The sequence below is a fragment of the Globicephala melas genome, chromosome 10 (genome assembly GCF_963455315.2).
Source record: "Globicephala melas chromosome 10, mGloMel1.2, whole genome shotgun sequence".
NCBI classification, from domain to species: Eukaryota; Metazoa; Chordata; class Mammalia; order Artiodactyla; family Delphinidae; genus Globicephala; species Globicephala melas.
Window position 1 is genome coordinate 88516712 of NC_083323.1, and position 72089 is coordinate 88588800.

The 72089-nt window shown below is 33.2% G+C and overlaps 1 long non-coding RNA gene across 1 annotated transcript; it reads left to right on the forward strand.

Moving 5' to 3' along the window:
- Nucleotides 1-19742: 19742 nt before the first annotated feature.
- Nucleotides 19743-42633, forward strand: LOC132597914 (uncharacterized). The gene is made up of 3 exons (XR_009565414.1): nt 19743-19817; nt 21697-21765; nt 42411-42633. It is a non-coding gene; the product is annotated as an uncharacterized lncRNA (long non-coding RNA).
- The last annotated feature ends 29456 nt before the right edge of the window (nt 42634-72089 follow it).

Genomic DNA, 72089 nt, shown 5'->3' on the forward strand with positions numbered 1-72089 from the left:
TCAGTTTAACAAGTTTTCTAGCCATATTAGGTTAACATACTAAACAAAGATCAGCTGCTTGAAACAGATATTATTTGAACCAAAAGGAAATAAAATCAACAGCAAGTGGTAGAAAGAATTTCTACCACAGCAAGTGGTAGAAACACGGAGGAGGGGGTTAGCATCCTTCAAACTGAATTCTTCAGATGCACCTAAAGGCCATGCAGGGGTAGAGACGAGCCATACAACAGAACTCTGGAACCTCCACTTGGCTTCTATCTAAGTAGTTTGTTTTCACTTGTTTGATATACAGAGGCTTTTCCCAAAATCTACTTTTGAGAAAAGGTTTCTGTTGTCATGTTTTCTCCTCCCTGACCCTTGCCATAGTGACTTCTCTCAAAAAACGGCTTGAAAAACTCTGTTGTAGAGTAAGGTATTTCTTTTCTGCAGTGGGTATTTTACTCTGTTATAGCACATTGGAGTAGTTGATTCAAATTAATGGAGATGTTATGTCATCAAAAAAGATTAAATTATGTTTATACAATTCCCTATCAGATTGCAACTGAGTATTAGTGATAGGCTGAATAATGGCACCCAGATATGTCCATGTTCTGCTCCCCAGAACCTATGAATGTTACCTCAAATGGGAAAAAGAACCTTGCAGATGTGATTAAGTTAAGGATGTTGAGAAGGGAAATTATCCTGGATCATCAGGGTAGATTCTATGAAGTCATAAGCATTCTTGTAAGAGGGACACAGGAGGATCAGAGTCAGAGGGGAAGGAGATGTGATTATAGAAGCAGATAGCTGAGTGATGTACTTTGAACACGAAGAAAAGTGCCAAAGGCCAAGGAATACAGGTCGCCACTAGGAGCTGAAAAGGGAAAGGAAATGGATTCTCCCTTCATTCTCTAGAAGGAACCAGCCTTGCTGGTACCTTGACTTTAGTCCAGCGAAATTGTCTTATGACTTTCAGAACTATAAGAGAACGAATGTGTCTTGCTTAACCCACTAAGTGTTTGGTAATTTGTTATAGTGGCTTTGGGAAACTAATACAGTATGTAAGACATTTGCATATCTGTGGTTGTGGTAGCACTGTGTATGTCATTATAGCTTCATTCGACCACATTCTCTATGCAAGTTCATATGAAGCTTCTTTCTCTAAGTCATTCACACATTCGTTTGTAAACTACCTGTGTACCATGTACTAGTGGCTGTGTTAGGTATTACAGATAAGTAAATTATTGTTCCATAGGCCCAGATCTTGAGAGTCTAGAAGTCTGATTGAAAAGTAGTTAAGAAGTAATTACAGTAACGAGTTGAATCTTTGTGATATTGTGATTTATAATAAGAAATATATATTTGGTCTTTGTTTCCAATCCTTGACACAGGACTCTTAAAACCCTTGTAAATTCCTAAATGATGAGAGCATCTTTTGTTCTAATGAGGAAACTCTCTGTGGACTCCTGAATGGTTCCTGGATGAGGGTTGGTCACCAGAAAGACCAAGCTGTGATTAGAAGCTTGGAATTTTCAGCCCCTGCCCCCTCTAATTCTCTTGAGAAGGGACAAGAGCTAAAAACAGAGTTAATGCTATATCATGCCTATGTGATAAAGTCTCTGTAAAATTCCCAATAGCATGGGTTTCAGAGAGCTTCCAGGTCAGTGAACTCATCATGTACTTGATAGGTGACACACTTCAGCTCCACAGAAACAGAAGCTCCTGCACTTGAGATCCTCTCAGACCTTGCCCTACATACCTCTTTATCTGGCTGTTCATCTGTATCCTTTATCATATCCTTTAATAAACCGGTAAACTAAGTGTTTCTTTGAGTTTTGTGAGCTGCTCTAGTGAATTAATTAAACCTGAGGAGAGAGTCATGGGAACCTCAGATGTACAGTGGATTGGTCAGAAACACAGGTGACAACCTGGATTATTGAATGGCATCTGAAGTGGGGTGGAAGCAGTCTCGTGGGACTGAGTCCTTAACCTAGGGTCTGATGTTCTCTCCAGGTAGATAGTGTCAGAATTGAGTTAAAGTGTGGGACATCCAGCTAATGTTACAGAGAATTGCTTGGTGTAAGAAACCCCACTCCCTTCCTCCATACATCTTGTGTCAGAAGTATTGTGAGTGTGGTAATAGTGTGAAAATAAAGGAGACACAGAAAAAGAGAAAGATTTAGGGTTTTCTAACCCAATCCTATAAATGAGGCATGCATAAAGGAGCCTTGTGACAGCCTGATGGAGAACCTAATGCTCTCTGGGAAAGGCTAGAAAGACTTCACGGAAGAGACGATGCTTGGGTTAAGTTACAAAGAATCAGAAGAAACTTTCTAGGGATATTAAGTTTAAATAGGAAATTCTAGGCAGGAAAAGGGCAAATACAAAATATAGCAGCATGAAGAATTTTAGCCTATTCAAGCAACTACAAAAAAAATTGGAATTTGGGAATAGATTTCAAAGAGGATGGCTAAATACATTAATATTAGGCTGATGAATGCATGCAGTGGAATACTACCCACCTACTATCATAAATAATTTAAAGATAAGAAAATTATATCTATTAAGTTATAAATGAAGGTGGGTGGAATGGTTAATTTGTTGTACGAGAGAATAAAAACAAGATTTAAAAAAAATATACATTGTGTTTTCAAGAAGAGCATTGATGTTCCTCCCAGCTATATGTTTCCATTATTCTGTTAAATCTAAGTGAAATATTTTTTCTAAGTTCCTAAGCTGATAGAAATAAAGCTTTTGAGTACATCATAGAAAAAAATACATGTTTGTTAGAAAGGTTGTGTTTTCTTTCATTTTTAAAGAACCTGTTATTAGTGTTTCTTTTTTTTTTTTTTTTTTTTTGCATGGCGTGGAAAAATAGAATTTTTTCCAGTATTTTTACGTTACAATGTCCACAAATTTCTGAGTGTTGGAAAGGATTATTTGTTGTTGTTGTTTGTTTATTTGTTTTATTTTGTTTGTTTTGCATTGCTTTTCATTAGGATGTTCCAGGATTATGCAGCTGTAGTCAAGGTCTTTATTTATTTTGTTCTATTCAAGATAGCCTCTTACTTTAGCAGTGGTAATTTCACAGTCCTCACTCTTTTCCCAACACTCTTTTAGTGAAGTATGGATGTCTATTGTCTGCCACTGCTATTACTCCTCTGATGTGAAGGCCGCCTGTCATTGAAAAGAGTTACCATGCTCCGGTGAGGCAGATACGATGTTTTTAAATATATTCTAAGATTTATTTAATAGGTTTGACCTTTCCAGAAATTGTCCTTATCCATCATTATATTACATGATCAATCATTTTATACTTCATCATCTATAAAACAAGCATTAACAATAGGGGAAAGAGTTTACATTCCATTTTTCTCTAGAGATTTATATCAAAACAGTGTGGACAGCTCTGCTAATTAAGGATGGGAAACTAAAAGATTTGTACTGATATGACGACCCTTACAAGGGTCAAGGTTTTTAACTGAATTTTCTCTGAATCTATATATTACCTTAGATTTCAGGGACATAAAAGCTGGGTCCAGTAATTTTCTTTGGTTTATTTCTATGTGACTTGTCTATTTGAATAAATATCCCTTGAATTCTGAATTCCTCATTTATTTTCCTAATATCTTGGATAGTTTAAAATTAGGGTGGTATTTATTATTTTTGAAATATAAGAAAATAAACAGTTACTGGACTGGTTAATGAATCACCTTCATTCTCTGACCAGATATTGACAAAAATTTAACTGTTTCAATGTTGGCTTTATTATTTTGACTATCACAGCAGTCTTACTTGAAACACTGGACAGATTTTGAAGGTTTACTTAGTGAGTCTGCATTTAAGATAAATAGTTTGAGTAAGTAACCTTTAACTTGGGTACTTTATCCAAATTAACCTTTTGTAAACTAAATTTAAATATCTTAGGAAAAAAAGTTTCCCATATCCTCACGTCAGGGGCACTTCTTGAACAAGATCTGGTCTCACCTTTCCAGTATAATTTATAACAATGTCTACTGGAATAAAAGTAATTTTTTTCTATCAGCCAGTGTATGGGCTCACTAAACACTAGTTAGATTAAAATCATCAGAAGAAAGCTTAAGGTATTTTATTAGTCTCTTTTAGTCCAATTTTAAACTAATAAAAGAGTAGTAGATGGAGAAACAGAAGTGACAGCTTGTTTTTAAAATAAAAAAAAAATACAATAGCAAAAATCAAATCCACATCTTGACTATTCTCTAATCATAAAATCAAATTTATTTATTATTATTATTTTTTAACATCTTTATTGGAGTATAATTGCTTTACAATGGTGTATTAGTTTCTGCTTTACAGCAAAGTGAATCAGCTATATGTATACATATATAAACAACAAGGATTTACTGTATAGCACAGGGAGCAATATTCAATATCTTATAATAACCTATAATGGAAAGGAATCTGAAAAAATAATGTAAACATATATATATGTATAACTGAATCACTTTGCTGTACACTGAACCTAACACAGTAGTGTAAATCAACTATACTGCAATTTAAAAAAATAAAGATAAAAAATCAAATTTAGTAACAAAAAATTAGAGGAAGGACAGCTGTAGAGGTAGAGACAGCTTATATCTATTCTATCTGGGCTGTTGAAGATGAAATATGCAAAGATGTTATTTCTAATATTATTTTAAAAATATGTATAATTAGCAATGTAGGTCATCAAAATTCAAATTTAAGGATAGAAGCAATTTTCCACTTAATGATAGGCATAACCTAGATATGATCACAAGCATACAGCACAAGAGCAGATCAGATCCCATTCTGCTGAGCCTTTGGTAACAAACTTTTAGAGTTTTCTTTTTTTTTTTAAACATACCGTGTTTTACATAATAAAATTTCATACGGTAATAACAATATTTATGATGCTTTTATCAATCTGTTGAAATGAAATATTTATTCTTTATCTTCATTTGACTAAATCAACAGGCTAAAGATTTTTAATATCCAGTAAAGATAACAATGACCTTTCTGTACTGTGCCTATTTTGATTGATATCTGGAATGTCTCTATCACATGCTGAACTATTTGAAGGAAAAGTAAAAGCAAAAACAGCAACACCCAGAAGAAAACTTTTCTCATCCAGATGTTTTCCTTACATGATAATAAATATTTAAAAACATCTGGATGACTATATCTTTCATTTTTCATATAAATATGAAATCAAATTTATAATTAGATGCATTAATCAGTCTGTAATTGAGTAAGTTCTGGATACATTTATTAGATAGTGGAACATCTTAAGTGTTCTTGAAAGTCATTATTTATTTTTACAGAAAGTCATTGTCTTTGGTTCAAATGATTTGTCTGGTAAACTTCTGAAATAATTAATTAGAAATAATCAATTCTAAAATAATCAGTTAGAAAAGAATCTCCCTATATCTTCATATTTATTTTCATGCAAACAAAATGTGAGAACTCAGCTTTACTCAAAACACTTACATCAAACTCAGGGAAATGATAAAGAACAATGACAAAGAATGTGATTCATGCTAACCTGATAAAACAGCTGTGAATGCAAGATATCCCAGAGAGATCCACCTGAATTCATATCAGTTGTAGCTTTCCTTCTATATTTTGGTTATTTGAAAACAAAATTCCTCACTTGAGTAGTTTTCCCATTAGCATCCCATTAAACCTGTATACTGTTAATTAAGAATGTTATTTCTTGATATGCTGCATGTTATAGTTTGAGAAGATTTTGTGTATTTAAAATTTAGGCAGTGAATACTATTCTATTTTTAGACAAGTAAAGTAGAGCACAAAGAAGGTCAAATAACTAACTCGATACCTAGTACCTAGTAGGTAACTTTCCTAAATTTGAACCCAGTTTTTTGTTTTTTTAACCTAGGCCTTTGCTCTTTGTACTACATTAAGTTGTCATAAAAAATAGCTGAATATTAGACCATTTAAAAGAGAATGTTAATATTACAAAAATTCAGACTTAAAATAATAATACAATTGAGAATTGGAAACATGCGTCCAATGAACAAAGATAATATTTTTATTACTATTGGATGTGAATAAAAAAGACCAATAGAAAAAAAAAAAAGGTGCCACTCAGCTGCCTCACTGCATGTAGAGAGTTGTTCCCTTGTAAAACCAGTTACTAAAGTGGAAGCACCGAGTAGGTATGCTGAAAACTGGACACTAATGATCTTTAGGAAAGTTTTATAACATAAAGGAAAAGTAGAAGTAATCTCAGTTTTCTGAACTTAAAACCTCTTTGAATGTTATTTTTAATCAGTTCTAAAAGCCCCAAAGATTTCAAAGAAGAGCCAAATTTATATATTTTTGAAACCGTTAATGCTGATCTTAAATAAATACAAAAATTTCACTTATTTTATGGATTCAGATTAGTGTTCTCTAGTCCCAACGATATTGTTTCAGATATGAATGATGGCCTGTGTGCCTGGCAACCAGAAAGATGTTTCAGCTTAATGCAACTAGTTGCTAAAGGACTAAAACCTACAGAAGCCCCCAGAAGGTAAGCATGCAGAGGAAAATTTGAGAAGCCTAATAACTCCCCCAAACTAAGGTAAACCAGTTGTCCCAGAGGAACAAAAGTCTGGAGGGCAAGAACTTTATGTGGCTAGGAAACAGTAAACAAATTTTAGATTAAATTAGGGGACAGAGAGTCAGGTTGTAAAAGATAAGGCATCAACAATCCAAACTATCCAATTGAATCAGAGACAAGAGCAAGATCTACTGAAGATCAATTTTAATAAATAGGAAATTTTAATTGGCTCATAATAGGTGATAGAATAATAAAAAATATTGCTACCTCTTTTATGTTTACCCTAAAAACTGGATTTTCCTTTCTAACTTTAATATTGGTTTGTAGATGATAGTTAAAGGTCAAACAGTCATATGCATCAGTGACTCCAGTAGGATGTGATGATGACTTTTGTTGTTTCTGAGGCTATGGGAAAGACCATTTTGAACCCTGATCACAAGAGCTGATGTTATCCTGAGTGGTTGAATCTTATCCTTCTGTTGCTGAGTAAGAACAGTCTTTGTCAAGAAGAGTCCTTATCTCCCCACATGACTAACAGAACTTCTGTAATTTAAACTCACTTTTAAACTCACTGACTAGCTTGATTTCTGTCATCAATATTTCTAATTCATTTTAATCTTTTACATTAAAAATCGTTAAAGAATCAGACAAGATTGATTACTTGAGATTCAGTAAACATATCCAGCCCACGTAGGTTGCTTCTAAGATGACACAACAGCAATTTGGGATTGTTCAAATCAGCAAATAAAAGACAAATCCTAACTCTAAAAGAATCATTGACATATTCTGGAAACATCATTGGAACGTTCTCTCAAATGTGAAATAGAAGGAAGCTGATCAAACTTTCCATGTGAGGTCCCTGGTGGGGCAGTAGGAACAGTAGAAGCTTGAGAGTCCTGGAGACCTTGGATCAATTCCAGTCCCATTAACTAGGATGAGTTATCTAATCTCTCTGATTCTCAGGTACCTCATTTTGAAAATTTCTCCCTTGCAGGACTATTAGAAAGATCAAATTAGATCATTTACATAAAACTTTTAGCAAGTTCCTAGTATAAAACTTTTAGCACAAAGTAGCTATTTTGCCAAGTAATAGAAAATATAACTGTGTTTGTGGCTGAATTTAAAGAAATACTCTTCCTGAAATAGCATACAGACTCAAATCTCTAAAATTTGCATTTTCATTTCAGATATCCATACCAACTCAATTTATAATACATAAAGGCATTTCTTAAGATAGAAAGATTTTATTTTTGTATATGGTACAAAATTTAAAATAAACAACTTAGAGAAAATGTTCCAGTGTCAAATATAGTAATTTCTTTATTGTTCCAAAAATTCAAATATTTCATTAAAATACATTTGAAAATGGCATATAAGCACTCATACTGTACTTAGACTTTTTATATCTTAAATCAGAATTTTCAAAACTGTCTTTGCACAAATAGCTCAGTTACACCCACAAATCACTGAATCTATTTAGCATCTTTTGAAGAGGTGTAATTTTTTGAAAAATGTGACATTTGTTTCTGTGCCAGTGCATTTGTCAACATTAGTGTAATTAGCTCAAGTTTCATCAACTAGCTGGTGCAATCTGTTCAGAAAGCAACTTTGAATTTTGAATAGTCTTATAGACTCCAGTTAGAGTTTAAGCCTAGGGGATTTGAGTTTAGTTTTTATATGTGAAAAGAAGGAGAGAATACCTTTTAATAAAGTCAGCATGATTTTTAAAAATTTGGATTATATAGTATATAAATGAGCATCAGGATTTTTATAGTATCAGTAAAAATTTTAGGAAAGTATTAAAAATATTATCTCTTTGAAATTCCCATTACCCAGAACAAGCAGTTATTTTGTTACATAGCAAATAACCACATGATGTGCATTTATTTCAATTGCAAAAATAGTTCAACTTGGCTTAGGTCAGGAAAAAGGGACAAAAATACTAACGATTATATTGCTTATTGATAGGAATTTGTCTCCACCATGAGGCAGCAGAAGAAAAGGCTTAGGAAAACTTTAAATAATAATTTTATCAAGATATATTTTTTGGGGGTGGGGAGATAGATAAAAGTACGCTTTTACTTATTCACATGCTTGACACAGATGCTTTTATATTAGTAAGGGGAATTTTAGAAAGTGTGAGAGAAAGGCTCATTTTGTTTTTTTATGCCAGTAAAAATATGCTTAGTGCAAAAACCATATTTGAGGAACAAAGAATAGAAGGCAGTATCTCTGAAAATGAATAATTTATGCTGTGATCATATTCAATCTAACAAATAGGTGGTCTCAGGTTCAATGGCTAAATCTAAATAGAACAACAAGAAGTAGAAGGTTGAAAATACTCATTTTTATTCTAAATAACCCAGATGAAAGAATTGTAATTAAAAAAAAACATACAAATATCCAACATATGTTTACTGCCAACTTCCCTGTAAAGATACACACACACACACACACACACACACACACACACACACTCTCACACACACCCCATACACCATAGTCCCTGTTTTCAAGGAGCTTATGTTCAAGTTAGGAAAGATATATGGAGTAAAGAAAAACTTATTTTACTGCCAAGTGATGTCTAAATAATACGCAAAATACAGCACCATCATGGAAAAGATGGTTCTTGAAGAGTAGGACAATTATTTTAATTGCTTGAAAGACATCTTTGGATAAGTATTGCAGATGAAAGGCATTATAAAAAATATAGAGGTGAGAAATACAAGAGGCCATATTCTGTAAATGGAATGTATTTGTGGAAGTGAGTTAGAGAAAGGTTTTAGTTGTATTCATTTACTGATTATTAAATAAATTTGATGACCTGCCAATTTTAGTCCCTATGTTTATTTTAGGTAGTAGAGATGATTAGTGTAGGCTTAGCCCTTGAAATACTTAAAATATTAAGACATTGAGAGAATGTAAATATCTGTAAATATCCACAACCATATTTATTAGAAAAATTGATTGTAAAGAAGAAGAAAAACACAAAACAATTGTAGTGCCGTTCTTAGGATGGTGAAACTGCTTCAACATAGGAGATCATGATCGTGGTGGCATTGAGAGAGCCTTAAGGATGGTAGAACTTAGATATAGAGAGATCAGGTGGTGACACATTAGTTCCCCAATCTGTCACTGCCCTCCTGATGGGGTTCCAGTCACCTTTGTTAATTCCTTAGCCCTCCATACAAGTGTGAGGAAAGAGGGACTTATTTAATATTGGAGAAATGGAATTATAAAGAAATCATTGTACACTGTTTAATACGAGTGGTGAATATTGAGTGCTGAGTAAAAGCAGTAAGACTGGATATCCTTGCCTTGTACCAGATCTTAGAGGGAAAGCAGTCTTTCACTATTTAATATGCTGTTAACTGTAAGTTTGTATACGTGCCTTTCATCAGCTGGAGAGAATGCCCTTCTATTCCTGATTTGCTGAGAATTTTTATCAATAACAGAAGTTGTATTTTGTCAAATGCTTTTCTGCATCGAGATAACCCTGTGTTTCTTCTAGACTGAACATAGTGCATAATACTGATTGATTTTTGAATAGTGAATCAGCCTTGCATTCCTGAGTGAATTCTATGTTTTCATGCTATAATATTCTTTTTATATATTGCTGGATTTAATAATATTCTATTGAGGATTTTTGTTTCTATGTTTATGAGAGAAATTGACCTGTAGTTTTTTTGTTTCTTTGTTTTTTTGTCATTGTACTGTCTTTGTATGGCTTAGGTATCAGAGTGATCATAGCTTTGTTAAATGAGTTGTGAAGGACTTCGTCTCTTTATCTCTTTCTGGAAGAGATGCCAAAGAATTGGTGTTATTTATTCTTTAAATATTTTGTAGAATTTATCAGTAAAACAGAGTGTACATAGAGAGATTTCTTTTCAGATTTTACCTACAGAATCAATTTCTTCAATAGTTATAAGGCTATTCAGATAATCTGTTTTATCTTCAGTGAGTTTTAGTAGTTTGTGATTTTTGAGGAATTAGTTTATTTTGTCTAATTTTTCAAATTTATGAGCATAGAGCTGTTTGTAGTATTCTCATTATCTTTTCAACAACATTTTTTGTGTGGTCTGTAGTAATATTCTTGTTATCTTTTTAATAACATCATGTCAGGATCTATAATGATATTCTTTTATTCTTGATATTTATAATTTGTTACTTCTCTTTTTTTAGTATTGCTAGAGTTTATCAGTTTCATTGCTCTTTATTTTAAGTTTTATGGTTTCCAGTTTTTGATTTTATTGATTTCTGCTCTTTATTATTATTTTTTTCTTCTCAGTTGATTTTAAATTGTCCTTTGTTTTCTAGTTTTAAAGGTTAGATTGTTTTGAAATTGTTTTTATAGCATAAAATATTATAGCATCCTATAACTTTTCTCTAAGTACTACTATAGTAGTATCACACAAATTTTGATGTATTTTATCTCCATTTTCATTCAGTGAAGAGATTTTTAAATTTTCTCTAATACTTTCTAAATTTTATCTATGGATTTTTTAGGATTGTGTTATTAATTTCCAAATAATAGGTGATTTTTTCCCTGTTTTTTTTCTCTTACTGATTTTTAGTTTAATTCCAGTATGCTCAAGGAACATATTTTGTATGGTTTTAAGTCTTTTAATTATGTTAAGGTTTGTTTTATGACTGAAGCTATAGTCTATTAGATTGAATTTTCCATGTGCACTTGAAAAGAATGTGTAATCTGGTGTTGTTGAGTGTTCAGTCAATGTCAATCAGATCCAGTCAGTTGATAGTATCACTCAGCTCTTCTATCAATACATACTTGATTTTTTTCCTACTAGTTCTATCTATTATTGAGAATAGAGTTTTGAAGTATCCAAATATAATTGTATATTTGTCTATTTCTTCTCTCAGTTTTGTCAGTTTTTGCTTCAAATATTTTGAAACTCTCTTGTTAATTCAATATCTATTTAAAGTTATGTCTTTTTAGTGAACTGACACTTTCTTCAATACGCAATCTCCCTATTTCTGTCTCTATCTCTGGTAAGTTTATTTGCTTTGAGGTCTACTGTGTTTGATAATGCCATAGCCATTCCAGCTTTCTTTTGATTAGTGTTCGATAATATATCTTTTTCCAGTATTTTAATCTATTCATACATTATATTTGAAGTAAGTTTCTTCTGAGCAGTATATATTTGGGTCATTTTATTTTTAATCCATTCTAACAATCTCTGTCTTTTAATAGGTGTGTTTAAACCATGTATACTTACTATTTTTGGTATGTTTGGAATTAGTTATACCACTATTTGTTTTGTTTGTTCCCTCTTTTTTTATTCTCCACTTTCCTATTTTCTGCTTCTTTTGTGTGATTTGAACATTCTAATATTTCATTTTCACTTTATCACTTTGATTTTAACAAAATCTCTTTTGTAATAGTTTTAATGGTTGCTTTAGGGATTACAAAATACATAATTCTCTTTTGAAAGACTATTTAGAAATAATAGTTTACCACTTTATTTGAATGTAGAAATCTTACTACCATATAGGTTACTTTGTTCTCCTACTAATGCTATAGTTGTCTTATATATTACATCTCCATACATTGAAAAGCTAGTGTGACAATATATTTTTTGTTTTCAATCATCACATAAAATTTGAATAACTCAACATGAGAAGAAAAACCTTACTTACCCAGACATTTACAATTTCTATTACTCTTTCTTTATTCCTGGTGTTTCATATTTCTCTGATATCATTTCCCTTCTTTCTGAAGAACTTCATTTAATATATTTTTTTCTTTTAGAGCAAGTCTGCTGGCTATGAATTCTCTTAGTTTCCTTTCCTCTGAGAATGTCTTGATTTGCCCTTCATTCCTGAAAGATATGTTCACCAGATACAGAATTCTGAATTTATAATTATTTTGTTTCAACACTTTGAAAGGGTTATGCTAGCTTTACTGGGTTCCATTGTTCTGATAAATTTACAGGCATTTAAATTGTTGTTCTCCTGTAGGTATTGTGCTCTTTTTTTCTTGTTGCCTTTAAGATTTTATTAATTTATTTTGCTTTGTCTTTTAGCAAAGTTTGACTTCAAAATTTGACTTCAAAGTATCTAGGCATGGGTTTCCTTGGGTTTTATTCTGTTTGGGATTTGCTTACCTTCTTGAATCTGTAGGTTTCTGTCTTTTGCCAAATTCGGCAAATTTTATGTCATTATTTCTTCAAATATTTTTTGTTGAACTTCAGTCAGCATCCTTTGGATTATATTGGACATTTCAAATATTATGTTAAATATTATGTCATGAGAAACTGAGCCTTATTTAGATCCTCTGGAGTATGTTGATATTTTTGTTCTGGCAGGCAGTTGACCTTGTTATATTTAGGCTAAAAATTCCATCCTATATTCTTTGAACTGATGCTATAAAGTCAGTTCAGTTTTCAAAACTTTGTAGTGCTATTCAGATCTGCCTATTTGTGAGTCACTCAGTGGTCACTCTGGGATCTGGGTGGAGATCCGCCATTATTTTATTCTCAAAGTCTTCGATATGAGAGTCTGGGTCAGATTCATAGGTGCACAGTACGGTGGTGAGCTCAGGAGTTCCTATTTAACTTCCTGGAGGAGGTTTCCCAAGCTTCTCCCTCCCTGCTCTCTACCAAGTACTTTTTCTTTCTAAAGGCTCACATTTTGGTGTACTAGCAGACACTGCTCACTTCTGTGATTGCACTGAACCTACAGCCAAGAAACAGAGAAAGAGAGCAAGAGTAAGAGTAAGAAAGATAGAGATAGAAATGGAGAGAGAGTTACTCATGGGACACCAGTTTTACTGAACGGAGAGGAGAGATTTTATCCCTTAGAATTGTTTCCTATAGGCTCCAGTTGCCACTGTGAAATTCCTTGGGAGTTAGAGCACAAAAGAATGGAGAGAAAGGATAAAAGAAAAATGGGACTTTTCCTCACTCTGAGATGTAAGGAGTTCCTTTTCCTATTCCTCAAGATAGAATACTCTCGTATCTCTCTCTTTGTCTGCCCTGCATTACTTACTTTTGGGTTCTTAACTGAGATGACTTCAGGTTGGGGCATACCAGAGAAAATAAAAGAAAAAAAAAAAAAAAGGAAAAAGGTAAGCTCAACACAGATTTGGTAGTACATTGGATTCTGGTGTTCTTCCCCAAACTGCTTGTTGCTATTTTGTTATCAACTGAGTCCTCAAATAGCTAGGCTATACATTCTGTACAGGTTTTATAATAGTTTTCAGTGAGAGAGAAAGGAAAGCATGTGTTTACTCCACCTAACGTGGAATTGGAACCACCCAATGAGAATGTGAAAATTTTGGTATAAAAAAAGTTTCTGAGACTCAAATTCCAGACTTGATATTAAATGTTTATATAACTGATAAAATCCTTTCCTATGACATCTAATGTTGATTTTGCTATTAATTCATTCCCTGTCGTTCATATCCTGGCTGTGAGTAACTTTATATTTGTTTTGTTTTAGCTTATTTTATAGTAGCTTTCTTCATTACTACCTAATTATTTCACCCAAGATGAGATGTTTCCAAGGTGTCACTGGAACAGGGCTTGGGTGATAACTTTTTAAACATAAGCTTTCACCAATTTCATGCACTAATTGGAGCCTTTTTAGCTAAGCCTATTTATAGATACCAACAAGTCTGGAATAAGAACTTTATCTCCCATGTATATATGGTATATTAGTGAAGAAATATTGGACATAATTGAGACCAGGACTTAATTGCATATGGTGTGGAGTTAGCATTTTCATGAGAATTTCCAGCCTATCAATATGAGAGGAAGGATTGCGTAGGTGGGAGGGGGGGGGGTCAGGAATCATATATATTGCTATGTGAATTGAGAGCAGCAAGAAGTTCAGTTTGCCTTATTAAGAAACTGAATGGAGCTTCCCTGGTGGCGCAGTGCTTGAGAGTCCGCCTGCCGATGCAGGGGATGCGGGTTTGTGCCCCGGTCTGGGAAGATCCCACATGCCGCGGAGCGGCTGGGCCCGTGAGCCATGGCCGCCGAGCCTGCGCGTCTGGAGCCTGTGCTCCGCAACGGAAGAGGCCACAACAGTGAGAGGCCCGCGTACCGCAAAAAAAAAAAAAAAAAAAAAAAAAACTGAATTGAAAGATAAGTTGAAGTCAAAATCACGGAATATCTTGAAGGTCGATCTTGACTTTGTTAGAGACTAATTGTGGAAAGCCTTTGAAGTTGTCATAAGTATCAGTTAAATATTTAAATAAGATATCTAAGAAACTAAAAACGATTTGTGATAAAAAGCAGGTTGCAGTAGCAATTCATATAACTGAAGGCTGTAATAAAGTTCTAAGAAACTTTATGATATCTTGGTAGAGTATCAAGGCATTGATCTAAATTTTATTTACATATTCAAAAGAACAAAAAGAAAGACTTGTAGGTATAACCAACTTCAGAAATCAATTAGTTTAAACATTTTAGTTGGATAGCATTTTTTTCATGTGTTTCTGATAGATAGCAAGACATTAGTTACCTAAGGAAAACGATTAGCTAATATTTAACTTACTTATCATAGGTCAGGAACACTCGACATCTATGAATGCACTGATTCTTACAGCAAACTTAAAAAGTAGATACAATTACCCCACTGAAAACTGATGCATAGGGATATGAAAGAGGTGCCTAGCAACTGAACACTCCAAAAGGAACACGTCTTCAATATGTTTGGCATAATATGTTACTTACATACTTTGAAGCAAAAGTGTAGTCTGAGAAATCCATGAGAAAGTAAAATATAAACAGCTTACCAACCAATTATACTAAACACTCAGAAGGTGGTACATACATTTACATATTTACATGGAAAAGTCCCTTTATACTTGGGATAAACAAACACACACAGACATTTATGTTAGTCTTTAATTTAAGCAAATGAAACTCTTGATTGAAATGAGGAAATTGCCAGCAATTCCAAGAGAAAACGTATAGTCATCTGAATAGAATTTAAACACAAATACAAAATTAAAATATAGGACACTCTATATACCTACTTAGATTCCCAGAGGAAATAAGAAACCTAGCTAGCTCTTGTGCAAGTAATCTGATTTGATATCCAGTGAGAAACTACTAAATAATGACTACAAATACTAACCAAATTACCTTATTGATAAAAATATTCTTGTATTTGTTGCCAAATGTGAACCTGTATGGCACTTACATCTGGAGATACACTTTTATAATTTTTAGATGAATAAAATAATTTAGACTATGTAGGCATGGAGGCCATTGTAATCTTCAATTTTAAAAGACTATAAGAAAAAGGGCTTCTGATCAAATGTCAATAACCCATTCAAGTGTTCTTTGATGGCTTTAATTTCTACCATTGTAATAACATTTTCTAAGTTTTTCATTACAGAATGTTATTTATAGACATCTCCATTAGGCATGCAGGTTCTTACACAAACAAAGAAACATTCAAGTTCTTCATCAGTCTTAAATGTGCTCTGCATGAATTTAATCATTTATCCTTTGTTGCTGACAATAGCTACAACTTTTGCTTTTGTAATATGCTTCAATATTTTTCAAATTGAAAATGATCTGGATTTTTTAAATCAAAATATAGTTGATTTAGACTGTTGTGTTAGTTTCAGGTGTACAGCAATTGTACAGAAATTGCTTTCTTATATACCATCAATAAACAACTGGAATTTGAAATAAAAATACACAGCACCATTTATATTTGCACAACAAATATGAAACACTTAAGTTTAATTCTAACAAAATGTGCATTAAAATTATATGAAGAAAACTATAAAACTCTGATTACAAAAAATCAAAGAAAATATAAGTAAATGTGGAAATATTCCATGTCCATGGATAGGAAGACTGAATATTGTGAAGATGTCAATTCTTCCCAATTTGATGTGTAGATTCAAAACACTCCAAATCAAAATCCCAGCAAATTATTTTCTTTTTTGGATATCAACTACTATTCTAAAGTTTATATGGAAAGGCAAAAGACATAGAATAACAAACACAATACTGAAGAAAAATAAACCTCAGAGGACTGATGCTACCTGAATTGAAAACTTATTATAAATCTACAGTAATTATACTATGGTATTGGAAAGAGAACAGACAGACTGATCAATGAAACAGAATAGAGAGCCCAGAAATAGACCCATACCATCATAGTCAACTCATCTTTGACAAGAAAGCAAAGATAATTCAAAGGATTGTCTTTTCAACAAAAGGTGTTGGAACAGCTGGGCACCAACATGTAAAGAAATGACATTAGACACAGACTTTACACCTTTCACAAAAAATGACTCAAAATTGATCATAGGTATGAATGTATAGCACAAATTGTGAAATTTCTAGAAGATAATATATGAGAAAATTTAGCTGATCTTGGACTTAGTGATGAGTTTTTAGGATGCACATTAAATGGATGATGCATGAAAGAAAAAATTAATAAGTTGGACTCATTAAAATGGAAAACTTCTACTCTGCAGCATCACAGTTAAAAGACTGGAAAGACAAACCATAAACTAGAAGACAATATAGGCAAAATATATATGTGATAATGGTTTTTATTCAAAATATCCAAAAAACTCTTAAAACTCAACAATAAGAAAACACACAACCCCAAAACATGAACTGATATCTCTGCAAAGAAGATAAACAGATGGCCAATAAGCATATGAAAAGGTGTATAATAATTTCATTAGAGGATTGCAAACTAAAACCAGGAGATACCTCTATGCACCTATTAGAATACCTAAAAACCAAAATACTAAAGACATCAAATGCTGAAAAAAATCTGGAGTAAGAACTATTATTCCTTGCAGGAGAGAATGTGAAAATGGTACAGCCTTTTTGAAACAGAGTTTGACAGTTGCTTATAAATTTAAACAGTGGCTTCTGATAGAGCAATCACACTCCTTGCTATTTACCCAAATGATTGAAAACGTATGTTGATACAATAACCTGCACACGAATGTATGTAACAGCCGTATGCATAATATCCCCAAACTGCAAGCAGTCCAGATGTCCTTCAATAGATGAGTGGATAAATAAGTTGTGGTATATTCATACAGTGGAATATTATTCAGAAATAAAAAGAGAACTTCCCTGGTAGCGCAGTGGTTGAGAGTTTGCGTGACAATGCAGGTGACACGGTTGGATTCCTGGTCCAAGAAGATCCCACATGCTGTGAAACAACTAAGCCCGTGTGCCACTACTACTGAGCCTGTGCTCTAGAGGCTGCGAGCCACAACTGCTGAGCCCGCATGCTGCAACTAATGAATCCCATGCGCCTAGAGCCCATGCTCCGCAACAAGAGAAGCCACCACAATGAGAAGCCCATGCACCTCAAGGAAGAGTAGCCCCTGCTTGCCGCAACTAGAGAAAGTCCGAGTGCAGCAACGAAGACCCAACACAGCCACAAATTAAAAAAATAAATAAATAAAAGGAAATTAACACAGGCCACTAAAAGACTTGGAGAACTCAAATACATATTGCTAAATCAAAGAAGGCGTCTAAAAAAGCTTCATACTATAGATTTCAATTATATGACATTCTGGAACAGGCAAAACTAAAGGTACGATAAAAAGATCAGTGGTTTCCAGTGGTTTGTGGAGAGGGAGAAATAGGTGGAGTACAGGAGACATTTAGGGTGGTGAAACTATTCTATATGGTACTGTAATAGTACGTACTTGACACAAATATTTCAAAACCCATAGAACAAAGAGTGAATCCTACCTACAGACTTTAGTTAATAATGTATAAATATTGGTTCATAACTTGTAACAAATACACCACATTAATGCCAAATTTAATTATGGGGGGAAAAAGTGCCTGAGGAGGGGTGCAGAAGAGTAAGTGGGAACTCTCTGTACTTTCTGCTCAATTTTTCTGTATACCTAAAAGTGCACCAAAAATAAAGTCTATTAAAATACAAAGAGTTATGGAACATCTAATACATAAGAATTTTATATAAATATGTAGACAAAACTATACATGTGCACTTATGTGTGTACATATGTGTTTATGTGTATGTGTGTGATTATAAAATAAACAATGAATACGTTTGCCTAACATGTTTGCTGTTTCCTGTTCTTCACATATTTAGGTTTTGTCTATTTTTGAGTCTATAGCAATTATACACACACACAGGAACACATTTTATATGTGTGTGTATATATATATATATACATATCTATTCCAAAACATTATGGTATATATGAAGTAAATTACTATATCTATACTTAATATAATATATACATACAGATATGTAATGTTCAGAATATATATCTGTATATGTACATGTGTGTGTATATATATATGTGTGTGTGTGTGTGTGTGTGTGTATATTTTCATGTATGTTGCAATTAAACATTTTTCCCCTGAGTAAAGTAAGGCCTGGACCAATTACTTGATTCTAATTGTCTCATTGTCTAATTTCTCTTTAATAATGCACTTAAGTTTACAGTGGAGTCATTTCTGTTAATAATCAGTAAGGCATCAGTCCCCACTTCCACTATTCTTCATTTTCTATTGTTACTCTTGTCCTTGTTTTGGATCTTCTCTGTTATCTGTCCTTTGGTGCAAAGTGAAGAACTTTAAAAAATCTGATTATAAACCGTCTTTGGAATTCTAGTTGGAATAACTCTACATGCATATATTAATTTTAGTAAAATTAGCATTTTATAATAGTATTCCTGTCCAATGACTTGGTATACTTTTCCATTTTCCAACTCTTGCTTATGTCCTTCAATAAGACATTTTACTTTTAAAATAGGTTTTATACATTTATTGTTCTACTTATTTCTGAGTAATGCAGTTTTGCTTAAAACCTTTGTGGATAGAAATTTGTACTTCGATTTTTTGTTAGTTAATATCAAAAAATTTACTGACTGAATATTTTCTTGTATTTTGCAAGATTAACAAATTCCACTGTTAATTAAATTCTAATCTTATATAAAACTAGAGCTTTGCTCTTTTTGATAAACTATTACTTAACTGAGGAAGATTTTTCTATTCTAATATTTGCATCTTTAAAAAATTGTTTGTTTTTAGTTTATTTACTGGAGTCTCCAAAACAATGTTACATAATAATAGTGATAGTGAATAATCTTATCTTGTACTAGATGTAAAGATATGGTTTTAAAATGTTTACCATTTAAACAAAATTTGTTTTGTTTTCATCTCTATGGCTTTTGGTCATATTTAATTAATCTTATTCTCTGCCTTTTGGAGTTTTTGTTAGGAATGGATGCTGAATTTTATCTTAGCACACTTGAGATTCCCTAAGATGCCTGGTGAGTGGATGATCAGTGCTTCTAACTGGTCTTAGCAGTGACAGCAGGAACAGATAGAATGTTTCTACCTAGTTTCATTGCTTTTAACAGGGAGTCTGTTTTTATTTTATGATGCTAATTGGATGTCATTGTTATTTTAACTATTCATCACTGGGTATGTCCCAACCAATCCAACGCTCTGAAAACTCAAACCTATGCTTTACAAATTCAGTCTTATAAACATGTATTAATTTAGGCATAGCACTGGAGACCATTTTAAAATAATATTGCTACTAAGTACTGGAGGGAGACGCCCATTTCAATTCTCGAGTTTTCTAAAGTTTTCTCAGTTGTGGTTTGGGTGGTGGTGAGAAGTTGTAAGTTTGGTCAAGGAAAGGAATCTCAAAGCATTATACAAATAACAGTATAGGAAAAGATAGAACAGTGGATGATCTTTTATACTGGATGATGAAGAATGATGATGTTGATGTAAGGCGTGATAGATTTAACTGGCCATAGGATTAGAAAAATAACTTCAGCAGTTTCATATGTGGAAGAGGCCCTTAATCTATAAATGCTGAGGATAGTGTGAGTAAAAGTCTGATATATATTTTTTTTTCTTTTTTTTTTGCCCAGCCCTGAGATGTGGTGTGAGTCTAACCAAGAAATAAAGCTGAGTTAGGATAGTGGAAAGAGAAAGCAAGGGACAAAGGCATGAAGCACTGAGAAAGTAGACTAAACAGAATGACCATGAGACTCAAGTATACAATACCTATTATGCTCTCGAAATATCCCAGTGTTTATAATTAATTATTGATCCCCCTAATTAAATGCTTACATAATATTTAGTAAGTTTTTTCCCACATAAATAAAGAATATTTGAAGCATTTTAGAGCATTTTCTTATTAGTAATTCTAATTGTATTAAATTCTCTGAAGACCCTGACCTTTATTATTTTCTTCTAATAGAAGCAATACTACATTTTCTGCTCTAAAACATTAACCTACAAAGTTTCACGTATGTGAACTGGTCTGGTGAAATACTTTGAGATTTGGGATTTTTCCCCCCGACTTGTCCATTCCAAACAGTGAAGGTAGATCTCAAAAGTGTGGTATCATGTTAAATCTGTACACTTGAAGTTGGAAAGAGTTAAGTTTTAAATGACAATTATACAGCTTACTAGTTTTATGACATCTACCAAGTTACCCCTCTGAATCTTGCTGTCACTTTTTCCCCTTTATTAAACTTGACTTCAAGTTACCCACTTTGAGTACGACATCTATTTCCCTCTGGGGACCTGACTTTTTCCCTATGTGACTATAATAAATTTTAAAAATCTGCAAAATATCACTCATATTCCTAGAAAAATACTAAATACTGTTTTTTTGTCCATTACACCTGTGAGTTAGGAAAAGCATATTGTAGAAGCCATGAATTTACATATTTTCACAAATTAACATTGCATGCAATGATTCCTGAGTCCAGTGCTGAAATGTTGTGTGGAACATATATCCTCGGTGGCTTTCATCAGAGTCAAAAGTGTGTTTGCTTCTTCCTGATTATGCTATGCATGTTGTATAGATTATTTACCCTAAGGGCGAGCTGAAAGCATTAAAAAAAAAACCATCTCGGATTTTTACTGAATTATTAAATTATAGTTGAATTATTGTGATAACTGAACATGACTAAATTATTAACTAATAGCTAGGAGATGAGTGACTACTTTATTGGCTTAGCTATCGACTGTGAGATCAAGTGGTGTTTTTAATGTAAAGGCTATAATTTAAAAGAAAAGGGCTATTTCGTGATAACTCTAAAACTCTAATGTTACTGCAGCTTTTTTTCCCCTCCACTCCTTTGGTTATTTCACTATTCTAATGCTTTAAATTCTATTTCTAAGCTTACCACTCTCCTGGACTCCAGATCAATGCAGCCAACTGCCTACTCAATATTTCCATGTGAATGACAGGTAAGCACCTCAGACCTTGAATATCAGAGTAACACTCCTTATATTACCTCCAAATCATATTATTTCTGATATCATTAAATGAGAACTACATCTTTCTACAAAAAATTCATTTCCCTCTATTTTCAAAATAGCTAAAGAATAAAACCTCTTCTCCTTAACTTTGATGTAACATACCCTTGGACGAGTCTCTTTTTCTAGATTTTTCACTACAGCTTCTTGACTGGTCTTCCTACCCTCATCCGAGCCTTCTTCTATCTATTCTAAACACAGAAAATGCAGTAATTGTGCTGCATTTAAGTTAGATCATGCCACTTTTTTTGCTCAGAGCCCTCCAGTGGCTTCCCATCTCACTCTGAATGGATGATGAACTTGAAGGTCTTACATGATCTGTTCTCTTGTGAGTTTCTTTGATCTTAGCTCTTATGATTCATCCCCTTGCTCATTCACCTCCACCACACTGCCTTCCTTGATATTCCCGAGCTTGTCAGGCATGTTTCTGTGGTAAAACCTTCACACATCCTCTTCCTGCATCCAGGATGGCTCTTCCTCTGAATATCCACATGGCTTTATGGTTTGTTGTTTCACCCCCTCAGACTTTTATTCATGTTACCTCAATGTGCCTTCTGCAGACCATCCTTTCAAAAAACTGCAACATTCTTTGTCTTCTTCATGTACTGTACTTTTTCCTATTTTACCTTTATTTTTCATAGTTTTTATCACACCATCTTGTATAATATATATATATATATGCATGTATATAATTTACCAACACTATACTTTAAAAAAAAATGTTTCTCCCTGTAAGACTCTCTCAGACTATAAGATCCATGGCATCAGGGGTTAGTGTTTTATTATTATCCTATTCCCAATGTCTAGAAGGATACTTGGCATATATCAGAAACTCAGTAAATATTTGTTGAATGAATAAATTGATATAGAACATCAGCTATAAAAATTCTAATAATAAACAACAACCTCAGCTTTTCCTGTTTAGTTCTAAACCATTTGCTTTTTGATTCCCAGTACGTTTGCTATATCTTAACTTTTAATTCCACCATATGAAATAATGCTGTCTTTTGAAGGTGCTGGTAGCAGTCTTGTAATTCTTAGGCTGATAAGGTTATCATAGCTCCAAGGTCATAGGCCTTGTAATTCTTACCACTAATTAATAGTAAAAGGCTGGACTCACCTATTGGGAAGAGATAGATCTGTCACTAATTCTGATAATGTAGTATCAATTTTGGGTTCCAGTATTCATAAGTAAGGGTGTTTCATCTGCCTACAAGTATAAGAATATGCCTACCCTTGATGGTATTTATATGTTCAGAAATACAATTGGATATCTTGGAATAGCAGGGTAAAACTTATTTAGAAAAAAAAAGGTTTTCCAGCTGCCCAGTCAAGACTGCAATTATAAAATTACACGAAGTTGTTTTTAGTTTTCATAGTGGTTTAGAAAATTATCTGATTCAACATTTATACAGTGGCATGAATTCCATAACTTGTTCTTTTCATCAGTCAACTTTTTAGTGAAATATAGAGAATAATATCCAAATATGGCAATTACCAGTTCTTGGTATTTTGTCTTCTTTACAAAATTAATTTACTCACGATGTTGGATTTTATTAGCTTTACCAATTTCTTTACGAGAGATCTAATGCTCCTATAATTTTAAAGTTTTGTTTTTAAAGTGCCTGCTACGACATTTCAAGTAGATATAAATTAAGGAGATACTTTGTGATGAGAAAATAACATCTGGGTACATACCATTAGTACACAGTTACCATCACAAGGTCAAGTTCAATGAGTATGTATTTTCTCCATAGTACAAATACCAAAATGATGCAGAAATAGCTTTCTGCCTATCTGGATAAGATACAGAATAAATGAGAACTGGAAAAGTTCTTGTAAATCACCCAACTCAATCTTCTGTCGTATGGGAGGAAAATGAGGCCCAGATATAAAAAGATATTTTATTTATTGAAAGCAAGATTCTATCATGTTAATATTACTAAACCAAGAAAATTTACACATAAAATAATTTAGAAAATATTTGTGTCGTTGACTATACAGTCACAAGTTGACAATCTGATAGAACTCTGAAACAACCTTTTAAAGGCACAGTTAAGGCATCAGCTTGAGGATGACATTCTGCTGTCCTTCAAGATACACTATATATTAAAAAAAAAAAAAGACCACCTCCTGGTTCTGTGTTCCTGATAGGTAGACTACATAGGTCCAGAAATCAAGTGTTGGAGGCAGGAGTGACCACTCTCACAACCCTTCCCTGTGTCCCACTTTACAGAATATATGCTTCCCATCCCATGCATCTTCAAGATCCATGTGATTAAATGTTTTGGTTCTCGGGGGTTAGGGGACATTTCTTTAACAGTACAAGGCAAATTAAACCTATGGCTGCTGTTTGGGGTTCTCCTGCCAGAAGACTAATGGGAAAAGAAGAGACGTAGGTATGCTGGAAGCCATAATTGATATTTATTATCATAAGAATATAAGATTGCTGCTACCTAATAGTGCAGGAAACAGTTTGTGTTGAACTCACTGAATTCACTGTGATGCCTCTTGGTGTTCTTGCCCTAGCAATAGCCTTGAAAGGGCAATTGAAGCAGTCAAAGCCAGACAAGGGCATGGTAATAAGAGCTCAATCCCTTCAGAAATGAAGGTCTGACTTAACCCACTTGGGCAAGCAATCAAATTACTGCCCGGTGAGCCAACTGCAATAGTAGGGATCCTTAACTTTTCCCAGTAACACTCCTGTTTCAACATTTTATTATTTATTTATGAATTATGGCTAACCATCACTTTAAAGAATCAATGATAGATAAAATGAGTGAACTTAATATGGGCAATGAGGAGATCTGAATTGTGCAAAAGGTATACTGTAGCAGACAATGTCTGTAGCAGGCGCTTTTCCCGTGTGTTCAGATCTAATGGCTTCTTACTGCAAACACTTTCAACAAATTGCCTGAGGGCTTTCCATGGCTGCCTGAACATATTCTGCATATGCTTGCAGAAAGGAGGAACTGCCATAAGTGAACTGACAGTTAAATACTCCAGTTTTCTCACAGATTGTGTAAGATAATGCAGGTATTTTCTCTACAGTGGTCCATATGTTCCCATGACAATTGAGCCCTAGTTAACCACAGCTGTAACCTGCTCTTTAATACATTCTGTATTGGTAGACTTCCATTTCCTGTTTCGTTTCTCTATTACTCTACTGGTACTTTCTGGGATTACTTTCCTAATAAACTACTACTTGCAATAAAATTCTCGTCTCAATGCCTGCAATGGGAGAAATTTAACCTGATACCTATAGTACGTCACAACAGCATTGAGAAAAAGATATCAGGATTGAGTAAGAAGAAGTGCTGGAGGTATTTTGGAGCATTGTAATTTTAAATAATTTTCTTAGGGAAAGCCTAATTGAGATGCTGATATTTAAGCAAAGATCTGAAGGATGTGAGGGAATGAGACAATGTCTGAAGGAAGAACATGCTAGGCAGGGGATACAGCAAAAATTATGAGACTGGAACATTTCTGGCATTTTTTTACATAATGGGGTAACCATGGACTCAGGAGTAGAGTAAGAGAAAGGGAGAGTAGTAGGACATGAAATCAAAGAGAGGTGAGAATGACAGGGTTGGGGGCAGCAATACTGGGTCTCATAGGTCACTGTAATATCTTTGCTTTTTACTTTGAAAGGGAAGAGACACCATATGATGGTTATGAATATCTGTCTTTGGTTTTTAAGGATTCTTTGGATTTTGTGGTAAAAAACAGACTCTACTGAGCAAAGGCAAAATGGAAAGACCAGTGAGGAGGTTATCATACAAATTCAGGAGAGAAATTATGATAGTTGCACCAAGACGGTGACAGTGATGGTGGTGATAGTGTTTAGGTTCTGCACACATTTTGAAGGTGGAGTCAACTGAATTTACTTGAGGATTACAAATGATGTAAGGGAGAGAGAAATCAAAGATAACCTCAGTGCTTTGGACCTGAAGAACTAAATGAAGATAGAGATAGAGAAGATAACAGATTTTTCAAAGAGGAGGTTTGGACTCTCACTTTGGGTTTTTTAAATTCAAGACGCCTATGAGACATCTAAGAGGAGATATCAAGTAGACAGTTGTATAGGAGTCTAAAGTTCCAGAGAAGTGTCTGGTTTGGGAATATTAATTTGAAGTTTTCAGCAAATAGTCGTCAGCACACATTTTATGTGTATTTTTCTAAGTATCAAATGTTAACTAATACAATGTCTACAAAGGCTATGATTAGAATTGAAACACTCCCTGATCCATTTTTTGCTCTTCTCTCACTCAACACTGATTAGTGATTGGGACCCCCAAGGAGTTAAATAGAGGATAAAATCAATCATCTTTTAGTTGACACAAATTAGTCACATCATCAGAATAATAAAAGTTAAATTGTTAAAGTTTTGTAGGGATAATAATTTTTATTAGCTAAAAAAGGAATAAACAAAGAAGTAAGGGACAACTGAACATGGAATGATGTGTACTGCCAAAGTAAATGTTATCTGAATTAATGACAAGATTACCAAAGGAAAAGCCAAAACAATACCAGCAGCACTGTCTAAATAATCACAAAATTCCAATGGGAGTTTACTATGTTATTCTGTCAAATGAACAGAGTCTTTTTGCATTTGGAGAGGTCTTTAACCCTGTGATTTCAAGTGCCTATAAAGGGATGCTCTCACAGTGATGTATATATATGAGAAGATTTAGTACACCCATGGAGTGGAGAGTGTGTTATATAAGAACCTATTGTGGATTTATGTAGTTTGATTAAATAATTCTGTCCAACCTACTCACTGGACATATTTTATCCAGAGTTAAGCAGAGCAGATCTAAATTCTTTAAACTGATTCAAGCTGTATATCATCCCAGTATGTGAGGAGCATCTTTGCCATGGCGTGGCCTCATTGGCTGCTGTCCTCTGTGGCACAGGACTCTGTTGTCTGACCCAGATGACTGAGGCTGCTCCTGACCAACTGGCTCCTCTGAAGTCCAGGGATTGAGTCATAAGAGACTTCTAATTTTGGAATAACCCTGTGTTCAGTTTATATCAACGTCGCAGATACTACACAATGGGAAACTAACAGCAGTATCAAGGCTTAATCAGAAGAGTTGCTTAAATAGATACCTTGAGTTTGCCTGCTGTGTGATTCGAAGATACTGATTTCTGGCTCCTTAGTCTCTTAAAGCGGGAGATAAATCCTGCAAGGGGAGGGGAGTTATCTGGGCATGATTATTCATATGTTGTTTTACTCTTCCTCTTCTTATACCTTATTCATGAATAAAATTATGGAATGAGGCACAGAAGTTTTCTGTGAACCCTCCTGGGCTTTTAGGCACATTCTTAAAGTTAGCTTCTAGTTTCATTTCTTCTCTATTTGACCATCACAATGACTCCATGGAGCTATGTTCTCTGCCTGATACTAACAACAGGGTAGAGACACGGATAGATTTTCTACCAAATATTTCTGTGTTTTACCATCTAGTGAAGACAAGATTGTCCTAGTATATATATTGGGGGGGATAATTTTTCATGTAAGAAAGAAAATACATTTGTCTCCATCTCATGGATCCCCAAATTCCCCATTGAGCAGCGATTCTCCTATTTTCAGTAAAAGAATACCATTAGAACTGCCACCAGCCCTGGGGTATGCAAAGGAAATAAATTAATGACTATGTCACCACAAACTGTCTCCATGTTCAAGCAAACAGCATAGGTCTTAATAGAGAGGTGTTAAGAAAAACATGTTTGCATTTCATGGGGATTTATTTTGTAATGCCAGAGCTAAATGAATTAATAAAAAAATTACTCCTGTATTATTTAGGAAGCTTAACTGAAGCTTCAAATTGAAGTTTTAAAAGTCCCTGAGAGGGCTTCCCTGGTGGCGCAGTGGTTGAGAGTCCGCCTGCCGATGCAGGGGTCACGGGTTCATGCCCCAGTCCAGGGCTGGAGCCTGTTTGTCCAGAGCACACTGCAACGGGAGAGGCCAAAACAGTGAGAGGCAAGCGTGCCAAAAAAAGAAAAAAAAAAAAACCTCCCTGAGAAAAGTGTGCCAACTCATCATTTTCATTGATTCTTCCTGACATCTAGGTAAAAGGTCTTAATATTTTAATACAAGGAGGTAAGTGATCTATAATATAGATTTATAGCTATAAACTTTAAGAAACTAACAGAAAAGCCAACTTATCAAAATCTTAACCTTTAATACACTGGATGATACTGTTTCAAGAGAATGGGCACACTCTACTAAGCTCCCAGATCGAAAAAAACAAGTTATCATAAACTTTATATACAGGATAGACTTTGGATCCCTTGCTCTTCAGAGTGTAATATCCTGGATTTGACCAATCAAGTCCAAAGGTGAGTCTTTATAATCATTTTTGCAGACACAGGATAATTTTCAGGGCTGCTGTTTCACATAAATTGGAATAGTAACTCTGATTTATGTCACCTGTTTAATTATTTTCCAAAAAAAAAAGGAAATTTACACGAACATTACTCAGCAAACAATACATATTTTCTACATTTGTAAAAATGTGGAACAAAATTTTTGTTTCTTTTAAATTTATGTTGTATATTTCTGCCTACCTTCACTTCCAGCTGCATCATTAATTCAATTGATCAAAAACCTTTATTGCTTTTTAGTTGCTTAGGTATGCCAAGAAATGCCCGTATGCTACCAAGCAACTCATATTTTAGCACTCAACCTTCTTTTGTCATTTCTGTGATACATTAACATATTAATATTATTATATATTTATTTTAAGCCCCTTCCCTCCATACTCTGTGAAATGTTTATGGAACAATTTAAAAATAAATATAGGTTCATAATAGAAAATATGCAAAACAGCTCATTAAGAGTTTGTCTTTTTTTTAATTTGTTTGATTTGTGTTTAATTTTTAAAAGCCACAATACTACCACCATAAAAATTTTGGTATATTTCTGTTGGGCTGCACCCTGCGGGCCTACAAGGCCTGCACTTGCCCAGCTTCAAAACTGAAGAAAGAGCTCAGAGTCAGTGACAGAGACATCAGTGGTGTAATGGATGGGGGAGCTTACACTTCTGAAGCAAGGTCTTGGAGCAACACCCCACCCAGTGAGGCAGATGGAGGGCAGGACATGGTGACAGTCTTTGCTCCTGGGAGGGAAGCGGAGGTTACCAGTTATAGGAGGAATTGACTTCAGGTGGGCTCATTAGTTACCATGGAAACCAGCAGAGGTATAAGCCCCTTACTGCCCGCTGGGGCCTAGGGCAAGTATGCAGGAAGGTCAGTCATGTGAATGGGTGTAGGCAAAGCAGGCAGTAGTCTAGCAGGGGAAGGACAGAGAGCAAGAGAACAGCCACGGTGAGTGACCAGACTCTCCCCCGCCTGCTTTTTTTTTTCTTATTTTTATTCTTTACATCATGTTGCTTGTATTCCAGGAGACACATACTGAGATGGCGTCTGTGATACTGATTTCCTCAATGGACATGTGTCTACTCCCTTTTATATACTTTGAGGAGGAAAGGAGTTAGCATTGCTACACTCAGATCCACTCCTTATTCTCTTAAAGCGGGAGATAAATCCTGCAAGGGGAAGGGAGTTATCTGGGCACGATTATTCATATGTTGTTTTACTGTTCCTCTTCTTATACCTTATTCATGAATAAAATTATGGAGAGACTTTCCCTAGGGAAGTCTTTCCTTTGTGGATATAGACATATTCATATACTAACAAAAGGGGCCATGGTTCCTTCTGTGTATAGAATTGTGCCTGGGGAAGGAGAGTGTGAAGCCAACATTCAAAGAGAAGGCAAGGTAAGAGATGCAAAAATTGGAAGCTCTGGCATCCTTGGTTATAATCTTTGTGTTCCCTCATGCTGTCTTGGATTCTGTCCTTCTTAAGCATTTTGTTGTTATTGTTGGTGGTGGTGGTGGTATTGTTTTTAGCATTTTAACTCTGAGAACAACACTAAACTTTATCAATCGTACCATAAGCCAGCTGATTTGAATCTCTCACTTGCACCCGATTAAGTTCTGACCAATAAAAATATCACATATGTAAACAGTATTCTATTTCATGTCGATACTTGGTATTCCAAGTACCAATGATGCCCAGTGATTCTTAGCTTCTAAGTTCAATTGATATCAATCATGCTCAGGATTGGACTGTGGTCTTAGCATAACACAAAATAACAAGTATTTCCCTTCTTATTAAAATAAATTAATGGCTGTGTAATATTACATCATATGGTTGTATCATAGTTTAATTCATCTCCATATTGTGGGATGATTTTTATCAATTAGAAATAATGCTGGACTAGACATTTATTCATGCTTTTATTTCTGTATTTCAGGTTAGTATCATAAGATAGATTCCCAAAAGTGGGATTAAAGTGTCAGTGAGGATAAACACTTTAGTGGTTTTAAATTCCTATGGACAAATTGCTTTCCAAAACAATGAAGTGATTTCTTCTCCAACCAGAAATATTTTCATCATTAAGTAGTATTACTTTTTCAATATTTCTAATTTAGAAAGTAAAAAAGTAATAATTCATTGATGTTTCAATTTGTGTTTATTTAATTAACAGTGAGGTTAAACATCTTTATATATGCTATGCTGTTTAATACTTTTGGCCTATTTGTCTAAAATCAAATACGTCGTTAATGAGAAAAACTGCTTGTATACTCACTTTGTGTGAATAATACTGAACAGTAGTCACCTAAAGCTTTAAGGCTTGAATGTTACAAATACCAAACTGATTTCTTTTGTTAATTACACTAACATTTTTGATCTATATTTAGACATTGGTGACAGAATCATCATGCAATTTTTCTTAACGTACTACCTATGCAGGAGTTTCCTGAGTGAAAATATGTTGCTAAAAACTTCTCTGACATATGTCGATGAACTATCGTGGTTATTTATTCAACTGAGAACAGAACAGATATATTTCAGAGCTGTCTCCATTATCATGGGCATCTTAGTACTAAGAAAAGCATCACTCCCAGTAGCAGGTATAAAAAAAAAAAATCACTCTCTCTCCAAACAGCAGCGTGACTTTTGACACTTTCAGGCAGATTAAGAACAAGTCACAGTGGGCAGCCATAAGAGTCTAAACACACCGAGCGATGGGTCTCTCCATTGGTGAGAGGAAATTAGTGGCTAAAGCCCTTAAAACCATGGATCAATGGTGGAGATATGCTACAGGGAATCTATGAACAAGCTTCTTTCTTTTCTATCTCACAGGGGACATCAGTAGAGAGTGTGCTTCGTTGAAGTCAATAGAGACCATTGTGAGAGTAGTGTGTATGTTTGGATTTAAATGGACCTGAGAAATCGCTAGAAGGAAAATAAAATATGTGGCTAAATCTGTCATAATTACTTCCTACATTGTTGGTCCAAAAAAAAAACCTCAAACATCTAATAAGATGAAAGTAACAAAAATCCATAAATGTACAAAATTATATTTTTCATTTCTTAAATGATCTGGTTGTAAAATAATTTCATTTCAGGAAGAGTAATAGAGAAGACATATGCTCTCTCTTCTGACTTGATGGAAAATGACAGTCTCCAGAGCATGATAATTGACATCATATGGACGATGATATACTAGAATGCCAAAAGCATGGAAGCAAATAGGCAGCTGAATTCAAGTCCAGGTGGCTACATTAAAATTTATTACATGTTGGAAGCTTCCATTCTGTTGATAAACAGGTTAACCTTGGAATTTTCCTGTCTGCCTTTCTCTTAACTTGAGTTCTCTCCCTTGTATCCACCGTTTTTTTCTGGACAAGAATAAGGCAACACAGAACTAGTATTGAGTTGAAGACAGTGTAGGAGGTAACCCTGAAAACAAATCAACATGAAAGAGGAATGTTTCACTGAATTGTTCCCAGTTCCCTTAACAGAAACATTCAGGAGTCACCATCACTTGTTAAAACATATGCTTTTACTGCTAAATCTTGACCTGTCAGGGTTTTTTTTTAACTTTTAATTTTATGTTGGAGTATGGTTGATTAACAATGTTGTGAGAGTTTCAGGTGTACAGCAAAGTGATTCAGTTATACATATACATGTATCTATTCCTTTTCAAATTCTTTTCCCATTTAGGTTGTTATATAATATTGAGTGGAGTTCCCTGTGTTATACAGTAGGTCCTTGTTGGTTATACATTTTAAATATAGCAGTGTGTACATGTCAATCCCACACTCCCTAATTATTCCTTGCCTTGATCTGTCAGGTTTGAACATTGTTTTTTGGCTTCCAGTAATGAGACAATTGTATTCCTCTATACCATCTCTTCTCTCCCTCCTCATTCTTCATAAACATCAATATACCTACTCAGTTAAATCACTAATCAGTGATGACCTAATTGTGATCATGTAAATACAAGTTAGAGGGTATAATATGATGACATTTGTTTATGGTGCAGGTTTATGTTTCTCCTTGAAATTGTGTTTACCTTTCTGTCCCTCCTGAATTAATTGCCTGATTCTTCAGCCTCACCCCTTTTCAAATATCTTGCTACACTATCTATTGTTATTTCTGTACTCCAAGATCTTCCCTCTAAAAATTCAATGTTCTCTTGCTCCAAATGGGACTAAATTTTTCTGTAAGTTATCTCAATGCTGTCATCCCAGGCTTTATTTTTGTTGCTCTATTAGGTTTGATCAACTATCTATATCTAATGGTTAGTTTACCCTCTTATTTTACAGTAGTGCATTTTTAAATGACTCGCTAAGAAAAGATGCGTGGGAGTTAACTTTTCTGAGTTCTTATATGACTGATAATATCTATAATCTACCTCATATAATTGATTGATAGTTTGACAGGGCACGGAGTTCTAGGTTGACAATCTATGTTGAGAAGTTCAAAGTTAGTATGATTCTTATTGCTCTTTAGATGACATATGGAGAAACATTTAAGATTTTCCATCAATTTGTATTCTAAAATTTCACGATGATGTTCTTTGTATTTTTTTTGTTTTTTCCCATTTATTCTCCTGAGTGCTTAAAATTCTCATGCTTAAAACTCTTCATTGATTTTGATTTATGGGCTTTTTATTTCTTTACTTTCATTAGAGTAGTTTATCTGGAGGGATACAAAAGCTACATCTATAGTCAATCTACCATCTTTTATTAGAAGTCCTTTAATGCACTTTTAAAAAGAAATTTCCTTTATAATCAAAAAGTGAAGTGGGGATGTGTTCAACATTTTTAAACAAAGGTTAAACATGAGAAAGAACAATTTAATCTAGAACTTTGGAGAGTTTATCGACTAAGCATTGTCTTTTATTTGAGTTAGCTTGACTTCCTAGTACACTTTATGAACACTTTCTCTTTTCCAAAGAATCATACTATTTTCCATCTTTGTGCTTTCTGATTCAATTTTCCAAAGAATCACCCTATTTGCATCTTTGTGCTTTCTGATTCAATTTCCTCCTCCTTATTTTTCAAGAGGTAGCTTGTATAGCACCTCCCAGGAAACCTTTGATTCTCAGTATGTATTGAGTAATCTCTCTCTGCGATCCAATTACATACTGTTTGCATTTTATTGAACTTTATATGAATTTAACAGTTTCACCAACTATATTGAAATCCTTATCTTATTTGTATCTTCCCAGCACCTCACACAGCTTTTAACCAGAAGTAGTAGTGTGTATTTTTAAATATTTATCACATTGGATAAATGAATAAAATAAACCATGTCTTTTATAAGTGTGTGTTCAACATGAGCCAGCAGTATAATATAACTGGCAAAAATGTTATTGAAATCTGAAGTTGAGTTAAAGAAAATGTGATATTTGTAAAAAAAAAAAAAAGGTAAAATTTGGTATAGGTCCAATCACATCTTGAAAATTGTACATATTTCTGAAAATTACATTTTAGTAAATATATTAAGAAACACAATTATAGTGTGATAGAAATGGTAGCGCATGGTTTATAAGGGTCTGCAAACCATGTTGATGGGAGAGCAGTTGAAGGAAATAGGACTTTTTCATCTGCTATGTTGAAGCTCTAGGACATGATGGATATCCCCAAATATGTGAAGAGTTTTAGTATGATTATAGGATTAAATTTCTTTCTGAGTTTGACTCCAAAAGAAAAATCTAGATGAATGCGTAGTAGAATTTTGGTTCAATATGAGTAAGAACTCCCCAACCAGAACACATTGCTTATGATGAAATGACTTTCTCTTTCATGAGAGGGTCCAAATTGATTGACCACATCTCTGGGATGTTTTAGAGAGTTTTTCTGCATAAAGTGAGAAGTTGGACTATAGGACATTTTAGGAGCCCTCCAATATCAAGTGTTTGGACTTTTATAGTGGAATAAAAAGACTTATCTAAATTGAGATGTTATCCAAATAGCAGGATTGGTGAATCATAAATTAGAGGCTATCTACATGCAGACTGTGTATGGTAAAAATAAAATGATAATAATCAGAAAAACTTGGTGGTTAAAACAATAACAAGGAGACTTCCTTGGTGGTCCAGTGGTTAAGACCCCAAGCTTCCACTGCAGGGAGTGGAGGTTTGATCCCTCATCAGGGAACTAGGATCCTGCATGCCGCATGGTGTGGCCAAAAAAAACAAAACAAAATAAAAAGACCCCAAAATAACGAGAATGAACTATCATCAAAATTATAAGAAATCTTTCTGAGCTATTAATTCATTTCATGTAATCCATAATGTATTTTTTGCTCACAATTGTCACCATTTAATTGATATCTTCCTTCCAAATATAGGTATCTCAATTTTGTCAGGTGATTTTAAAGAGCTTTAAAGGCTGAAAAAACTAAATAATTGAATGGCCAAATTCAATTACTTTCATAAACCTGACTAGATAATAAATTAATTATAATACTTAGACTTTATATGCTTGCTTTAAAACCTAGCATTCATATGACTGATATAATGTATAATAGTTAAGATTACTACATTTTAATATGGAGGCTAAACTGCATGATAAAAGGGTAGTGATTCTGAGTGATTTCCCACTTACAACCTTTGAAGTCTATAGAAGAAAATTATCAACTATGTATTTCTTTTTACAATCACAATAGGAAAATATACTATCTCCTTTGCATTAATTATTGGATCCTAATGTGATTAAGAATATCCTTTTGCCTATTTGTACTAGAAGAGTGACCTGAGTTTACACCTCTTCCAAGTTACTAGCAAAACTAAACCACTCTCTTTTTAACTGTCCCCAAAAATATTTATGAAAAATATACTGTGATCTATTAAATTGTTTCTGTTACTTCAAAATATAAAGATAGAAGTTTCTAAATTCAATTTATTCTTTATACTTAGGACATACTTGGTGTTTGAGTTTTTCTTATAATTACATATAATATGAGTAATCTATGTGTAGTTGACACTTGAATTTTCTTTTGTTGACACACATATTGAGTTCTGCATCTAACAACATTTGGCAGAAAAAGCTTCTCTCAGAATTTTGATTTTTGTAGACAAGAGTCTGCACAAATCCCACAAGGTTACTATGCAGAGGCAGATGTTTGCTAAAACTGCAGTTCAATTCAATGTCCTGCCACTGTCTACTTTCCCTTCCACATATCATCACCAAAAAATAACAAGATAGTAGAAAACTAGTTTTGATTCCAGAATGATTTTTGTTGATTATGATGAATGAAGCAGAATAGACAGCTTGATTTTCATAAGTTAAATTGAACTTGCAGTAGTAAATGCAGCAACAACAGCAAAAAGATTAGCAGACATAACAAGGGAAAAGAGAATTTATGTGCAAACCCATAATGCCATTTGAAAAAAGAAGGTGGTTATGAAAATGTACAAATGCATAGATACTAAAATGCTGGCGGGGGGGAAAAGCCTACAAATACGTTATCTAATGTTGGAAGCAATTGTAAAGGAGAATCAAGGACAAGTAAATAGAGCAATGTAGTTTCAGGAAATTATTTTATTTGGGCTATATAAGAAAGCATACCCAGGTTATTTTGGCGTACAATACAAGTAATTATAAATGACTACAATCTGTGTAGTATCCAAGAGAGAAAATAGCCTAGGTGGACTCTGTGAATACTTAACATATACGACAAACAGTCCCCATTTATTCACCAACCACCCTTTGTAAAGAAAAAGAGTTCCAACTGAGGCACAGTCTTGAGCTTACACTAGGAAAAGTAAAATAAGATGTTTCTCCATTAGTAGATCCAAGAAATTATGATATTAATTCCCTCCTCAGTTTGTGGCTTAGTAAGGGACAAACTGAGAAATTAATCAAAATGATTTTAAAACGCGTACTTTAATCTAAAGATCCTTTACATTTTGCTTTATTAATAGAGTCATTTATGTTTTTAATCAATTACTTTAAAAGTAAATTAATGGAATTGCTTTTATCCTTATATCAGACTGAAACAGCTATTATCCTAATCCATTCAGGCTAAATCAAAAACTTGTTTATGTTTTCCCACACTATGTTTCCCGAGGTTAATGAAATATTCCAAAAGTTTAAAATTATTGTTATTAAAGTGACTTTAAGAGTTTGTTCCCTGTGATACTAATTTCCCCTGGTAAGGTATCAAGTTTGATTTGTAACTGCAGAAATTATAAATTCATCTCAAGAAAATAGCCTAATACCTTAAAATCACCATCCTAGAGAAATTCATTATTCATAATGTCAAGAGCAAAAGACAAAACAAAACAAAAACAATGATCAAAGATACGTGTCAGTGTCATATTATTTTATGTATTTCTGAAAATGTCAAAAAATGTTTAAAAAAAGAATCAATGGATTTAAATACTATAAGTAGGGGGAGGAACTTTCTAGAGAGATTTTTTAAAAAGCCTAAAAAAAGTTTCGGGAAGTTATTTTTTTCCAAAATATGTTTTTCAAAAATATTATCTGTCTCAAAAATAATAAAAAAGTGTTGACTTCTGTTCTTAATCATAGAGAGTAATTGGTACTATAATCTTCCTCCAATTGTAAACAACTATAAAGCTGGACAGAATGTATGCAACTGTTGTCAGAGGTTGACTAACAGGCAGCATAGGACTGTGATTACTGAAACAGAAATAGATGAGATTAGCCCCACAACTGAACAGAGTCTCTGCCTAGGCACTGAGCTGACATCTCTGACAACTTATGCTTTAGGAGATTCATCTATCAGAAATTAAAAATAATCTTCAAAAGAAACACAATAACCCACCAGTAAATTAACTGCTCATCAGAAAAAAAAGAAAACATCACCCTAAACAAACAAACAAAAAACAAATAAATATTACAGACCATTGAAAATGTTAGATATATAATATTTATCATAAAACAAAATTACTAGGTATGCAGAGAAGCAGAAATGTGACCTACACAGGGAGAAAAAAAGTCATTGGAACAGAGACTAAGATGATCCAGATGTTGAAATGAGAAGAAAAGGAAAAGTAGAAATCTAAAAAAGTTTATATGGGCTTAAAGGAAAACATACTACAAGTTAAAGCTGGAGTGGCTATATTAATATCAAACAAAACAAAATGTAAGCAAAAAAATGTTACTAGAGATGAAGAAGGATATTTTATAATGATAAATCATTTGATATGTTAGGAAGATTTAACAATGATAAACTTAAATGCACTGTCTTCTTGCTTCCATTAATGTGCTGAGAAATCAAATGGCCATCCTATTATTATTCCTTTGAAGATAATGTTTCTTTTTTCCTCTTGTTGTGTTCAAACTTTTCTTTTCATTTTAAGTCTCAGCAGCCTTACTCTAATATTACTTTTTTGGTTATTTATTCTGTATGTATTTTCAATAGACACCTGTTTGTCATGATTTTTGGAAAATTCGTACTTGTTATATCTTCAAATTTTTTCTTGATTCTCTGATTTCTTTTTGAACCCCAATTTCATGTATATTATAGTTTTGTATGGAACCACTAATATTTGCATTTGTTTTATTTTTAATGTTTTCCCCCTTTAATTTAGATGATGTATATTCTATCAATATTTCCTAGTTTTTCCACTCACAAATTCTGACTTCTGTTGTCTCTATAATTAATATAATTTAATTTGTTTATTAATTTCAGATATGTGTCTTGTAGTTTTTGATGTACTTGTTTGTTTTTATAGATAATAATTCTCTGGCAAATTTATTCATCTGTTCTCAATCTTTATCATCTTTTTCTTTATTCCCATGTACTAAACATGATTATTTTAAAGTTCTTTTCAACTTGCTCCAATATTTGAATCAACTGTGTCAGCATCTATTATCTGAATTTTTTTAGTTACTTTTCAGTCATGTGGTTCTATTATTTGGTAAATATAGTCATTTTTCCTAAATGCTGATCCTTCTATGTAAATATATATGTATATGGCAACACTAGACAGCATCTTACTCTAGTGAGATAATTTATTCTTCTTCAAACCATTACAATAGATTTATGGATGAACAACTACATCTAATTAGCTTCTACACCAAATCAAGGCTTTTTCATTCAGAGAGCCTCTGGTTTACACTCTTCTGGGTCCCAAACTCAAACTTGATCACAAGACAGTGAAACAAGTCTCTTCTACAATAACAGTCTCTTCTACTCAAACTTGATCACACTCAAACTTGATCACAAACTTGATCACAAGTTTGAACTCAAACTTGATCACAAGACAGTGAAATAAGTCTCTTCTACAATAACAGTCTCTTCTGTTACTGTAGAGACTCTTAGATAAGGTTTTCAAGCCTCTATGCTGTGAAAACTAGTATTTCACAGTATCATGTATCATGTGGGGAAAACAGACTTTTATTTGAATACCTTACCCAATTCACCTAAATCTCTGTTGGTATCTCAGTCCCACAGCAATAACTATTTATGGTTACTTAGTGTATTTTCAAATTAATCATTTTTTTTTTCAATTTTTTTTTTTCGCGGTACACGGGCCTCTCACTGTTGTGGCCTCTCCCATTGCGGAGCACAGGCTCCGGACGGGCAGGCTCAGCGGCCATGGCTCACGGGCCCAGCTGCTCCGCGGCATGTGGGATCCTCCCGGACCGGGGCACGAACCCGCATCCCCTACATCGGCAGGCGGACTCTCAACCACTGCGCCACCAGGGAAGCCCTCCCGAATTAATCATTTTTAAAGACACAAACAATATAGGTCCAGGAGAATTTTCATAATCATCGGTGTAATCAAATGAATTTGGTAAAGATCCTGTTATGGGAAAAAAGAAGCAGTGCATTGAAACTGAAGGAAGTGCAAAATAATATGGTTGTTTTTATTTCACTGTTCTTCCTGGTTTGTGTTGTGTGTAGTGACAGAACAACTCTGAAATTCCAAAAAAAATCAAGAGAGTATACTCAATCCAATCCATCTTTAAAGAATCCTAAAGTTGTTTAACCTTAATCAAATTACTTAATCCTTTTGGATCTTAATTGTTTTCATTTGTAATATTTTGTAGTTGGTTTGAATGACTCCTAATGTCCACAACAGACCTCTTATATTATGTCAGATTACCAGAATATCCTCAAGCACTAGCTTTTAAAGGTCAACAGAAATTGTTTGACTATTTTTATTATATAACAAAATTGTTTATAGACAATATATTTAGCTGAGCAAGAAGATTGCATTAAGCTATGTTATCAGAGAAATTACTAGTACGCTTTTGTAAAAGTATTATTATTACTTCTTGCAATAAATAATAACCAATCTGGCATGGGAGAAATTATTTGGAAGAATGTTAGAATTTTATTTAATCAATGAGAAAGGCAATCACGTCTAAATTCTTCCTTTTTTGAGGTAAAAAAAGTAATCTCAATTTTTGCAAACAATGTTCACAAGTGAAGACATGCATACATATACACACATACCTACATGTGCACATAAGAATGTGCTTATGTGAATGAATATGGAGAGAGAATGTATTATTTCATTTTAAATAAAACATTGCACATACTATCTTTATTTTGCATACAAATGTCATGTATTCATACATCTATACATACCAGGATATATAAGGAAAGAGCAAAAAATTGTTGCTGCTGAATTTGTTTTTTGCAGGAAACTTTAAAACTATAGCTAACTCTTTGATGTCACTATTGTCATCAGAGAATACATTAGTGAAGACAGGTCATGATATAAATTATTTCCTGCTCCATTGCCCCTTTACATCCTATTTGCAACAACTGAAATATTCTTATATTTGGTGCAAAGTGATGACTGAAAATTAGGAGGAAAACTGTTGTAATTCTGTTTTCTTCTGGGGATATGCTAAATATCTATTTGTCAGTGTTTATAACATCCCACCTTTCTAACAATGCGCAAACTACATTGAGAAGAGTTGATCTGATCATATACATCACCAAAACAACAGATCAGATACTTAATTTTTTTAATTTAACAGAACATTATTGGTATTTTATACATTGTCAATTATTAATACTTGATATTATAGTAATCATTTCCATTTGTCATCATCTGCTTGCTGAAATGTTTCAAAATCTTAGTAACTAACACTTTATGGAGAATTCTATACATGAGCCAAAACAGAGAATAGTGAAATGCACTCATATGTCCTCATCACCCAGATTCCACAATTTTTAGCCTGTGGTCAATCAAATTTCATCTATATTGTAGCCTTCTTTCTCTCCCTCAAAATAATTAGAACCCCAAGCTTCAAATGATCTCATTGTAAAATCTTTGAAAATGTATTTCTAAAAGACGAATACTCTTTTAAAAATATAACCACAACAATATTTTCATAACAAAATTTAAATAAGATTATCCAGTCTGTGTTTGTACTCTTCAGTCTCTCATCTTTTTCCTTTTATTGGTTTGCTTAAACTGGAATCCAGTGAAGGTCCAAATTGCATTTTGTCTCTATATCTCTCAAAGCTCTTTTAATATTGAGGATTCTTATCCCATCTTATTTATCCTTACATTTATTATTTTTTTAAAAAAACACAGATCATTTTTCCTGTGAAGTTACCCACATTTAGGATTTTGCTAACTACACCTTCACAGTGTCTTTTTGTATGTTTCTTGGGCCTATAGTTACTATAAACTGGAAGTGAGGAAAAGACTTGATTAAATTCAGGTTCTACATTATAGTAAAATTTTTTGAAATATGGTATTTTGTACTTCCAAATTGTGACACACCAGGAAGCACAAAATATCTAATTGTTTCTTCTTTTTATAATAATGAAATCAATGAGTGTGTTAAATTGTTGACAGTCTGATCCATCCATCCATAAAGTTTCCTGTTAGCTTTTCATTTAATGATAATAACAATCATAGATTACTATTGGTTAGCTCCATTATCACTATTATTACAATGGTGATATTTTAACTGTGTCATTCCTTTTTAATTTGGTAGCTGAAATTTCTTACTAAAGAATTTTCTCCACCAGCATTTGTACCTAAGATACAGGTTATACACAAAAGAGAAGATACATATTAGATTAATTACCTTTACAGATCAGTGAATCAGTGATTTTTCACATCCAATTCAAGTCTATGTAATGTAAGGAAAGACATGTTTTATTCTATGTATTGATAAAGAATGTAAAACTGGTAATTAAAATTTTTTCTTTTCTATTAAACAATATTTTAGAATTTGTACAATTTAAGTATGAATTTCAGAGGTAAATACATGAGATGAGTATAAGATACTATTTATATAGACTGAGCAAAATTTAATAGAGCTTGAGCAATTTTTCTAAAATCATAAACCATTTAGGACTTATATATTTTCCTGATTGTCCTTATTTTCCATCCAACTGGAACCTTTTTTTTTTTCTGATCACATTTCTGAATGAATTCTTCAACAGTACGTAGTTGTTTATTTTTTTTAATTAATTTAGTTTTATTTTGTTGTCCAATTTTAGCCTCTTACCCATCACTTCTCTAAGAGCAAAACAGTTAAAACTTATGGATGTATATATACACTTTCTGGCTTTTTGATATATAATCACTTACTGATGTTTTAATAAAAGAAGACTGTATTGTATTTTATATTTTCACATTAGGTATATATTCTGAGCATAGTTTAATATCAATAAAATACACTTGGTTTATTTTTAAAAGATTGCCTAGTATTCCATAATTTTCTACCAATTCTATGTTTTTTGGGTATTTAGGATGCTTCTAAGTTTTAAGTATTTTAACATTCTCACAAAAGCATTAAACAATCATATATTTTTGTTTATTTTGTTGATTATTTCCTAAAGATAAATTTCTAGAAGTGAAATATTTTAGAGGTCCAAAATGGGTCAATGTTGATAAATATATTTCCAAAATTGCCTCCAAAGAATTTTTACCAACAGTATCTGAGTGTGCCCATATCCTTAAGTGGTATTTTGAACCTTACATATATTTGCCAAGCTGATCATCAAAAATTTATATATTTCATTGTAAAGAGATTGTTTTTATTTATTTGACGGAAATGTGTGATTCAACTGCCTCTAGAGTAAGGAAAAAGTATCATGTCACTTGAGGAAATGCCTGATTCAACAGATCAATAATTATCAAGAATTCTTGAGTCTTCTCATTTTTGCTCTCTAACATTTTTAGATTGTCTCTACTAAAAAACTGAAGATGACTACTGCACATTCAAGTGTCTCTATTTGTGTGTTTCATTTATCAGTGAATTGTGACCAGAAGCTTGCACAAATCCAGAGGGATCCTAGATTTGGAGATAAAGTCATGCTTCCTTGAAGCACGTAGGAGATGGAAGGGTGCCACAGCAACATTGAAATTCTTAAGCAGGGAAGAAGGAGGTGATTTTAAATATTTTGCTAAAATTTTTTAAAAGGTAAAATATAGAAGAAAACTTTGAGAAAATGCAATTGAATCTAAAAGTAAATTATCAGTCTTTCCTCTATAATTTAAATCATGTGTGTCTTGTGGAGAAAGATCTTAGTCTTTGTAACATGATAAATATCATATTCTAAATTGCTTATGGTTTTATTTACTTATATTTCAATGTTTGATCCAATCTAAATTCTTTTAAATATATGATAATACACATTTTCCCACATTTTCTACTGTCAATTACCCTGTAATATTTTCAACATATTCAATTTTAAGCTAAATTAAATCAGTACAATATATATAACTCTTTCCATGTTCATTATTCTGTTGTATTAATCTAATTTTCTGCTTGTGAATTCATACAGCATGGTTTTAACTATTCTGATTTGTAGCATAAAATTTTTAGGACTGCTGGATAAGTTCCAGAATAAATTCCATTGTAATTCTGATAAGATTACTTCAATTTGAAGAACAGATTGCACAGTCTATTCATTAAAATATTTATTTATAATATATGTTTATGTTTTATATATGATATATTTACGTGTTGTACATACATATATACTATAGAAAAGTCCAGTATATACAAATTATTGTATCATCTTTATTTTACGTTACTTTTGATTAATTCCTTGTTACTCTGTAGCAGTTCCTAATGCTAATAAGATTATTTTTCCCATTATGATTTAAACTGATTATTATGATATTAAGAAAATCTATTTAATTTTTATATTATATATTATCCAGACACCTTAGTAGACTTCCATAATATTCTCAAGTATTTTAATTGTAAAATATACAATCTGCCAATAATGATAAAATCATTATTCCACTTAATATTTATTATATGCAATACTTTTTATACTGCAGAATTAGCGACAACTTTGAGAATAGTGTTGAGAATTAATAGTTTCATTAATCATCCTTTTTTGATGTTTGTTTAGAGTTAATTAAAACACTTCTTTTACTTCAATTAATTATGATGCTTTCTGTTGGTTTCATATATTTTTATCATATTTAAAATTTTTGGAGTGTTCCTTAATATTTATTTAATGTTTTAACAACAAAATGTAAAGCATATCTATCCATTTTATATATTTTCTACTTTGATTTGTTGCTAGAATTCCCAATCTGAAACATCCTAGCATTCTTTTAATAAATTTTACTGTTCATATCATATTTTTCTAGGAGTATATGTAGCATCTTTGTAACTGTATTCATTAAAAATTTGGGACATTTTGTTGGTTAGTTATGTACAAGTTGTTCAGATTTTGATATCAAGGTTATGCTATGTTTATAAAATGAATTTCTAAGTATACATATTTTACTATGCACTGAAATATTTGAATGATGTATGTAGTACACGTACTCCACTCTTCAGACTGTGATTTTCTATAAATATATTTTGGATTTGGGCCTTTAAAATTATTTTAATTCAGTACACAAAATATTAGGACACATATAAAGGGTATAGATAAGGAAAAAATGCCATTTTTCATGTATCCACCTCTCTGCTTAAAAGCAACAACACTAACAATAGCCAAGAAGTATATCATGCTTCTCCTTTACCTCGTCCTTGTCTTTATTTCAGAAGGTGAACAAAAATGGACCTGAGCCCTTTAAATAGTTTTCTATGCCATCTGGCCTTATGTTAAGCTTTGTAAAGCACACTAGAAGGAGGAAGTGGTCTTTCCTAGCAGCAGACAGCTTCTCTAGTACACAGTCTGACAGTATGCAGCACCCAGGACCTTCCCTCAGCACACCACTCTGGAGGTTTTGCAGCAGAATACCTCTGATGAGATTCCTCTCCATAAACCATTTCTCCAGGTCCCTAGAGGGTTAATTTCTGATGGCATCACCCTGCATTCAGTGAGCACTGGCCATGCCCTCTCCACCAAGGTCTGGCTCTCACTTCAAGGTAGTCTTGTGTGTGTGTGTGTGTGTGTGTGTGTGTGTGTGTGTGTGTAGCAGCTCTTCCTTGGGCACTCAATCTCAGCCTGAGGAGTTCTGGCTTCTCCTTATATCTGCAATTTCTATATTTTTCAGAGTTCCCTTTACTTCTAGCCAATCCTTAGCTTTTTCCAATTCCCTGCTATAGTAAATAATTCTTTTAACTTTCAATGTTGAAACACTGTGTAATTTCTCTTTCCTGATTGGACTTCAACTGGTACAACAGGTATACGTATAATTCTTTCAACTTTACTGCTATATACTGTTGTGTAATATGACTATTCCATGATCTCTTTATCCATTCTTCTGTTGATTTTTTTCCTATCACAAATAATGCTTCCTGGGCATTTCTAGTACACAAATAGAAGTGTCTAGAGTATGGAAGAATTTCTGGAATCTCTGGGATATTATTAGAAAAAGCTAATTTTTTATCAACATGATTTATAAACTTAGGTAGGTCGGCAGCTTATGAAGGTTAAGTTGCTTCATATTTCACCAATAGATGGCATTGTCAAATATTTAAAGAAAAAGTTTGTCAATCCAATTGATGCAAAATAGTGTTTCACTGAGATTTTAATTTCCATGATAAATAATGGCTATTATTTATTTGTGTTTTATTTATGATATAGAACCCACTCCTGTGTTTTACTCTTTTTCTATTGAGTTGTTTGTCTTTTGTTATGGATTTGAGGGAGTTCTTTATATATTCTGGATATTAATTCCTTCAAGTTACATGTCTCATTAGTCACTTTTCAGTCTGTGATTTTTATTTTACTTTCTTTTGAGCATATTTCAGTTAATAGAAAGCTTAATTTTAAAACAATGAGATTTATCAAAGATTTGCTTTAAAGTTTAATAAAGATCAGAAAGAATATTATTTTATATTGTCTTCTAAAGGGATTTTTTTGTGTGTGTATGTTTAAGTCACATGGTTTGATTTTTTTTTTAATCCATGTGGATTGCTTTTAGTGTTTTACGTAAAGCAGAAAAAAATTTGATTTTTTTCCACGTTGACAATAATTGTCCCAGGACCAGATGTTGGTGGCCCTTAATTTCTCACACTGAAATGCTATGAAAGCTGTCATAAATAAGATTTCTACATATTTATGGGCCTACTCCTCATTTCTCTTTTCTGTTCTTTGATTTGTTTATTATAACACCTATAATATACTTTCTTAATTAAGCTTTGATTTTGAAAGGCCAGTGCTTATTCATTTTACTTGTCAGGAATGTCTTAGTTTCTTTCAATGATTTGCTTTTCAATATAAAAATAGAAGTCCTCTTGTCAATTTACATGAAAAACTTTGTTGAAATTTTGACTCGAATTGTAATGTATCTGTATAAATTGATTTTTTGTTTTCTCTTAGGGTACTAGATATTTTCAAGTACATTTCATAGCTATGTAGGTGTGGTATAGGTGGTGATTAAGAAGTATCACCCTGGTTTTCCTAGTTTCCTTTAAGGATTTATTTATCTTGAAGGTTGTCTCCTCATAATTAGCCTCTATTGTTAACATAGACATGACATGCTCTTTTGTCTCCTCAAGATTTTTTTCTTAAAACAATGCTTAAACCCCAAATGATATCACCTCTTGTTTTTACATGCTTCTTCTTAAGGACATTAACAATATTCTCTCAGTGGGTCAAGAAAAAACGAAAACAAAAACCTTACTCTACCCTGTTTGTTTGACTAACACTTTTACTAGCAGAAGTGTAGCAGAATATCTCTTGGGGAAATTTGGAAAGCTGAAAAGTAGACATTGACAAGTTCTGTGAGGATTTGTTCTATTTTTTTTCCAAAATCTGCCTGAGATTCCACTTAGAAGTTTTCATTGCAGTCCCAGTGGGAAATGATTCCCTGTACATTTCTTCAATGACTGAGCTAATCTGACCCTTTGTGTACCAGGTGAGAGTTGAATCCTATATTTGGAGAAAACTCTGAATTGGAGAATATTACATAGGCAATAAAATGGTATATGTTGGATATATAAGGAAAAATAGAACAACTCTTTTTTATTAATTAAACCATGCACAATTTTTTTTGAACACAATGCAAGACTACCATAAATATAGATACAGTAGAATAGATAGTAGGCCAATAAATATAAACAAATAGCAAAGGAAATTTTTTGCTCCAGAAGATCAAGAATTACATACCCATACTGTTATCTTTTCATAAGGTCATTGCAATTCACTATTTATTTGCTGCTATTCAAGCAAATTCAAGAGTTTGTTAAAACAGCACAGTAATTTTAGCAATATATTGCAATACCCTATGAACCAAACTATGATCTTTTTCCATATTGATGTGAAGAAATTGAATCACCTTTTGAAAGGTGAAGTAACATCTAGTGGGCTGTCCTTTCTCTGTTTAGTATTGAGTGGCTGGAGGTGATGCAACATCAGCAATTGACATCTTCACTAATTTGAAATATTCATGAAACACGCACATTTCTAGGCAAGCCACCAAAGATTTAAATGACACTATAAAACCCATTTTAATGATAAAGATTATTCTTTTGGCAAAAATCTAAGGACTTTTTTTGGTAATTTAAATAGAGATGCATATGGGCTCTATTATAGAGTGCATCACATTTATAGAAAAAAAAAGGTTTCTAAAAGTAATTTTGTATTACCTGAAATACTTCATTAGGGAAAAATGGAGCATTTACTAGTTAGTGGAATTAAAGTTGTTGCATATTCTGTTCCATTTGGGGTGAATACTCCCTCATACTTTGTAGGATTTTATGTTCTATACTGCATTATTTTTGTGATAATGAAACCTTCATTTAAAACTTGGTCTGGAGATAGATGATCTTAGTATGTTTTATGTAAACTATTTTAAATCAAGTTGACTTATCTGTCTAGTGTAAATTATTTCAGGACCTGAATGTACTATGTCACTTATAGTAAATTGGAAAAAGTGAAGATAAAGTTACAAAAGTAGAAAAAAAGGCATTGTAAGTAAAAAACGCTAATTTGATTAATCTAATTGCATAGTAGTTACAACCTTAAAAAGTATAATTCCAATCAGTTACAGACGGAAGTAGAATTATAGAAACAAAACCAGACTTCTATGTCAGGCTGGGAATTTAGGAACTTATTCATTACACTATGCTTCTTTTGTGAAGACATACATTAAACTAGATAGAAATTAAGCCAGTAATTTTCTTAGAATATTTCTTTAGCAACTTAAAATTTTAACTTAGTTTATAATTGCCAAAACATGGTGGTGGAATATTCAAGTAATCAGACTTATATGATACTTGACACCAAAATTCATTTTTTACATAAGCTAATATGTAACTCACGTCATGTTTATAGTAATAGGAGAAGGAAAAGAAGTAATTTTACGTAGTCATACAAAACACTGTCTTAATTTTCTTTAACATTATCAAGTTGCTCGGGAAGATGTAATTATCCTTTTCTTTCTGTGAACTTTGAAACAAATAAAAATTAAAATTAAATATGTAGATTTCACAGGGGACATGATTTAAAGTTAGGTATAATGAAAAATCCTGAGACTTGGTCAACTTGGTCAAAGAGGTTCAAGTTGTGTGTGTGTGTGTGTGTGTGTGTGTGTGTGTGTGTGTGTGTGTTTAAGTCTAATTTTTCAAGAGCAGTTTTAGGTTTATAACAAAATTTAGAAGGTACAGAGATTTCAGACATACCCCCTGCCCCAACACATGCGTAATTTCCCTCATTTTCATCACCGCTCACCAGGACGGTATATATATTTTTTTTTTTTACCAAGGATGAACCTACTCTGATACATAATCCCCCACAGTTCATAGTTTACCTTAGGGTTCAATTTGGTGTTGTATATTCTGTGGTTTTGGACAAACATATAGTGTCATGTATCCATCTTTATAATATCATACAGAGTAATTTCATTGCCCTAAAAATACTCTGTCCTCTGCTGATTCATCTCCCCATGCCATCTTTGGCAACCACTGATATTTTTATTTTCTCCATAGTTTTGCTTTTTATAGAATGTCGTATAGTTGGAATCATATAGTATGTAGCCTTTTCAGATCGACTTCTTTCACTTATCAACATGCATTTAAGTTCCCTCCATGTCTTTTCACGGCTTGATAGCTCATTTCTTTTTGGTGCTGAATAATATTCCATTGTGTGCATGTACCACAGTTTATCCATTTACCTACTGAAGAACTTCTTGGTTGTTTCCAACTTTTCAAAATTATGAATAAAGCTACTATATATATTTGTGTTCAGGTTTTTGTGCGGACTGCAGTGTCTAACTCCTTTGGGTAAATACGAAGGAGTACAATCACTGGATCATATGATAAGAATACATTTAGTTTCATAAGAAACTGCCAAAATGTCTTCCAAAATATCTGTAATATTTTTCATTCCTACCAGCAATGAACGAGAGTTCCTGTTGTTGCACATCCTTATCAGCATTTGGTGTTCTCTGTGTTCTGAGTTTCATCCACTCTATTAAGTGTGTAGTACAATCTCATTTTAATTTGCATTTCCCTGAAGACCTATGATGTGGAGCATCTTTTCCCATGATTATTTGCTGTCTATATGTCTTCTTTGGTGTGGTGTCTGTTAAGATTTTTTTTAACTAATTTATTTTATTTTTATTTATTTTTGGCTGTGTTGGGTCTTTCTTGCTGTGCGCGGGCTTTCTCTAGTAGCAGAGAGCGGGAGCTACTCTTCGTTGCTGTGCGCAGGCTTCATTGCAGTGGCTTCTCTTGTTGCGGAGCACGGGCTCTAGGCGTGCGGGCTTCAGTAGTTGTGGCTCGCGGGCTGTAGAGCACAAGCTCAGTAGTTGTGGTGCTCTGGCTTGGCTGCTCTGCGGCATGTGGGATCTTCCCAGACCAGGGCTTGAACCCGTGTCCCCTGCATTGGCAGGCGGATTCTTAACCACTGCACCACCAGGGAAGCCCAGTGTCTGTTAAGATATTTGATCCATTTTTCAATCAAGTTATTTCTGTTCTTATTGTTGAGTTTTAAGAGATCTTTGTATATTTGGATAACGGTCCTTTATCAGACATGTCTTTTGCAAATATTTTCTCTCAGTCTATGGCTTGTCTTATTTTCTTTTTTGTTGTCTTTTGCAGAGCAGAAGTTTTTTATTTTAATGAAATCCAGTTAATCAATTGTTTTTCTAATGTATCATGTCTTTGGTGTTGTATATAAGTCATTGCCATACCCAAGGACATCTAGATTTTCTCCTGTGTTATCTTCTGGGAGTTTTATAGCTCTGTGTTTTACATTTAGGTTTCTGATCCATTTGGCATTGATATTTGTCAAGAGTGTAAGGTCCATGTCTAGACTAATTTTTTTGCATGTCCAGTAATTCCAGCATTATTTGTTGAAAAGACTATGCTACATTGTATTGCCCTTGCTCTTTTGTCAATGATCAGGTGACTGTATTTATGTGAGTCTATTTCTGGGCTCTCTATTCTCTCTTCCTTCACCAGTATTGTTTTGATTATTAGCTTTAGCTAATCAGCTTTACAGTAAGTCTTGAAGTGGGGTAATGTCAGTCTACAACTTTGTTCTTTTCTTTCCTGATTATGTTAATTATTCTAGATCTTTTGTCTCTTCATATATATACTTTAGAGTCAGTTTGTGGATATTCACAAAATAACTTGTTGGTATTCTGATTGGGATTGCATTGAATCTATAATTCATGTTGGGAAGAACTGACATCTTAATAATACTGAGTCTTCCAATCCATAAACATGGAATATCTATCCACTTATTTCGTTGTTCTTTGATTTTGTTCATCAGAGTTTTATAGTTTCCTCACCTAGATCTTGTAGATATTTTGTTAGATTTATAACTAAGTATTTCACTTTGGGGATTGCTAATGTAAATGGTATTATGTTTTTAATTTCAAATTCCACTTGTTCATTGTTGGTATATAGGAAAGAAATTGACTTTTGTCTTGCAATATCTTGCTATAATTTCTTATTAGTTTCAGGAGCTTAGTATTTTTATACATGTGTGAGTATACGTTTTGAGCTTTTTTACAGAAATATTTGTATTGAAAATACCTGATAACAATTTAATTTTTATTTCTGTAATTGCTGACAACTTGGCTATTTCAAGTTTTCTCTATAGAAGTGAAGTGCTTGAAAACTGAATAAAGTAATTGTATTTAATAGAGAAAATGATCATAATTTCTATACACATGTCAGGAAATTATAATATCTATATAAATTTCAGGAAATATTTTCTGTGCTATATAATTTGTATTACAATATTAACCATGATTTAGTGGTATAGTTTGATAAGAATTTGTGTCATAGAAAATGCAACTAAATGAAAATGTTCTCTATAAAATGGATGTGTAAGAATTATACAGAAAACTTTCTATATAAACATGAAAATAATAGCTGTTCTCGTTTCTTATAGGAAACTAAACTCTGAAACTACTTCTTGAAATTATTGCCATAGATTAACTCTGTGTTTCCTTCTTAGATTTTAATTTATATTAATCCTATAAATGTCACTGCACATTATTCTATTCAACACACCTATCAGTCTAATCATAAGGCAATTAAGTAGCATGCAGAGATTTGGTTAAATTTCCTGAGAAAATTTGATGAAGCGAAATTCCCTGAGTTTGAGTGAAAAAAAATATAGTTGAAACATTTTAGCACAACTGGTGTTGAATATATTAGTTAGTCAAAGGAGCAAGTTTCATTTCAAATGCTACAGTTACTGTCAGTTGAATTTTATGAGTATTTACTCTTAAGTGTTGCCAGAGGGAAGGGGGGTTCGGGGGTGGGAGAAATAAATGAACATTTTTATTGTTGTTTAACTAAAGGAAAAAAGAAGAAAAAAATGTTAAGTGTAAATATGATTATATGGGCACTGAAAGTAAACACACATGGCAAATTCTCTTGGTTCCAATAAGGATTTGTAGAAGTGACATTGACCCAAAATTTGAAGAATGAGAAATAATTAAGTTAATAAAGTTAAATGGAACAAACTTCAAAGGAGAAGCTTTTGCTTGTTTCTTGCTCAAGTATCTAATATATTTCTTAAAATATATTAGACAGTTGATAAACATTCATTGTTAAAAGAAGTAATTTGGGCAAAAGGAACAATAAGAAAAAACATAAAAATATGAAATAATATAGTGTACACAGTTTTACTCGGAGCTCCATATTAATAAATGGTACAATTTAAGGTTGAAAGGAGTGACACATATTCCCTACATAGAAAAGCTTGTCCATCCTCATTCTTACTGAATGTCTTCTTTGGAAAAATGTCTATTCAGACTCGTTATTCATTCTTTAGTCATTTTTTTTCCTATTGAGTTGTATGCGTTTCTCAAGTATCTTGGATATTGATCCTTTATCAGACATATGGCTTGCAAATATATTTTCCATTCCATAAATTGCTTACCTAATGTACTCCAGAGCTATTTACATCAGTATGTAGTTGTTTATTCATTGTTTTTGCTATTTCTGTGGCCACCCAGACAGATTTATACTTTATTAAAGAAAACTAATCATATAACTAGAATAATTAAAATATCTTCAACAGATAAAGATAAGTATCCTTACGATGAAGAAATAATTTATTAGAGTTCTTAGAACAGTTGGTGATGCCCCAAAACAATGCCAATAATAACATCAAAGATCACTGATCACAGATGACCATAAAAAATATAATAATGAAAAAATTTGAAATAGTACAAGAATTATCAAAATGTGACACAGAGACATGATTTGAGCAATTGCTGTTGGAAAAATGGTGCCAACAAATTTGCTTCATGCAGGGTTGCCACAAATCTTCAATTTGTAAAAAATGCAATATCTGGGAAGCACAATAAAACGAGGTATGTTTGTATTATTAAGTGAAAGAAGCCAATCTGAAAAGGCTTCATACCATATTATTCCAACTATATGATATTCTGGAAAAGGCAAGTAAAAAGTTCAGCAGCTGCTACGGTTTTGCAGGGAAGGAAGGGTGAATAGGTGGAGCATAAATGATTTTAGGGCAGTGAAATTATTCTGTGTGATACGGTAATGGTGGATGCATATTACATCCAATGTAATGATATATATTTATATTTGTCAAAATCCATAGAACATACAATACAAAGAATGAATTCTAATGTAAACTATGGACTTTCATTAATAATAATGTATAAATGTTGGCTTATCAATTGTAAAGAATGCCAGATATTGATTACAGGGAAAACTACACATGTGGGGACTGAGGGGGTGTATGGGGATTCATCGTACATGGATGCTTAGTTTTTCTATAAACCTAAAAATGTTCTAAAAAATAGTCTATTAATTTAAAAAATACATTGTAATATTAAATTTTCTTCAGACACCATGTTCTTAACAGTTGCAAAATGAATTGACTGGGAGAGTTTTTATAAACAATTTACCAACACAAATGGCCAATGAATTTTGAGAAAAGTAAAGCCATTTATTTTCAATTAAATGATGACAATGAATTATTTTTAACATATTCAAAAAACCAAACACTTCAAAGCTATTTAATAAGTAGAACATATATATAAAATTATTTCACTAAACATTTTAAAAGACTTTCTTTTCACTTTTCCTTTGAAACAAAGTGGCTCTTTTCAAATTTCTGCAAATGCTTTCTTCTCTAAAGTACTTTTTGATTGGTACTGAGATTTGTATTCATCAAATTTCAAAAAGAAAACTTTTAGTATAAATTATTCATTATAAAATTTTATACCTTTCCATTGCAATTCATTGATTACCTTTTATTCTGATATTTAGTTTAGAATGAAAATCAATATGTTTAAAATAAAAAAGTTCAGTTTTACCAGAAGTAATGGAACTGTCTATTAAATTATTTGTATAGAAGATAATTCAAGCAGAAAAAAAGATTGTTTTCAAATAAATGGTATTTCTGTATCTTTTTGTTTTGGTTATTGGTCATATCTAATATATGTGTATGTTACTTGGAATTATTCCTTCTAGAACACCTCTAGGGTTTTGCAATGTAGATGCGTTTTTAGCTTCAGAAATATTTCAAAAAATAGATCTGGTTTGTATAACGGTTAGAAAACTACTCAGAAATCTCAGAGGCTTAACACAACAAAATTTTATTTCTCAATCTTCACTCCATGCCCATTTCAGGTTAACAAGGAGGTTTGTGCTCATTGTAGGAGGTCAGGCTCCCAGACTGAGAACTGCTCCATCTGGAAACATGATTCTCTGATCACCACAGCAGAGAGAAGAGAATGGGGCAATCACTCCTATGTTTTCAAGTTTTTGTTCAAAACTGACACATGTCACACTCACATTCTGTAGACCAAAGCAAGTCATTTGGCCACAACTAACTTCAAAAGCGACAGTTCTACCTTATGCCTGAAAGTCAGAGTGAGATATTAACACTCTTATTAGTACTTAAGACAACACAGTTTGTAATACAGTTCGTTTGCCAGTAAAAGCAGTATGCTAGGATATATATTTTTTCTATCAGAAATACAATGAATGTTTTAGTTGCTTAGTGACGCTACTAAGTGAATAGAGTGTGTGTATGAAAGTTAATTGTTCTACATTTTTTTAATCTGAAAGGCATATTTGCACACTCCTATTTTCTCAGAAGGGACATTTATATTACTGCCATGCTTGAAAACCCAATTTTGAGATAAGAGAGAGGCAGAAAAATGGAGAAAGAAATGAGTGACAGAAGAGAGAAAATAAAGAAGCAAGAGAGAAAAAAATAAGAAGAGAGAAGAGGAAAAAACAAGAAGAAAGTGAAGCAAGAAAATAATGAAAGGGAAGAGATAGAAAAAAGAATAGGAGAAAAAGAGAGAGGGAAAGAGATTTTTAGGACAGTCTTAAATTTTATGAATTTCATTTAAAATCAAACACAGTCTCCTTTGATATAAAGACCACTAAACCCAATTTCAGAAATAATTTCACAAATGAGATATTTTTTCCATCTTGTGGTGTATAATTATGTTTATTTCTAACACGTGAATACATGAAGATTTGTACCTGAGCGTTCTTCACTTATAACCTTTGACCTGCCAATAATTTTCTGTGGGCATATTTAGCTGATTATTCATACTCTGGGCACCAAGTTTTATTTCCTTGCCCTCTACTCATTCACAGACCTGAAAAGACCAGAAGTATTTTCCATATGGAATATTAATTGGAATAACGTGAGAGTTTGGCTGTATCTTTCCCAGATAGTGGTTTCTTTGAGTAAACTGTTCCATTAGAAAGGGCAATTCTGACAAGTGGCTATTATACTGAATATTCTTATGCTGTGTGAGAAAAGTATTCCTGAGGACAAGAACCATTCTGACTGATTAGAATGAAAGGCCAAAGAACAAGGTAGTTATAACTTTTATAGGAAAAACAACTTCCAAATTTTTATCTGACAAACTTAAAAATTAGAAAAAAAAGCATTGATTTTAACAAATAGTTGTTTTTAAGTTGGCATACTTATTTCCAACCTGTCACATCCACATTTATCCTTTGAATTACAATTATTTTCAAAGCAAATTGAAACCTTTAGAAAACATTTTAGAAAGAAAGACTAAATAAATAAAATACTCATCTTAAGCTATTATTTAAATAAGAAAAAAAATCATGTCCTCTGTCTCTACCCCGACTAAGACAGAAAAGTATAGTTAGTCCTTAGTTTACTGTAATCTATTTCCCTGGTATCATAGTTAAAAAATCTGGAAGCCTCCTTGAAATAGAACTACAAGAGGGTTTGTAAAAAAATTGGATGAGCAAAGTCCTTATATTAGACAACAGGGAAATTTTTGACTGTCTTTATCCATTTTGTTGGGAAAATTCTAGCTTCCCCTACAGTCTATCTCACACTGCCTCTTTATTTCGTTTTCTAGATATAGTGCTAACAAATTCATCATGAGCTCTCATCCATTTATTTTTTTCTAGCATTAAAGCCTACAGTTCTTATTTGAGAAAATGACATTTTTGGGACTTAGGGGTTTGGGGATTGTTTCTCTTCCTTATGAACAAAAGTTCTAATGTACTGAAAAGTTAAACAATTAATGAAATGCAAAATTAATGAAATGCAAAATTCTTAGTACACAAACCAGATTCATATTTCTACAGCTGTATAATAGGGATACTAATAACTGAAAATTTCTGAAGATTAGATAGGGTAATATATGTAAAGCTCTTATTACAATATCTGGCATAAGTGTTATATGTTTACATTTATAATTTTTAAATTGTTTATAGTACATTATTTTCAAAATTGGAAAAAATAATTTAAACAAATACAACTGACTCAGAAGAAGATTCTGTAATTTATGTTAGCTGTCATGCAGTGTATTATTTATCTTGCTTTAACCTCCAATTAAAATATCCACTGAAAATCCCTGAAACAACTGAAAACAACAGCACCATAAAGTAAAGACAAGAGACAGAAGTGCAGCATTTTCTAGTGAACAACTTTTCTCAAGTTCTTACAGGTCGTTGACTTTTTTTTTAACCTTTACCTCCGCCTCCATTATTGATGATCCTTTAAGACTTGTCATTCCATAATATTTTGCATCAGACAATTTGCATTGGTACATGTGGGGGTTGTAGTCTCTGGATACACACAATACAAGATAAGAGAGTGAAAAGACATTGCAGAACTTTGGTCAGGTGAGAAACTTGTTCCTTGCAATTAGGTGTAAGTTTTCTAATTAGAGGTGATCATAGAGTTACTGTGAACACAGGTGCACTATTTTCAATATTATCACAATTGTAAAGACACATGTAAAACATATGTATATATATTTATGTATGTATTTAAGATATGTACATACATCTATTCATATGCATATGTAAGAAATGAAAAGGAATATAGCAAGTTATAAGCACTTTTAAAATCTGTGTTATGAGAATAGTGATGTTTTGTATTCTTTTGCAGATAGGTGCACATCTTAGATTTATGGTCCCAAAACAATGATAAATAATAAGTCAATCTGTAATCTCTAGTTAAAACTCCAGCCTGAAACCTGCAGCTCTCTAGAGCCAAACAGAATAGCTTTAAACTTGAACATGTTATCGACAATATTTAGTAACAGCATTGTTTTAGAACTATTAAGCCTAATCTAGATTCGATTATTTAATGGAAAATGAAAATCAGTTTAAAGTAGAAAACTATTTTGACAATTAGGGAGAAATATTAAATTTAATCTAACCCTTTACTTTTGTTATTAGCCCTTGTACCAGAGACATTCACTATTTTTTTAACCTAACCAATAATTATCGGGTGAGCTCAGTCCAGTCAAAGCAAATTTATTAAAGACAATGTATACAAAAGATGACTAGCACAACAAGGATGATTAAGATGGACAATAAAAGAGGTAAAGAAATAAAACATCATTTATTTTTCCTAGGAAATTGTTGAATGAGATAGACATATGTCAGTATTTCCTGTAAGAGATGATAAGTGCTTTAGCAATAAGTCAAGCCTTGTGCTATGCAAGGTTAAAGAAAGAAAGAAGCTGAACTCAGGTGAAAATACCAGAACTTGTACTCTATTGTCCATAAACACCTCTATTTTTAGAACCTTTTAAATGTTTTTTCTCTTTATTATACAACTATCATTTTCTGTCTTCTTTAGAAGATAGACCTCTCCTACAGAAAAGGTATAGATTTTGAAAGATTTTTAAAATGTCACTGTTAATGAGTTCCAAGTTCCTAACTTGGTGAGGACTACAATTAGCTGCCTTTTGAGAGACTATTTTTTGTTTGGGAGATGGAAAGTGAAAGATCATGACTTGGGAGCTTCCTTTCTCTTCAGTATTTCCTTGGGTGAGCAGTAGAGCTGGACTAAGGGCAGCCAATTATTTGCTTCTCTCCTGACATCTGGAGGTCAGAGTTTTATTCTGCTTTAAGAAATAAACTAACTTAAATGATCAGTTTACACTGTCTATATACTTTCTACAGAATTTTCTCTTAGTTTCCAGGAAAACATGAATGAAAAGTTGCTCTTGATCCTACATTTTTATTTCAATGACTATATTAATTACTTCTGTCTTTCCATATTTTATTTATACCTTTTTTTAGAGCTCTTATTATTGTTTGACTTTCTCATATTGTTAGATAGCTAGTCAGACATGAGCAGGTTCTGCTCCCTCCTGGACAGAGTCATCTTTCCTTCCCCCACCTGGGCACTGGTGACAAGAACATGCTCAGAGATCCTCCTTTTGTGGTCAAGCACCGCTAAGTTTCCAGCATTATCAGGACCAAACAAGATAAAACCCACCAGCACAGGTTGGCACAGGTTCACCAAGGCCTAAAATGTGACTCAAAGTAACCCGGGGTTCATTATGCTAGATTTGTAATAAATTAGCATTGCGGTTTTTGCCCTACCCCACCCCCCTGCAATGGGTTTCACTTAGGTGCTTGTGGGTAAGTGCCTGTGCACAAGGAGAAAAGTTATATAACATAAAGCTGTCAATCAACTTGTCAGTCAAATGATGCAGGACACAGGGAGGGACTTTCCACCAGTCTGAAAAACTGACCCTACCCCCATTGCAGGGTTGCTTCTGGTTTCCAGGCATTCCACTCTCATCCTTTCTAGGGAGTGTACTTTTGCTTTGCTTAATAAAACTCTTGCAATTTAAAACTGCTCTATGTCTCTCAACTGAATTCTTTCTGAGAGGGCAAGAACCTAAGGAATCGCCATTTTGCTGGTGACAATATTACTACATGCCTCATAAATACTCTTTTATCTAACAGATCCTAAGTCATATAGAAAGTTATGTGCCTATAGGATTAAAAAGTTTAAAAGGCCTAGAAAGATATTTAATAGAACTTACAGGTCTCTCTTTATCCTTCTCCTTCTTTGTTACTGCTTCTTAAAAGCAAAAACATCTGTTTTTCTTTTTGAGTCCTTTTCAGTCTTTCTATATCCATATTTAGATATGCTTATATACCTATACTTTTTTTTTTTTTTTTTGCGGTACGCGGGCCTTTCACTGTTGTGGCCTCTCCCGTTGCGGAGCACAGGCTCCGGACGCGCAGGCTCAGCGGCCATGGCTCACGGGCCCAGCCGCTCCGCGGCATGTGGGATCCTCCCGGACCGGGGCGCGAACCCACGTCCCCTGCATCGGCAGGTGGACTCCCAATCACCGCGCCACCAGGGAAGCCCCATACCTATACTATTTTTATGTCAAACTTTGATTTCTTATTATGATAGATGAGGACTAAGATCAAATCACCCTTTCATTCTCTTGTGTCCCAGTTTTAGACATATTTAACCACTTAAAATTCCTCTCTTTGTTACACCTATAATCTTAAGTAGAACTTCACAACCAATGCTCTATGATGATTTGTAGTTTTTCTGGGATCTTGATCCCATCAGCTCTTGGGCTGCCAGGCCAGGCCGGAAGTAGCCAGGATTTAGAGAGATTGTCTCCAACAGTGGGTAGCTTCAGTGAGTTAACAGTATAGGTATATTTTGGAGATTTCAGAATACTGCTCTGAATATTATTATTCATCAAACAAATTGCCTCCTGACTTCCCACTTCATCTTCTCACCTCCTGTCACCGCTAGTTTTTCTCAAATGTTGTCAAGGTTAATGATACCTACCTCTGTTCTGTACACATAATTAGATATGTACTTTCTCTAGATCGATCCTGTAAGTCTAAAATCATTAAACAGTGTTTACATCATTCAGAGTGGCATACAGATATTTTTGTAGAGGTAAGGAGTATTCTATGACTTTTTTATTTGTCAGGTTTAGCCCACTTTCTCACACCTTGCTTTTTTTTTCTTGTTACTTTCCTTTTCATATTACTTTGACTTGCTTTATTGCATATTTAATTTCCTCCAAAACATCATGTATATTTGTAATCTCTGGGCACTACTTTGCTTCTGGATAACTGACTACTAGCGATCCTCTGGAACACTGAAAATAATCACTACAAGAAAGGTGGCAAAGGAAATAGGAAGATAGAATAGGCTGGACAGATAGTAAATAATAGTAAGATGGTCTATTTAAACCCAAATATATCAGTATCTTATATAGAAATTGATAAATTCCCTAGTTAAAAGGTAATGATTTTAAAATAACAAACAACTAAATTGCACTATATGCTTTTTATAATAGACACATGTAAACATAAGAGTTAAAGTAAAAGAAGGAAGATGATATATCATGCAAACACCAACACATTAACTCTGTTAAAGTGAAGGAAAATCCCTTGGAAGTGATCTACTACTGAGTCATGGGTATTTTCCTGCAGGCCATTAAAGCAAGACTGTTCATAGCTGATGCACTGTGAGTTCTTCCTCAATGCATGACACTAGTTCCCTTGTTGATATTTATTTTCGATTATGGGTAATGCTTAAGAGTTAAACATGCTGGATTCAATTCCTGCCATACTAATTATTATCAACTATTTTGGATATTGGGCAAATTAACATATCTATTTCTTAGTTTTCTCATTTGTATAGTGAGACTCATAAGTATCTCCTTCATAGAATTCTCATGAGGCTATGTGATATACTTAACACATTACCTGGGGTACAATAGTCTAATAAAGTGCATTATTTTTATGTGTATCATCATGTAATTCCAAACCCTCTCTTCCATAGCATTTGAGAATTCTGTGATCTGACTGTATCTACATTTTAGGTAACACAAAGAAAAATTCTATTGCGCTACATGTTGTCTTCCAAACACAAGTTAGTTTTAAATCTCCAAGGTTTTGCTGGTGCTGTTCTCTTTTCCTGGATCCTTTTAATACCATTGTCTGTTTGGCATCTGCTGCTAACTATTCAAAAGAAGTTCAAAAATTACCTCTCCTATGGAACACTGCTGACCATTTCCACCAATTATATAAGTAGGTTCTCAATATATATACGTAATGAATATAGAATTGTTTATATATTCTGATGAACAGGAAATATCTAACAATAAACACAATTGCTAAAACATTACCATTTATTGTTCTCTTTATACAATTTTATTTTCTTATGTCATGTATTTTGTACCTTTCATAATTCAAATAAACATCTTGTTTAGCTACTGTTGAATATTAAGTTGACATCTTTATTGAGTTGTTCACGATGACACCTGGATATCTTTCCTTAGAAATTAAAACACATTTGCAACCCATCAATGTCTGGCAGAATTTTAATTTGTTTCTCTAGCATTCATTAGCTCCATCTTTTCTAGGTTGAATTATATCTTCTGTAGAAATTCCCATTAGAAAACAGCTGAATACACAATCAAATTCAGAATATATAACTCTTTTCTTGCTTTGGTCCATTGTTGTATTTTGCAAGTAACATGTAATATTATAGAGTATGCCTAATAATTACCTTATTATGAATATGTCGTGGTAAAGGATATTTATGATACAGTTTACAAAGGATTGTGTAGATTATTCAAGGAATTAAGAAAAAGCATTTTCAAAAGTTAAATCAAAATAAAATGCCATAATAATAATATGCTGTGACTATCAATGACAATGAGACCTCATCAAGGTCCCTCATAGAAGGATATGCTTAAATTTCATTGCTTCTACCAAAGTAAAAATATTTTAATTAAATGATAAAGTAAGCATTTTAATCTTTTAGGCCTTTACAGTGAATTTTAAATTATAACTTTCATTTAGTTGACTAAATTTGTTTTTTCTGTTTTTTAGTTGACTAAATTTTTTAAATGGACTTCTATTTCCTTTTATTTTCCAATGCTAAGTAGAGGATTAAATGATTCCCACTCTATCAAATACTGTGAAAGGAGTTAGGGAGAAAGTCAAGAAGATAGGCTTCTTATAACATCAGATATTTAACAAAGATTATTTTTCCTGTCCTCTAATTGTGAAGATCCTCACAGATGAAATTTTTACCCTAAATATTTAAATTATATTGGCTTTTTAAAGAGAAGTGATTAAATCAAGCAGATTAAAGATAGTTTGTTGCAGTACTTCCCTGGTGGCACAGTGGTTAAGAATCCGCCTGCCAATGCAGGGGACATGGTTCAAGCCCTGGTCGAGGAATATCCCACATGCCGTGGAGCAGCTAAGCCCACGTGCCACAACTACTGAGCCCCGCGCCACAACTGCGGAAGCCCATGGGCCCTGGAGTCCGTGCTCTGCAACAAAGAGAAGCCACCACAATGAGAAGCCCACGAGCCACAACAGAGTAGCCAGTCCCTGCTTCCCACAGCTAGAGAAAGCCTGAGCACAGCAACAAAGACCGAATGCAGCCAAAAATAAATAAATAAAAAAAATAAATTTTAAAAAGATACTTTGTTGCTACAAGTGAATCTCTATCATTGTGTATAAATTAAAGTACTTCTGCTTCCAGAGGTTATGTTATCCTGCTCTCTGAGGTATTTTCTCAACCAAACTGTCAACCTTTTGAGGATAAGACGTATGCTATCATATGTTTTCTAAAAAAAATGTATACATTGTTTTTCAGAGTAGCTTTAAGTTTACAGAAAAATTCAGCAGATAATACAATGAGTTCCCATACATCTCCCTTCTCTGTTCACAGTTCCCCCTATCATTAACACATTGCACTTGTTCCAAGTAGTGAGCTAAAATTGTTATATTATTATTAACTGAAGTCCATAGTTTACATTAGAGTTCACTCTTAGTGTTACACAGTTCTACGAATTCTGGCAAATGAATAATGTCATGTACCCACCATTATAGTATTATACAGATTACTTTCAGCACTATAAACAGCATGTAAATGTTTCCTGTGCTTTACCTATTCATCCTCTTCACTCTACATTTTCCCAAACAGCTAGTAACCACTGATCATTTTCATATCTATATAGTTTTGAAGTATTGACTTCTTTCACTTAGCAATATGCATCTGAGTTTCCTCCGTATCTTTCTCTAGCTTGATAGTTTATTTTCTGGTTATTGATAAATAATATTCCACTGTATGGATATACCACTCTTTGTTTATTCATTCACCTATTAAGGGACATATGATTGCTTCTAGTTTGGGCAATTATAAATATTCATGTGCAGGTATTCATGTAAATATAATATAGTTTTCAACTCTTTGGGGTAAACACCCAGAGAAGAGATTATAGGTTGGTAGGGTCAGACTATGTTTAACTTTGTAAAAACTGCAAAATTGTATTGTAAAGAGGTTGTACCTTTTTGTATTACCACTAGCAATGAATTAGAGTTCTGATTTTTCCACACCGTCACCAGTATTTGGTATTGTCAGTGTTTTGGATTTTCACCATTTGAATAGGTGTGTAATGGTATCTCATTGTTGTATTAATTTGCAGTTCCCTAATGACATATGGTATCTTTTCATATGCTTATTTGCCAATTGTATATCTGTTTCGAGGAGGTGTCTGTTCAGATCTTTTGCCTATTTTTTCATTGGGTTGCTTTTTTTCGGATTGTTGAGTTTAAAAGTTCTTTGTATATTTTGAATGCCAATCCTTTATCATATATGTGATTTTCTAATATCCTCTCAGGATGTGGCTTGTCTTTTCATTATCTTAATAGAGACTTTTGCAGAAGAGGTTTGCTTTTCTTTTTTTTTAATTTTAATGAGTCCAACTTACCAATTTTGTCTTACATGGATCATGCTTCTGATGTTGTATCTAAAATGTCATCCCTAAACCGAAGGTCACCTAGCTTTTCTCCTATGTTATTTTCTAGAATCTTTAGAGTCACATGTTTTAACTTTTGAACTATGACACATTTGAATTAATTTTTGTGAAAGGTGTTGTCTCCGTCTAGATTCATTCTTATTTGCATGTGAGTGTCCAGTTGTTCCAGAGCCATTTGTTGAGAAGACTAGGCTTTCTGTGTTCAATTTCCTTTTCTCCTTTTTCAAAGACAAGTTGCCTGTATTTGTTAGAGTCTATTGAATATTGTGTGAGTTGCCTATATTTCTATGCTCTTTATTCTGTTCCATTAATCTACTTTTCTACTCTTTTGCCATTTTATACTGTATTGATTACCTTATCTTTATAGTTATTCTTGATGTCAGGAAGTGTCATTACTCTGAAATTATTTTTTTTCTTCAAGATTGTGTTGGCTATTCTGGGTCTTTAATCTTTCCACACAAATTTTAAAATCAGTTTGTGGATATGCACAAAATGATACACTGGGATTTTTATTATTATTACGCTGAATGTATAGATCGATTTGGAAAGAAGTGGCATTTTGACAATTTTGAGTCTTCTTATACATGAACACAGAATATGTATCTATTTAGATATTCTATGATTTCTTTCATCAGAGTTTTGTAGTTTTCCTTGTATAGATTTGCACATGTTTTGTTAGATTTAAACCTAAGTACTTCATTTCTTTGGTGTTACAGTTTTCTATTTGTTGCATTTGTTCTTTGTTTCTTTTTTATATTCCCCTGTTCTGCTTTTCTAGTTTAATTGAGCATTATATATGATTCCATTTCCTCTTATTTTTTAGCATATCAGTGTTATATCTATTTAAAAATTATTGGTTGCCATAAGAATTGAAATATATATTTACAACTATATAATTCCATTCATATAATACTATACCACTCACTCTCCCTCCATCCCTTATAATATTAAAAAGGAAAAAAGTACTAAACAGTGGATTGTGAGAATAGAGATCAGCAGAGCTACACTAGATCAAGCTTGTGTGTATACTGGGAAGTGGTTTGGTAACTATGTATAGCAAACTTCACCTTTTTGGTGAAGGAGCAAGGAGAAACCAGATGACATCATCAACACTTTGTGTGGAAATTTTCTTAATTTAATCATCCAGTTAATTAGGTACATTTTCTATTTTACACGTTACTGCAAATGACTATGTTGGTAAATTTTCTTCAACTAAAGTAATGTTTTCCCATTCCTCTAGTTTTAAAGAATTTTCATCACTTTCCTTTAAGCCCCCTCTGACAGCCTCTTCAAAGTCCATCAGCCTTCTGGTCAAGGTACTAACTCTCTCAGAAGAGTTCTTTCATCTTCGGCTCATCGTCTGAATTTAAACTCCTCCCCATCTTAGTTATTTGTTAGAACAACTCTCCACATACAGGTTTTCTAGATCTGTATTAGTTATTTATTGATAAGATATTATCCTCAAATGTAGCAACTGAAAACAATAAAAAATTTATTATTTTGCACATTTTTTGGATCAGTCAAGAATAAAGCAATCACCCCTCTAGGTGGATTTAGCTCAGGGTCACTCATGAGGTTGTAGTCAATATGTTGTTTTAGACTGGTTATCTGGAAGCTCAACCGGGAGTGGAGAGTCTGATTCCAACTTGGATCATGCATATGGCTATCAGGAGATTTCAGATTGTCACCACATGCACCTACTTGGGATCCTGGAATATCTTCATATGTTTTTACCTGACTTCTCTCAGATAAAGTTTTCCAAAAGGGAGCAAGGTAGGAATCACAACTTCTTTTTGACTTAGCCTTAGAAGTCACACACCATAATTTCTACAAAATCTCATTGGTTGCCTAAGTCAGTTCTATTCAATGTGAGAGGCAAATATATCAGATTGTGAGTAAAAGAAGAAAAGAATCATTGAGGACCATGTTTGATGCTAACTTCTACACACTGCTCTACTACCTCACTCTCTTTTTCCCCCAGTTTTTTGAGGTATAATTGACAAATACAATTCTAAGATATTTAAAGTATACAATGTGATGATTTGATATATGTACACATTTGGAAGGCTTTCCCCCATTGAAGTAACTACCTCTTGTTCAGTGTCTAGAAACAGTCATTTCATATAATTTGTCAAGTTTTCTACTTGTTTACAATGGGGTAGGAAGGATTTATTCCTTCATGAGTGGAAATGGAACCTGGTGCCACTTATTGATATAAAAAACAAAGAGATAGATCGGGTTATAGAAAGTAGAAATTTTGAAGTCATACTTTTGAAAGACTCAACAGAGTCTTTAAACATATTTTAAAAATTCAAATCCGTTGTTCATATAAGATGTTTGAACTAAACATATAAATTTTGGGGTCCTCAGCATAGAAGTGGCTCTTAAAGTCATGGGGACAAATTATATCACCTAGGAAAACAAAGAAGTCTGAAACCTGAGCCCTAGGGAATTCCAAAATTTGGAACTTATAAAGATGAGAAAGTTCCAGATACTGCAAAGTAGCAACTACTGAGGTAGGAAGAAAAAAATTAGAAAAACTTCATGCGTAGTGTATATAAATGGGAAGAAAGGTTTTTAGAAGGAAGAGTACCCAGCTGTGCTAAATGCTGACAAGGTGTGGTCTGAGAATTGACTATTGGATTTGAGAAGCAGACTTTTTATCTCAAATCCAGTATCAGAAACACATATAAAAGAAAATACTTACTGACTGATTCAAATTTGCTGTTAAGTTGCGCAGTTTAATAGACTACTTTCCTTTTTCCTTTCTTTATAATTTCTCAATAAGGAATTGCACTTATTGCCACAGTCCTCTAAACATCTTTTGATTCCAAGTGTGAACGTGAGGGGTCCATCTGCTGTCTCAGCTCTATGATGCTAAAGTGAAACTGGCAGGAGAACTAACACCCAGAGAGGAATATCCTGTATAATGTGTTTTCTTCTACTTTGGCAAAAACAGAACCTAAATTTTGGCAGGAAATTAAAGAAATTTTGCATTTTGGTTAGCATTTGTGCTTCTTACCTGAAAATATAAAGTGAGACAGCCCTAGGTGTATGCTGGAGACTCAAATAATTTGTAGCACAACCAATATTTTTTAGTGCTTTAATGAGAAATAAGGAAAGAATGAATCTGAGATTATCTGGTAATGCCATTAACATTAAAGAAGCAGCATACCCTTATGTGAAAAACGTGTATCTATCAGAATAATTTTAAAATGTTTAAGCTCATATAAGTATGCAATTTGGGTAAAAGTGAAATAAAATTTAAATGGAAATAAATTCCTTTTTATTACATAAATAAAAATATATGTTGCTTTAAGTGAATTTTTCAAACAACTGCAATATAACTCTAAGTGCCATTAAAAATAATTTTCAGAAATTCTGGTTTGCTGTCATATATCTAGAAGCTCTTGATACAGTCTTCCAACTTTTATTAAAACTAATTCTAATCAAAAGAGGGACAGAACTCAAAATCATACTTCATACTAAGATTTATAGAAAATGTAGCATCAAAATATAGTTAAGAATCACAACTAATTAAGAAAAATGGAGCCAAACAGAGAAAAGTGAACTTTGACACTGACAAGTCATCATTTATTCGTTTCTTCTCATGGAACACAAAATCCTCTGGGAAAAAGTATACCTCTCCCGCTGTTTTTTCACTGTTGTTTTTTTTTTTTTTCTTAGTAAACTAGGGAAAGAGTATACATCTCTTGTTTTCTCCTTTTTTTCCAGAAAATCAGGGCTTATATCAACTGGAAAACCAGATAGTTATCATATGGTCCTTTACCAAAAGCTGAGATCAATATCGCAGTAATATATGTCAGTGATATACATATCACTCCACCCCTGACAGTTTTGATTCTGATTTAGTGGATCTGGAGTTGGCTTATATATATAATTTGGAGGGAAAGTAAAAACTAACTTCTATTGAAATTCTTCTATGTCTATCTAGTTTAAAACTTATTTCTGTTATTAAAATGTCAGTCTGAGGGTTGGTCAGAAGAGTGGCCCATGCCACCAATTTTTCGTATTCCAGCAGAGACTACAAATTGTAAAACATGTCTTTAAAAGAAGTGATATTCTGGAAGTTGTAAGTTCATTGAAGCAGAGAGAAAGATAAGAGTCTAAAGGAAGTTTTAGCTTTTTGTATATTTAATCAAATCAGTTTAAAACAGAAACAGACATCAAAGATTGAAAAAAGAACCCCCTCATTATAGAAGAGGTTTTCTAAGTGGAAGTCTTCTGCAAGACTGGAAGTGGTCTGAGATCTGTGCATATCGACCTGCTCTCCAGAGGATGATCTGAGAAGAGGATTAGATCTGCACAGAAGGTCAGTAGATAAGGCAAACCATGCATCATGCATGTTGACTAATACTGGACAAGAAAAGAACTTCCCATCAAAAACAAAAAAAAAATGAAGGCCAAGTAAATCCTTGCCACGATTTTCAGCATCTAGAAGAATGGGAGGAATAATACTGCTTTGAAATATAGCTGCTGTGTGATATACAAGAAAATTTCACAAAAATGTTTGACACCCGGAAAGTGTGTAGGAAGACATAGACTCTGCTACAGCAACATAATTCATAAAGATAAATTAGGCAATTGTGTGAAATGAAAAGGGATTTAAATAAGATGAAGCAAGATTGCAAAGAGAGTAAAGATACAGTAGAATTGAAATCTATATTAGGAGCTGTAAAAAGAAAAATTAAAATTTTATAATATTAATAAGATAAGTAATATAAAGGATGAACTTGAAATCTCATCCAAGGTCACAGGTGAAAATGACCAGGAAAAAGAATAAATGGGAGTAAATGTAAATGGGAGTAAATGGCTATAGAGGAAAGAGAACATAGTTAATTGATGTCTTTAAGGGGCCAGAACAAATGTAGCAGCAGCAAAAGCCAAATATGTTTCTCATATTTTGTAACTACATTTTTAAAATTTTAAACTTTTGCTTTCTTTTCAGCTCATTCTATTTTACTAATCCTGTTATATAGAGGCCACCTTATTTTGCTGTCTTCTAAGGATAACTTAAACTTTTCCAACTTTTTGCCTAAATCGTTCAATGCTTTTTCAGGAGTTATATATCTAATGGCAATACATCCTCCTATTAATACAATTTATATGGTCATTTTTAAATTATTCATTCATATTTCAAGACTGGTTTTATAATTTTGTACCTTGGATGCTTTAATAGCTATCTTCATTCATTCAATTATCTATAATTTCTTACTTTTTACTTCTCCCATTCTGCCAAAGAAATTTTGACATGTATGATCCAGTCCTGACACATCTATGCACAGTTTACTAGCTCTTTAAACCCAGGGAATTAGTGGGGTTTAGGTATATTTGATTTTTTCCTAAAAAGAGCAAGATCATTTGTGCACCTATAATGGATGTCCCTCTTTAATCTAGCCCCATCTGTGGTGAATTTGTCTGAAATTTCTTTTAATTATAGGTTTTTAATAGTTTCTTTCCTTATACAGGATGAAAGCATCCTGGACTTATGTCTTTATTTCTTTCACAATTTTGTATGCATATGATTGTGATGGAAGGAGAAAAATTGGCAAAGGGATGGAGATTAAATGGGTATATCCAACAGACTTTTTATTTCATAAAATCTTTGTTCATTTTGTGATGAGGAAATTTTTATTTTTTCATTGAGTAAATTCGAGGCATTAACTTTATTTCTTTTATCTATTATTTAAAATTTTTTTCATTTTATTAAAATTCTAGGTTTATATTTCAGAATGTTTCAAATCCCAGAGCTAATTAACAAACACATTTCTGATGTTCCCTCTTTTCAGTAGTTTAAGACCTAGATAAAATGATCTGATAGTATCATACCTACAGTCAAATATTGTAGAAAATCATCAGATGAAAATAACATTCTCAGACTGCTTATATCTTTATTTTTCATTCACACCTTTTACTACATGGTTTAAAATCTTGGTTTCACAGTTATGTGACACCGAACATGTTATTTAATATCAATATCTTAGTTTTCTCATCTTTAAAGTGAGAAAGCAGTAATATCAATTTACGAATATTATTTCTAGGATTTATGCTAAGATAAAATGAGATAAGACATTTAAAATTCTCAGAGAATAACGACCTTCAAGATGGTGTAGGAGTAAGATGTGGAGATCATCTTCCTCCCCACAAATACATCAAAACTACAACTACATGTGGAACAACTCCTACAGAACACCTACTGAATGCTGGCAGAAGACCTCAGACTTCCGAAAAGGCAAGAAACTCCCCTCGTACCTGGGTAGGGCAAGAGAAAAAAGAAAAAACAGAGACAGAAGAATAGGGACAGGACATGCACCTCTGGGAAAGAGCTGTGAAGGAGGGTCCTGCCCTCCAGAAACACAAGAGCCAGCCTCATCCATTAGAACACAGGCACCAGCCCCCTCCACCAGGAAGTGTACACCCACTGAACCAACCTTACCCACTGGGGTTAGACACCAAAAACAATGGGAACTACAAACCTGCTAACTGCAAAAAGGAGACCCCAAACACAGTAAGTTAGCAAAATGAGAAGACAGAGAAATATGCAGCAGATGAAGGAGCAAGGTAAAAACCCACCAGACCAAACAAATGAAGAGGAAATAGGCAGTCTACCTGAAACAGAATTCAGAGTAATGATAGTAAAGATGATCCAAAATCTTGGAAATAGAATGGAGAAAATGCAAGTAACATTTAACAAGGACCTAGAAGAACTAAAGAGCAAATAAACAATGATAAACAACACACTGAATAAAATTAAACCTTCTAGAGAAGGAAGTAATAGCAGAATAACTGATGCAGAAGAAGGAATAAGTGACCTGAAAGATAACAAAGTGGAAATAACTACCACAGAGCAGAATAAAGAAAAAAGAATGAAAAGAATTGAGGACAGTCTCAGAGATCTCTGGGACAACATTAAATGCACCAACATTCAAATTATAGGGGTCCCAGAACAAGAAGAGAAAAAGAAAGGGGCTGAGAAAATATTTGAAGAGATTACAGTTGAAAATTTCCCTAACATGGGAAAGGAAATAGTCAACTCCAAGAAGTGCAGAGAGCACCACACAGGATAAATCCAAGGAGAAACATGCCAACACACATATTAATCAAACTCATAAAAATAAAATACAAAGAAAAAATATTAAAAGCAGCAAGGGAAAAGCAACAAATAACATAAAAGTGAATCCCCATAAGGTTAACAGCGATCTTTCAGCAGAAACTCTGCAAGCCAGAAGAGAGTGGCAGGACATATTTAAAGTGATGAAAGGGAAAAACCCACAACAAAGATTACTCTACCTGGCAAAGATCTCAATCACGTTCGACCGAGAAATTAAAACCTTTACAGACAAGCAAAAGCTAAGAGAATTCAGTACCACCAAACCAGATTCACAAAAAATGCTAATGGAACTTCTCTAGGCAGGAAACAAGAGAACGAAAAGATCTACAAAAACAAACCCAAATCAATTAAGAAAAGAGTAATAGGAACATACATATCGATAATTACCTTAAATGTAAATGAATTAAATGCTCCCACCAAAAGACATAGATTGGCTGAATGGAACCATATATATGCTGTCTACACGAGACCCACTTCAGACCTAGGGGCACATACAGACTGAAAGTGAGGGGGTGGAAAAAGATAGTCCATGCAAATGGAAATCAAAAGAAAGCTGGAGTAGCAATTCTCATATCAGACAAAATAGACTTTAAAATAAAGACTATTACAAGAGACAAAGAAGGACACTACATAATGATCAAGGGATCAATCCAAGAAGAAGATACAACAACTGTAAATATTTATGCACCCAACGTAGGAGCACCTCAAAACATAAGGCAAATGTTAACAGCCATAAAAGGGGAAATCGACAGTAACACAGTAATAGTAAGGGACTTTAACACCTCACTTTCATCAATGGACAGATCACCCAAAATGAAAATAAATAAGGAAACACAAGCTTTAAATGACAAATTAAACAAGATGGAATTAATGATATTTATAGGACATTCCATCCAAAAACAACAGAATACACTTTCTTCTCAACTGCTCATGGAACATTCTCCAAGATAGATCATATCTTGGGTCACAAATCAAGCTTTGGTAAATTTAGGAAAATTGAAATCATATCAAGTATCTTTTCTGGCCATGACACTATAAGACTAGATATCAATTACAGGAAAAGAACTGTAAAAAATACAAACACATGGAGGCTAAACAATACACTACTTAATAACCAAGAGATCACTGAAGAAATCAAAGAGGAAATCAATAAATACTTAGAAACAAATGACAATGAAAACATCATGACACCAAACCTATGGGATGCAGCAAAAGCAGTTCTAAGAGTGAAGTGTATAGCAATACAATCCTACCTCAAAAAACAAGAAATATCTCAAATAAACAACCTAACCTTACACTTAATGCAATTAGAGAAAGAAGAACAAAAGCCCCCAAAAGTTAGCAGAAGGAAAGAAATCATAAAGATTAGATCAGAAATAAATGAAAAAGAAATGAAGAAACGATAGCAAAGATCAATAAAACTAATAGCTGCTTCTTTGAGAAGATAAACAAAATTGATAAACCACTAGCCAGACTCATCAAGAAAAAAAGGGAGAAGACTCAACAACAGAATTAGAAATGAAAAAGGAGAAGTAACAACTGACACTGCAGAAATACAAAGGATCATGAGAGATTACTACAAGCAACTATATGCCAATAAAATGGACAAGCCTGAAGAAATGGACAAATTCTTAGAAAAGCACAACCTTCTGAGACTGAATCAGGAAGAAATAGAAAATATGAACAGAAAAATCACAAGCACTGAAATTGAAACTGTGTTTAAAAATCCTCCAACAAAAGCCCAGGACCAGATGGCTTCACAGGCGAATTCTATCAAGCATTTAGGGACGAGCTAAAACCTATCCTTCTCAAACTATTCCAAACTACAGAAAAGGGAGGAACACTCCCAAACTCGTTCTATGAGGC